This window comes from Juglans regia, chromosome 13 (assembly GCF_001411555.2).
Source record: "Juglans regia cultivar Chandler chromosome 13, Walnut 2.0, whole genome shotgun sequence".
Lineage (NCBI taxonomy): Eukaryota > Viridiplantae > Streptophyta > Magnoliopsida > Fagales > Juglandaceae > Juglans > Juglans regia.
Genome location: NC_049913.1, coordinates 36209998 through 36282086, shown reverse-complemented (window position 1 = coordinate 36282086; position 72089 = coordinate 36209998). Strand labels below are relative to the sequence as shown.

The 72089-nt window shown below is 33.3% G+C and overlaps 5 protein-coding genes across 9 annotated transcripts; 2 read left to right on the top strand and 3 right to left on the bottom strand.

Annotated features, from left to right (window-relative positions):
- Positions 1-4400: 4400 nt before the first annotated feature.
- LOC108984027 (ethylene-responsive transcription factor RAP2-13-like) lies at positions 4401-6460 on the bottom strand. Its single transcript, XM_018955854.2, has one exon. It carries the CDS (start codon positions 5875-5877, stop codon positions 4771-4773), a length of 1107 nt encoding a protein of 368 aa, XP_018811399.1. The 5' UTR covers positions 5878-6460; the 3' UTR covers positions 4401-4770.
- Positions 6461-15160: 8700 nt separating this feature from the next.
- On the bottom strand, positions 15161-21899 carry LOC108997195 (uncharacterized WD repeat-containing protein C2A9.03-like). 4 transcript variants are annotated; one of them, XM_035683926.1, is made up of 11 exons: positions 21569-21899; positions 20874-21036; positions 20583-20750; positions 19734-19820; positions 17932-17987; positions 16677-16811; positions 16483-16593; positions 16294-16385; positions 16111-16216; positions 15934-16020; positions 15164-15845 (listed from the first exon to the last, which is right to left on the bottom strand). In XM_035683926.1, exons 5-11 carry the CDS (start codon positions 17932-17934, stop codon positions 15432-15434), a joined length of 948 nt encoding a protein of 315 aa, XP_035539819.1. In that variant the 5' UTR covers positions 17935-17987; positions 19734-19820; positions 20583-20750; positions 20874-21036; positions 21569-21899; the 3' UTR covers positions 15164-15431. The 4 variants fall into 4 exon arrangements, with proteins under 4 accessions (XP_018828894.2, XP_035539819.1, XP_018828896.2 ...); XM_018973349.2 differs by lacking the exon at positions 17932-17987 and having other exon boundaries at positions 15161-15845; XM_018973351.2 differs by lacking the exons at positions 19734-19820; positions 20583-20750; positions 20874-21036; positions 21569-21899 and adding an exon at positions 18674-19727 and having other exon boundaries at positions 15172-15845.
- Positions 21900-34693: 12794 nt separating this feature from the next.
- Positions 34694-39491, top strand: LOC108997193 (probable beta-D-xylosidase 7). Its single transcript, XM_018973348.2, has 6 exons — positions 34694-35141; positions 35256-35555; positions 36155-36324; positions 36425-36522; positions 37838-38602; positions 38720-39491. The coding sequence occupies exons 1-6, from the start codon at positions 34749-34751 to the stop codon at positions 39289-39291; spliced, it is 2298 nt and encodes a 765-aa protein (XP_018828893.2). The 5' UTR covers positions 34694-34748; the 3' UTR covers positions 39292-39491.
- Positions 39492-55381: 15890 nt separating this feature from the next.
- LOC108997198 (phosphatidylinositol transfer protein 3-like) lies at positions 55382-60496 on the top strand. The gene is made up of 6 exons (XM_018973357.2): positions 55382-55638; positions 57818-57909; positions 58012-58188; positions 58776-58874; positions 59307-59549; positions 59748-60496. Exons 2-6 carry the CDS (start codon positions 57835-57837, stop codon positions 60150-60152), a joined length of 999 nt encoding a protein of 332 aa, XP_018828902.1. The 5' UTR covers positions 55382-55638; positions 57818-57834; the 3' UTR covers positions 60153-60496.
- A 1062-nt stretch (positions 60497-61558) lies between these two features.
- LOC108997197 (2,3-bisphosphoglycerate-dependent phosphoglycerate mutase-like) lies at positions 61559-66034 on the bottom strand. Of its 2 annotated transcripts, none has more exons than XM_018973355.2 (9): positions 65692-66034; positions 64627-64898; positions 64101-64324; positions 63642-63760; positions 63395-63551; positions 63199-63300; positions 62985-63104; positions 61950-62010; positions 61559-61874 (listed from the first exon to the last, which is right to left on the bottom strand). In XM_018973355.2, the coding sequence occupies exons 2-8, from the start codon at positions 64895-64897 to the stop codon at positions 61966-61968; spliced, it is 1038 nt and encodes a 345-aa protein (XP_018828900.1). In that variant the 5' UTR covers position 64898; positions 65692-66034; the 3' UTR covers positions 61559-61874; positions 61950-61965. The 2 variants fall into 2 exon arrangements, with proteins under 2 accessions (XP_018828900.1, XP_018828901.1); XM_018973356.2 differs by lacking the exon at positions 65692-66034 and adding an exon at positions 65572-65655.
- Positions 66035-72089: the final 6055 nt, after the last annotated feature.

Sequence of the window (72089 nt, the reverse complement as noted above, 5' to 3'; positions counted from 1 at the left end):
TGAGTTTCATTCGATTATGTAAAAGAACATTTATAATACAAATTATTACAATAACCTGCTACATGTAGCTGATACTATTCATCCTTCAAACAAGTTTGTTATTATTTATACTTCATTTACTCCCTCATTTATTTTACTTTTATATTTCAATACAAAATTTTTTTATTTTTCATCATTTAAAACACCTCTATTTTATTTTTTTCTAAAAAAATATCTTAATATTATTTATCCAATTTTTTCATATTTTGATTTTATTTTGATTTTTTATTTGGCTTATATATTTTTATTTTGTGTAGATGACTGAATTATAGTACATTGTATATAATAATATATTGCAAATATAAAAAATTATATATATGGATATTACAAATTTATTGGTAGAAAGAAAATGTTTAAAATGAATAAAAAATATTATTTAAATAATATGAAGAAAAAATAGATAATCTGATGAGAAATTCTATTTACAATCCTGATTGGGGTCTCATTGACGAATGAGGGTAAAAGGAAAAAAAATTATTTAAAAAATGATATTATTGTAATTTTAATTTTTTTTTAAATATAACTGTATGAGTTTGCATTAGTAGTCTCTATTTAGAAATTATATGTAGACTAACTCTAAGCTGATATATGATATATTGTAAAAGTTAATATTTAAAATGGAAAAAATAAAGTTTGGTGATATACTTTAAAATATAATATAAATGAACAATTACAAATGCTCTAATATAAAGTACCCTATGAGAATAGGTTGAGATACTTTGTAACTTGTTGGATATGTTTTCTTGTATAACTTGGATAGATTGCTTGATTTGACTGGATATGTTGCTTACTTGCTAGTTTGCTTCTTTGTTGTAACAATGGATATGGTTCCGAGATTTCTTGCACATTCAAAAGCCGTCGGGGTTTCTTCAACGTTGCCGTTTAGAATTTAAAACTCGAAAAACATTGTTGTTTATCTTCTTCAATCCTATCAATTGATGTGTGACATTTTAAATTATTTTTTATTTCAATATTAATTTATAAATATGAAAAAAAAGTCGCCGAAACTTTTCCAAGATACGAATATCTTGGGGTCTGTTTGTTTCTGATGAATGTGGGCGTGTGAACATATTTCTTGTCTTTTGCATTATGGGAATGAAGAATAGGAATAAAGTTATAGAGATGAGCAAATCTCATCTCCGGAAATATAAATTAAATATTATATGTCTATTCATATATTAAAGTAATTAGGATTCTATGGGACTTGTTTGACGAAATGAACTTTATTTTAATTTTCCTCCTTTTTATTCCTCTGATCCGAATCCAATGCGTTAACAAAATCGTCTATGCTTTCTTTTCACTTTTCACACTTTTCACATTCCTTTTTGCTTTTTTTTTTTTTTTTTTCTTTCTACCGCGCGGACTCGTTATCACCTGTGCTGATTATAAAAAAAAATATACCTCATTTTGAAAAATTATAAAGAAAAAAGTTATTTTTATTAGTAGAACACACTTTTTTTTATAAAAAGCTTGCATGAGACGTGTCACTTGTACTTGACATTAATGTGAATCTCTAAGGATAATTCACGCACGTCTTCTGCTGATCTTTTTCTTACTCAAATTTTTTAAAGTTTGACAGTCCATCCTTACAAGCTCTCTAAGCAAAAACCTTCACCCTACTTGATAGTTTAAGTTGCCAAAGTTTCTTCCTAAAAAATATTTTGTCTGTAATATTTGAGCTCTCTCACCTTCATGTGGGGACTTATTAAGTAAATGGAACAATCGATAACCACTCTTCACACTATATTGACCATTTCTCTCATGATCCCATATCAGTCTATCTTCTCTAACTCCTAGTACCAACACAATTTCCAATACTGCAACTACTGCTCTTGGGGGTAACATGCTTCCAACTCTCTCCACATCTCATCCTTGGGTAGTTTGATCAATCAGGCTTGCTACTTTCACCACTATAAGCTGATCTCTTTGCTGATTGTCCCATACTAGAGGGAAACTATAACCCGGTATCCACTTGTCTGTCTATACATTAATAGATTTACCATTGCCAACTCTCTATCAACAACCTTGCAATAATAACTTCTTTGCCTCCGATATTCCATGCCAAGTATAAGATGGTAATGAACCTAGTTGAGTATTCCTGAAATCTGTAATGGAAAAGTATTTAGCTTTAAGAACCTTATGCAGCAAACTAGACTCATCATTCCTAATTCTCCACCCCTACTTAGTTAGCACAGTCATATTGAAAGTCCTTAAATTTTTTAATCTCATACCTCCTGCTCCTTTTGATTCACACATCTTACTTCAACTAACCCAACGAACTTTATTCTCATCCTTTCTTTGACCCCATCAAAACTTAGCCATCATATTTTCCAAATTTGAGCAAAAATATACATGTAACTTAAAACAACTCATAGTATAAGTAGGAATAGACATAGCCACTGCTTTGATAAGAACTTTTCTTCCTCTTAGGATAGTAACTTTTCCTTCCAACTCTGCACTTTCCTCCAAACTTTATGTTTCAAATAAGAAAAAAATTGCATTTTTGGCCTTGCTAACCACAAGAGGCAATCCCAAGTATTTTTTATACTACTGAAGAGTTTGCACACCCCAAAACCTCATTAATTCCTCTTGTTGCCTTATATCAACATTCCTACTGAACACTATTACAGTTTTCTCCCTATTTACCTTCTGATCAAATGATTTTTCTTAAATATTCAACAGTTGTTGAATTCTCTGATTTTCCTCCACACTTGCCTTGCAAAACAAAACACTATAATCAGCCAATAAAAGATGATTTATTTTTGGAACCCTTCTACAGATTTTTATCCCCTCCTCTGAATTATTAGTAGCAGACCTTTGTAAAAGAGACATCACACTCTCAGTACATAGTAAAAAAAATAAGGGGATAGAGGATCCCTTTGTCTTAAGCCTCTAGATGGAAAGATTGAGCCTTTTGATTCACCATTAACAAGGATAGAGAAAGAGACAGATCTCATACACCATATAATCAACTGCACCCACCTTTCATCAAAACCCAACTTTATCATTATCTTTTTCAAAAAACTCCACTTCACTCTATCATATGTCTTGCTCATGTCTAACTTAAGCGATATGTAACCAATTTTTTCATATCTCTTGTCTAAGAAAATGTATCAACTCGTGCAACAAGAATATTATCAATTATAAGTAATCCCGGGACAAAAGCACGATAACATTGGGTAGAATCATTTTGAGTCTGTATGCAAGAACCTTAGACAGAAGCTTATAACACACATTACATAAGTTAATAGGTTTATAGTCAGCCACTGCCTTAGTTTTTTCCTTCTTAGGAATCAAAGGAATGAAGATATGATTGAGATCTTTAGAGAACTTATCACTGTTTAGAGCATCCAACATAGCAGCAGTGACATCCTTACCAACAATATCTCAGTATTTTTTATCAAGAAAAAAGAAAAAAACAATATCCCACTATTTTACGTTATTTCTTAATGTACAGACTTTGTTGCAGAATAGAATATTACATATGCAGACCATGAAACTATCTAGAAAGATGATACGATGAAACATATCAAGCATATAAATAAAATCGATGAATGTAAATATAATGAGTTGTCTTTTCATTTAAAGTTACAATTCAAAAAAAAAAAAATGGAAAATCTCATCCGCTAGGTTGTATTATTAGAATTTAGGATGCCAACTCTGGAAACATATTTCCCGTGAATATTGTTTTTTTTCCATACATTGAATCGATCTATAATTTAACTTTTAAGGAAAAAGTCATGATTCCCAATCACACCATGCATCTTTCAATTTTCTTGATGTGATATTCGCCTCTGACAAGCTACCAAAAACAACAAGAGTTTATCATATGTTTGTCTTGTGAAGTAATCGAATTCTTCTTAAAAACTAAAAAAAAAAAATTTTAAAAATCCTAAATATATTTTTAAAAGCTAAGAAAAATATTCTAACTCGACCTTCAACAAATTCCGGTGACCTTCGAAAAAGGAGAATCGAGAAACACTTGTTAATGGAGAGATAATAGGTTAATGATGAGTTATGATTAAAGTGATAGGAGTTCATGAATGATGAACTTTTAGATTCATGAAAAACAGGAAAAAGCAGAGCTGCGTCTCCCATTTTTCTCCCAACTCATCAAGAAAATTAGGCTGCAGCTTTGATCCACCACAAACGGATCCGATTATATTACTGTAACTCGGGATTAATCATTGACTCCTCCACAAATGACAAAACCCTCAACTTTTCTGCCATGTCCAAAGCTTCAATGATCAGAATTCATAACCACAGACATATCATTCAATTTGTTTGCTTTATATCATTCAAGATTCAAGGTTTCAAAGTGATAATAAAGGTTTATCCTTGGAACATAAAGAAGATATAAAGCAAGATCCAATATGTTTCTTAATTCTTCATATATAATGATGAAATAGAATTCAATTACTGGACTAGATTTAGTGACATTACCAACGGGAAAGACTCATAATCAACAGACTAGCATTCCCCCCGTGATCTTTCAGCAAGAAAAAAACCAGCCGACCATGGAGGAGAGACTTACAAATTGAATTATTCGAAAGACCTAACATTACAAGTCCTAAAGAGTAGCCCTGCAACTGCCAAAAACTCCATTGCAGCAGCCACCTGAGAAAACCACTATCTAATCCACACTACCATGGACAAAAAGGACTAACCCAGACAAAACAAAAAATACAAAAGCTACAATTGGAAGTAGGAATATCAACATGGAAATGGAAATTAGGCTAAAATAGATGCCCAATCAATCTCGTACGAAGGGTACTTTTGCAATAAGAAATTCTCCGAAGCTACATCCCACTGCGGCTCATCGGAGTCCGCGAACGTAAGATCTGACAAAGGTGAAGACCCTGCGGACCCGTCGCTCTCGGTCGTCAACGGCGACGAGGATATCTCCACCTTACGACAGCTCTCTGAACTCTTGGACTCCGCCTCGCCAACAGACTCGGCTTCAGCTTGCCTCGATTTCCTGCTCGAACGGACTCGCTTCTCTCCCTTGCCCTGTTTCTGCGAGCTGGCCAAGCTTTCACAAATGGCTTCGAGCTTCGCGTCCACCGAGGAATGAAGAGGCTGGTAGTCAACTTGGTGCCGGAGATTGGGGAAATTGAGCCTGGCGAAGTCTCCGCGGAGCTTATAAGCAGCTCGGTCGTAGGCCAAGGCGGCTTCTTCGGCGGTGTCGAAGGTGCCGAGCCAGAGCCGGGTACGGTTCTTCGGGAGACGAATCTCGGCGACCCACTTTCCCCAATGTCGCTGCCTGACCCCTCTGTACAGCTTGGTGGGTTTTGGAGGAGAACCCACATGCTTCATTGCAATCGGTTTAAGACCCAGAAGGCCAAGGGTACCTCTACCATCTTGCTGAGGCAACGAATGGTGTTGAGGGTAAGAGTTCTGCTTTTGGAGATGGATCTGAGCTTGGATCTGGAGGATCTGAGATGGTGTTAGCTGGTTCAGCCCAAGTGGTGCCGGTTGCTCAAAACCTACAAGGTTTTGGGTCGAGATCCCGTCGGAAAACATAGGGGTCGTCGAGGTGGAGCAACCATCGGGGTAGAAACCGGGCTGGTTTGGGACGGAGTGAGACAATAAGAAGTTGAAGTCGTAATCAGAAGCGGAAGAGGTAGAAGAAGTAGAAGAAGTAGAAGGAACATAAGGTGATGAAGAAGGAGAGGAAGGATATTGGGTTGCAGAGGAAGAGCAGGGGATTGTTGATGAGGAAGCACTTTTCATAAATGGTTCCAGTGCTTCCATTAGCTCTCCTCCATACGAGGCTGACTGAAGATGTCCGCTACTGTAGAGATCTGCGGTAGCTGCCATGCCTTCAACACTGAACATAAATTCAAGCCTCGAGTAATAGTTATCAAATCTTAAATTAATACGAAGAAGATAAAAGAAAAATACCTGTTTCTTACCAAAACTAAAGAACAGGCTTTGACTCCAAAGAAGAACAGAAAAATTAAATGAGAAATTTTTCTACAGAGAAAGATCGAAGAGGTTTAAAATAGACAACCTCTTTCACTCCCAGAGCCTAAAAAACCAACTTTCGAGGGATCAAAAACAACCCTTAAAGCCGATATGAAAATCAGACAAAAGTTCAAAAAAGAAAACCAACAAAATTTACCAGAAAATTTAAAAGAAAAACCTGGATCTCGATTCTGAAAACACCTGGCTTTCGAAAAATCCTTCTAAGTTTGCTTCTTTTGACAAATTTTAAAACAAACCCAAAATTCAGAACTTGAAAGACAGATGATTAACAGAAAGGGATTCAGAGAAGCGGGGCGTTACAGAGGGGGGGAAGGGATCAAGAAGATGATGAACAATCACAGTAACAGATGCTCACAAACTTTTTCTTTATGGATTTTTTTCTCTCGTTTTGCAGTGAATATCTCACCTAGAACCTCACTCTGTTTAGCACCCGCAGCTGGCTTCCCATTATATAAGAGCTCCGGGCCTTGATTATGTCGCTTAACCACGAATATTACCTTAATTATCTCAGTCTAACAACACTTTTACATTTTTTAAATTGTAACGTCAGTCCTATCGTGCATCCAGGTTGTAATTATGACGTTAGCATCTTTCAATCAACATCTTACAACCAATAAATGTCTTACACGTACAGCTACACTTTTCTAAAATATTGAACTTTCATCGGTTTCAAATTTGTCCAGAGCTTTTTGACTATATTTATGAGTGTTCACACCCATCTGCCGCCACCGATCTGGTTGCTTCTGCTTTCTACTTTGGATTTTACTGCACTGTTTATATTTGTATAGGATTTTTTACCAATTTTTTTATCTAAAGATTTTTATAACTTCAGGGATATATTCAGCTGGCGTTAAATATTAATTATTTGCATTTTAAATTCTAATATTTAATATAATAGGATCTGCATGTTGCGTTATTTTTAATAAAATTAAAAAATATATATGCAAAAAAATCTCAATTTTATGATTGGTTTGGAGAATGAAATAAATTAATTTTAAATGAATTGAATAAAATATTATTAAAAAATTATTTTTTAATATTATTATTATTTTATAATTTTAAAAATAATTATAATAATAAAATAATATGAGATAAAAAGAAATTATTTTTTAATCCAAACAGAACCTTAGTGTATGAAAGTAGATGGGATTGAGATTTGGAGATAAGAGTTTTGAAGGGTAGGAAGAAGTTGGGATGACGAAAGACAGCCAGCCAGCCCCACAACTAGAAGCCTCCTCCATTGGGGAAGAAGTTAAGATTATAAAATATAGATAGAGTAGAATAGTATTTGTCATCTAAATATTTAAATCATATCATATCCCTCCACGATCTAATGACTATACTTAATCAACGCCACAATTTATTGTTTAATAATTGATTTTGGTCGTATTTGTTTTTTAAGCAAATCGTATACTTTAAACTTATTACCATCTTAATCAGTCAGCCAAAAATGGGTTATTTGTAGATAGGGTCACGGTGGCATGAGCCATGGACCAAACAAGACAATAAATAAATAAAATAAAATAAAATGATTATAATTTTTTAAATATATGATAATTTTTATTAAATAATTTTAAAAAATATTATTCTTTTATGAAAATATATTAACTTTAAAATATAATTATAGAAAATGTCGTGAAATAATATAATATGATGGACATTGCTAGGGTGCATCCTAAATATGTACACGGATATAAATGAATTTTTTATTTATTTTCTTTTTTAAAATATTTTATACACATTTCTAACCATTAAAAAATATAAATATAAAATAAATCTACTAATAATCACATTTTCTTAACTATTAAGAAATATAGAAAAATATAAAAATTAAATATATTTAAAAATCATACTATTATAATTTAGCCTATTACTTTTGGAGTAGGCAAAGACAGTCATCAGAAAGTCTGAAATAGATTTAACCATGGTTGAAATCAGTTGACTCTAGTCAGGTTAAGGCGGCGTTTACGGAGTGGAGTGCAGTGGACACGTGATTGTCATGTGCAAGGAGGACGGAGTAGCTCTACGATTGCGGCGCCTGATGCTCCAGATCTCTCACCTTAGATTCTACGGCAAGCACTGTCTACATTAATTGACCCACGCGCATAGTTGTGTCTGTCGCCATGCAGAATATGTATTTGGCACGTGTTCTTCACGATACGGGCGGTAACATCCACGCTCTCCAGTGTAGCGTAAAATAGAGGGATTTCCCGAAGATGCACGGATTATGTGTGATGATGGGCATACCTGGAAAATCAGGAGTGAGCAAATAACTGGAGGTGGTGGTGGTTAAGTTAGTTGACCAAAAGGGTTTAGAGAGCGTGGAAGGAAACTAGGAGCTTGTCGGGCGGATCTTAGATAGAATCGTAGATTACACTACAGATGCCTCATAATTTCTTCATGATTTAATCATAAAATATCATACGACTTGTCAGTAATTTCAGTAAATAAATGGGCGGTGCTACTCAGCTGCCGCTAGTTGTTTTGTATTTTTTAAATTATTTTTTAATATTTTTTAAAAAATAAAAAATTATAATATTATTTAAGAATATTTACTTAATTATTAAATAAAAAATAAAAATAAATAAAACAGCAACGGGAAGATTCAATGAAAAGAATCAGCGAGAAGGAAAGTATTTTCCATAAATAGTTTGGTGGAAATATTATTTTATGTATAAGCTAGTGTTTGAATTTTTTAATGTAGCGTATATATTATTTAGACAGTAGATTGAAATAAAATAAGTTAAGAATAAAATTGAATAAAATATTATTTTTTAATATTATTATTATTTTAAAATTTAAAATTATTTATTATATTTTATATAAAAATTTAAAAAAATTATAACGATGAGATAAAATATTTATTGTATCCAAACAGAATCTCAATATATCACTAATTTTGATTTATCTAATATATCCACGATTAGTAAATTATAATATTGAATTAAATTTTGATTGTATTAATATTATACATAAAAAAAATTGAAATTTAAAACCATACAATAATTATAAAAAATATTTGTTAATAAATTATATCAAATGAATGCTGCATTTAAATTGTAAAGGGAAATATTCACTTCTTGCATAAATGGAAATATATACACTATGGGTGCTGCTACACCGGGAAAGGAAAATGATGGTCGAAATTTTTTCAAATAATTTTTTAAACATCTTAAACATTAACATTTAAAAACAAAAATCAAAAATTCATTACAAATTATTTCCTTAACTAGAAAAAAAAATGACAATCGGTACTTGGAAATATCATTTCCCTATAGGCTATGGTATTGTCGTTATAAAATCTTATGGATTATGTGAACTCCACATACGTCCCGCATTAATTCTTGTAAGATTAGTATTATATATATTTTTATTTTTATTTATAAAATTTATTTTGTTAATTTTTTTTTAAAAGTTATATTTTGATAAAATTTATAATTTTCAACTTATTAATAATTGATGTGTGAAAAAATAAGTTATTTATAAAAAAAATTTTAAGTATATTTAATATTTTTCTTTTTTATAATTAGCAGTTCATATATTTAATTTTAATATTCTTTTTGTTTTTAAATTTATTTATACAACTTTTGAAGCAAAGACGCGTGAAGAAGAAGCAAAGTGTGTCGGGAAAGGTTTTATGGGACCCAACATTTATTTTGTGGGCTTTCTTTCTTTCTTTCACGCGGTTTCAGTCACTGACTCGGTATCTCTTATTTCACGCGGCCGTTTTTCTTTCCAACCGGCAAACGCTAGTATGTTGCCACGTGTCTATAGTGACGCATACGATACGAGGGCAATTCTCATCGTCCTCTGCCGTTGTGGACTCGCTACGGTGTAACTTTTAAGAAGCCTCTGGATCTATTGACCTGCTCTAGATCTCTATTTTTTTTTCTATTTTCTAAAATATTTTAAAAAAAAATTCAGATAATTTAGGTTTGAATAGAAAAATATGCATAATATCACTTTTCAAGTTTTAAAAACCAAAAAGTTCTACAAAAAATAAGGATTCTTATTTATGAATAATAATAAAATAATTTAAATTAAGATATTTTATTAAGTTTTAAAAATTTGAAAAAATAGTATTGTTTTTTGGAAATTTTTGTAGAGTTTGAAAAAATTATAATAATTAGATAATACTTAGATGAAAAATTTAAAATTTTAAAATTAAAAATATTTTATATTTGAGTAATATTTAAAAATAAAATATCTAAAAATACTTAAAAATAATTATATTATCAAACAGACCCGAAAGATTCACAATTTATAAAGATAGAAATTTTTTTGAATAACAGGTGAACATTAGATGTTATATTATTAAAAATTAGTATTTAAATAATTATAAATATTGTATGCCATTTTGTGATAGGATAGGAGTACCGCATCATTTATAAATTTTTTAAAAAAATTGACACATGATAATATGTGAAGCTAACGCATGTTTTCTGTTAATCATTTTATGGACACAAAAATTAGCATAAGGTTATTTTTTTTTTCAAATTAGCACATGTTTTCTTTTATGGACACTAATTAGCATAAGTGTATTGTAAAAATCAGCCTCTGAATAAATAAAAAGCTCAATGCCCAATTTGGAGGAAAACAACATGAATAATACAGCCTCCTTTATTTCTAAATAAAAAAAATAAAAATAAAGAAAGAAAAACAAAAACAAGTATTTTCTACAAAAATATAAATATTTTTTTTTAAAAAATAAAAAACACATAAAAGTATCGTCTGAAGTAAGAGAAATGACAATAGAACTTTAGAGACAATCACAAAAAAAAAAAAAAAAGACACTATTTCGGATCAAAGGGAGCAATAATTTTCAAGAAAAGCAACATTAACTAAAGAAGGAAGGCAATTGTGAAAATCAACTTTATAGTAATTATCTACATTTTTAGCATTGCATGATTAATTAAAGGAAAATGCTAGATGTCCTGCTGGGAGTGCATTTTTTTTTATATATTTTTTAATTTTTTTTATATAGATATTTTTAATAATTTTAAATATTTTTAAAAAATAAAATAAAAATTACAATATTATTAAAAAATATTTTCTTCATCATGAAGTAGAATAAAAAATAATATTTATTCTACTTCGTGATTAAAAAAGTATTTTTTAATGATTTTTTTTTACTTTGTGATTAAAGAAGTATTTTTTAATGATATTTTAAATTTATTTTATTTTTTAAAAATATTTACAATTGTAAAAAAATCTAGATAAAAAATAAATTAAAAAAATACACATAGAAAATTACATACTAAGTCCAGCGGAAGCCCCCAGCGGGAGCTGTAGCATGACCATTTTAAATATTTTTAAAAAAATCATAATATTATTAAAAAATATTTTTTTAATCACAAAGTAAAATAAAAAATTATAAAAAATATTACTTTCTAATTAAGAAAGTATTTTCTTAATGATGTTTTAAATTTATTTTATTTTTTTAAAATATTTTAAATTATTAAAAGATCGATATAAAAAATTATTTAAACAAAATACATATAAAATAATATTACACCCTTAACGGGAGCCCCCAATGGGACCGTAGCATCACCCTTAATTAAAAGACAATTAGGTTGACGAGACTCCACCCTATCCATCCTTATTAACAATACTTGCTAGCTAATTAATCAGAGAACATGATATAATTAGGTAAAATGGCCTTTTTTTTAGGTATGTTTTTAATATAGATTGAGACGATCATCAAGAAAAACTTGACAATGGAATCTTGTGCAATTTTGCTTGCTGATTCATGTGAATAACATTCATACTTTAGTAGTTATCAAAATCAACATAAAATTAAAGAAAATGAGAGGCTCATAATATCTGAATTTCTCTCAACTAACATCCATATATATTATATTGAAAAGTGGTATATATACTTTCACCATTGAGTGAAAAACAAGGATAGGGAAATGGTTCACTTTTAGGAAAAAAAAAAAAAAAAAGGCAAAAGGTGTTGGAAAAGTAATTAAGGTACTGGTCAAGCTCATTAGGTCCACTGAAAAAGAAAAAATTATCAGTAAATAAAAAGCATCATATAAAGTAAGATAAAAAAAAAAAAAAAAAAAAAAGTTGAAGACCCCATCATCCAATTAGTTTCTTTGATCACTGTAGTTAACAAGATCAGGATCATCTGTTTCTGATAAATGCATGCATGCATACATATATACATATATATGACTCCAATGTTTGTCAATAAAAGAAAACAAAAAATTTGAATTATAAAAAATAATAGATTAATTTAAACAATAAAATGAAAGACGAGGAATAATAACCCGCCAAATATGTAGATTTATTGTACCTTAAAAGAAAAAGAAGAATACATATACTCTTTCAATGTAAATAATTTAGTGAGATTATTAGTTAAATTTAATTTGTATTTAAACATATGGCTACACCAATGCCCGTGCTCCCTACCTAAGAGCATTAGCATTGGATTGGTTATCTTATTCTTCAAATTTTGACTAATATGCAGCTTTTTCACTTTTAGCTAATCATTCAAAACTTGAAGTCTACATTGGATTAGTCATCACACTCTCTATAATAATAAAATATTATTATTTTATTTTTTAATTAATTTTTATATTATTTTCATAATCTTTAATAACCTATAACAAATCATATTCATTTTTATTTTCACAATCTAACAATCTATAATATAATAATCTCATATGTATATGGATGATAAAATCTCATATGAATAAAAATATCATATTTATAATATAATAATCTCAAAAAGTACTTTTAGACTTGCTATAGTTCTTTTTATATTTGAAAAGAAGAATAGATTTACTGTAGTTTATAGTTTGGATGAAAACAATTTAGCTAATTCAATGTGTAGTAAATATGGATGATATTTACTAAATTTAAAGATAAAAATATATTTGACTAATCCAATATCAATGCTCTAACATGTTTGACGGTTTGTTTTGATGCTTGGTAACAAAAGCTTGTATCTGGCATCACTCTTGGAAGAAAATAAAAAAAAACACATGCTGATAGAATTGAGGTTGCAAATTGGCCACATGATCAGCCACGAGCAGACCAAAAAAACGTACGAGACAACAACATGACTAATTGTCAGAAACCAAGACTTTTCTTTATCAAGATTTGGTCGAAGTGATCATCAAAAAATATTTATCAAGACTTTCATACTCAAATCTGGCGTTATGCTTTCTTTCTTGTTTCACGATTTTTGTAGTCAATATCAAATGTTGAAAATATAATATTTGAGACTGACTACTAATACTACTACTTCAAGCAAGCAAAGCAATATTTTTTGTTTCTTCCCAGAGACTTTCATGCTAAGTTTAATTTTCTCACGACATTGCGCTTGAATCGTAGATAATCATGATCTCTTGGAGCTAGCTTCTTTTTGCCGTTCTTGCGCAGGCTCTGGATCTTTTCTTTTTTTCTTCTTTTATTACCTTTCAAAATGACAATTTTTATTCAGCCCATCAGTAACAACAGCCATAATACTAAGAAATATTCATATTCCATTAATTTCCAAGGGAGAAGCTCATCTAGCATGCAAGTCAAGTTATGAAATGAGTTGAAATAGTTTATAAATAATAATAAAATTATTAATTAAAATAAGATAAAATGAGATGAGATGAGATATTTTATTTCTATATCCAAACGGACCCGTTTGTTAATGGTTGTGTAATTAGAAGACCACACGTGTCAATGGATTAATAGTACAATACATAGTCTTAGGGTGGTTCTACACCCACCGCTCTCATGGAGATACCATTAGTGTAATTGTTGTGTTTTTTTTTTTTTTATATATATTTTTTAATATTTTTAAATATTTAAAAAATAATAATAACATCATCAAAAAACACTTATTTAATCACAAAATTAAAAAATAAAAAAATAAAATGCAACGGGAGCTGTAACTTTACTCGTAGCCTTATCAATAAAAAGAAATAACAAATATATATATAGCATAATTTTTATATTTTTGGAATTAAACTGCCGACACAACTTGCAATTTTTTATTTTTTATATTTTATAATTTAACAATAGCGAGAAGATTTGAAAAAGAAGCGCAGTCAAATGCTTAAAAGTCGTAAATTTGGTTGGGGTGTTCCATAAAAGTGTGCTTAGTTTGAGTCAACAGTCAAAATGGAAAATGTATAAATGACTTGGACCAATCACAGAGCGCCTCCTTGAAAGGTCATGAATCAGAGTATTTATGACCCTTATGGATGAGCAATATTGAAGAAGATAGATGGGAATAGGCGACAGAAACTCTGTCGACAAACCATTAAATATCTCTCTCGTTCGAGAATAGATTATGAGTCCGATCATCAATAATATCAAACATCATCTAGATTTATTTAAAAAATAAAAAATGAGAAAAATTTATCAATTTAAAAATCGATACGCGCATAACTTAGCACAATAAACAGCAATAACGTAAGCTTTTTAATAACATCTCTCTAATTCAAATTCTCTCTTCATTACTGTAATTCCATAGCGGGAATGATCAACCCATTAATCTAACTTATTAATTTCATGTTTCTAAAACTTTATGTACTCCGTTTTTATCAATATTATGCAACTTGCTTTAAAAAAAAAAAACTCCCATTTACAATAGTACTACGCCGACACTGACTACAACACCGTTTCCTTCCTTGTTCGAATATTCCCCCCCTTTGCCGACATCTTCCAAAGCTATAAATATGGTAACAACTTCCAACCACCTTGCAAACTTCACCCCTAAATGAATTAAATGACTCACGGGTACATCTTTGGGCTTCTTTCTCAATTTTTCTTAGGGGTTGAAACTTGAAAGCAACTTTAGATGTTATTTTAAGCCGCCGATTTAAGAATAGGTGGCACGTTAGAGCAGACAAAGCATTGTGATCAGTTCTATATACTACATGCAAATTGGTCAAAGATCTTCAGATCAGCTCAACTTTAGCACGGCATTGTATAATATTAACTACCATATGGCACTTTGAAAAGATTCCGGCCATTGTTTTCTAAGCAAACCGTCATCCTCAACACAATATCCTCCCCTTATACATGCAGCATCTTAAAGGTGGAAATTGTCTAATGGGGCTTTGGTTGAGTAAAGGGCTGTACACAGAGAGAGAGAGAGAGAGAGAGAGAGAGAGAGAGAGAGCGCTTTTCAACTACGCATTACAATTTTCACTATTCACAGCAACCTCAAAAAAAGGCTTTACAATGACAATTTACCTTACATTTTCTACGAGCCAAAAAGACCACCACCACCACCTTCACACACTCCCAAAAATAAAACATCAGCAAAGCAACATTTCTACAAGCTGCGTCTACCCCAAATAGAGGTCTATAACATTAGAAATCCCAATATGCCAAGGGGAATCGCGAACGCACTTATAGCTTCAGGGGCCTGACAAAAAAAAAAAAAAAAACTAGAAGATGGAGTCTAGATATTGGTTATTTTGCCTCCTGTTGAACTCTAACAAGCTGCCATACGTGCGATCCGAAACCCCGACAAAAAGTGCTTCACTGTCGGGGCTAAATGATATTCCGGCAATCTCCCCAAATAGATCAATCTCTTGACCCTGAACATATCCAGACTCCGTGTCTAGGATATGCACAAAGTCTGCTGGCTCAGCCATAGCCATAAACCGCCCATCTGAGCTGAACTTTACGGCTCTTATTGCCCCAATCCTTCCCTTTATTACAGCCAGGGATTTGGACAGATTCCTTATGTCCCACAGCCTGCAGGTAGTGTCTTGGTTCCCAGTTGCCAAAATTCGTCCGTCCGGGTGCCAAGCAGATGTAAAAGAATAGTCCAGGTGCCCTTTGAGGCTCCCAATGACCTGCTTCAACTCCATATATGAGAACCGAACATGTTTCTTACATATAATCAACAGACTGGGAAAGTTGCAACCGAAAAGGGTGACTTACTTTTCCAGACTGAGCATCAGCGACTAAACATTCAGCACTGTCACCAAGAACTGCAAGCAACTTTCCATCCGGACTAACAGAGGTGTTCTACATAGAGTGGAGAGCAAAACTGTGAGAAGTATGGTCAGAAATTAACTCCAGCTCTCGAGTATTATTGTGTCTGCAGATGACACTCACATTTACAGACCAATCGTAGGAGAAGAGATTTAGTAAAGCAAAATTCTCTGCGTCGTAGACCCTCACTCGAGCATCATTATTTGCAGTCATAACCCTCATCAAGCCACTATAGATGGAAGGTTCAGTTGAATGCCTGAATGGAGATGACGGATCTTGAAATTTTCAAGTAGGAAAATAACTTACTTCGGGTTTTGGAAAACATCCACTGCATTGGTTATAGCATTCTCATCTGTTGTCACTTTTGTGCAGAATGCAACTCCTGGTTGATTCAAGTACTGGCTCGCATGTAAAGAGAAAGTTAGACAATGGAAATCAACTGCAGCAACGGGTTCAATGTTGATAAAAGTGTGAACTCATTAAGTTAATGCATACCTTGCAAACTAGCTCCCCCTGAAACCCACCAGCCACCAGTAAATTCTCTTTAACAGCCATTGTGCTTATCTGAACTCTTGAGAGTGACTGAGACAACAATCCAGGGCGTTTCTGCAATAGCAAATACTCAGACCCATAACAAGTGGAATGCTGCAAAAATCAAGCTCCATCCTGTCAAAAAGTGGCTAAATTACCAGGGTGGGAACAATCGGTTTAGCAACATTGAGCACTTCTTTGCCCCTCCTCAGCAATGAGGACCAATGCACAACTGAATAGTTCTGCATCAGGTATACATCATGCTTTGATGTCGCCCCTAACAAATTCCTCAACTGTGCAAGAGAACCACACAATTGACGGGTACATCAACAATGACATCCAGCACTTCAAGAAAGTAGATTAAATCAACACAAATAAATATGCAGCAGCTTATAAATACCACATACACTCATAAGGGTAAGGGCACAATTTCCCCAATTCTTTAATGTATTTAATTGAGTTAATTAAACAGCTAAAGCTGTATCGGTCCTTAAGAGTAGGGTTTCTCCTTTCTTTCTTTTGACTACATAATTTGTATCAGATGAATATGATATATATTACCATTCCAGAATATAAAATCACCTTTATGTCTGCTACAGAAATTTCCATAGCCTATAAAGGTTAGGAACTCCTAACAAACTAATTGAACACAAGTGATATGGTGTCGTTGACTCTCTGGACTGCAGGTATATCAGAGTTGAACATTGTGATAAATTTAAGATAATGACACTGGAGCTTAGAAATGCAGCCTTTGGTTGGAAAACAAAAAAGAGAACAAAATGGCTAAACTAAAAAGGGATTAGCTGTGGTCAGTACACAGTTAATCCCTTCTCTGGCAGCTTCAAGTAGAATGAAAAATATAAGGAAAGAAATGTAAAGGAAAGAAAAAGAGAATGTAATATGTAAACACGGTCCCACTGGCCTGTTTATCTCCATGCTAACATTTGGACACTTATTCATCATCCTCACCAGACAAATTTAAAGAACTCAAAAATGAGAAATAGACAGAACAACCCAAACATAGTTCTTCTTTCCTCCTCACTAGACAAGAATGGACAAACAATACACATGAACAGAAACAGTAGAGAATCAACACCCATCGCATTATCAATGCTTAAAATAAAAGGATTGCAAATTAATAAAACCGATCCACATTAAAGTGCCTACAAGAAAAGATCATATCAGATAATAGATCAGAACATGAGCTCAGAATTACGTAAAGATTAGAAATATAAATTAGATATTTCCCTGCAATTGTCAAGGCATGCAATGCATCTCATATTCTAAAGGTCAGTATGAGGAGGTGCAATGATAATACAACGAAGGCCCCTCATCACCAGGAACACCGATGCTATTTAATTATACGTATTGCTAGAGAGCCCTCTTAAGTGCTCAAATATTTTCCTATCATACCATATAAATAATGCCGCGCCAGCTGCTCAGATAAAACTTCCACCCTGCTTTAAAGGCTGAAATAAAGAGAGAAATAGCTTGTCCTAAATGCACAGAGGGGGTTAAAGCAACATATTTATATTTGATAGTCAACAGAAACAATATATTTACAAAAGGATATCACAAGCAAAGATTAATGACCAGAACCATATGCAACAGAGACCAAGTTCTACATGGGAATGAGAAACAGTAATAATTATCACTTTCCAATGCAGTGTTACAGATTCAAGCTTAGTGCAACTAAAAAGTGTTAGAAATATAAGCCCATTCACCTACTTAAAAGAGGACAAAACTAAAAAAATAACAAAATACAAAAGTGTTGAGCATTGAAGAGCAGTCACAAATGAGGTTTATAAGGCTCCAATCATTGAATGTTGTCTGTCTGTGTTATGTAACAAGGGTTTGTTGGATAAAAAAATTTAGATAAATGCTTGGTTCACAAAAAGATCTGAGAGACATAAAGTTCACAAATTGATATAGCTTATTCTAGTATTTAAAATTGTAGAAGCCTTTTTTACTATAAAGTAAATTTAATGTATGACATCTAGTCACATCAATTTGTGAGCTTTACTTTTGTGAGATATCTTTGTGAACCTAGCGTTTCAAAAAGTTCAAAGGTATTCATCGCCATTCTTGGAATGCCAAGTCATAACGTAGTGACTAATGACTATGAATCAATATCCATTACTTGGCATCAAATCACCTGTATGTAGTCATATCCAGCACACATTCAAGATTGTACCTTCAAAAATAGTGTCGTTTAATTTGATTAATATGGTTAACAGTTAAAGTATGGATAAGAGTATGCATTGCTCATGTATATCTTGAAACTAGTTAGAGATATTGTAAACTGACCTCTTCTAAATACCGTATGTTATGGCGGCTGTGAACATTCTCAGAGAGTACTAAATTAAATTGCAACAAAATCTATTTATAAGATCAATTAAAAGCTCTATTTTTCCTTCAAGTATAAATATTATTACTATAGGCCTGAAGAGAGACCGTTACAATGTCATCACTTGACCATAGACAAATTTGGAGAACTGCTGAGACTTTCTTATAATTGTCAGTAAGCTAACTTTAAGCATATCTCAACCAATACCAACAACCCTATAATAAGAAAACAACTGTAAACTCCATACCTTCTAATGCATGGTTGAGTCACGGAGCTATAATCACATGTAAATGATACACATGAAGGGTCATAAATTTTCACGAACCTGCAGAACTACTAGACTAATGTGTATATAAGAGAAGTCCAACGCAGCTGAAAATGAAGGATATATTTAACACCAGGACACAAATTCTGCTGAACTGAAATTTATATTATCAATGTACTTAATTTTTGGTATCTAAGACAATACTAGCAAGCATATCAATGATGAGCAATAAAATAGAACCCTTTGACAATTAAATAATGAAGTACAAGTAAGCATCTAATAAGTGCTGATTTTGCGGAAAAAAATAGAAACAGAAAAGTGAAAAATTAAGACAAATGAAAAATGCATATGCATATGCAACACAAATATGAAGTCTGATTCCTTTTTAGAAATATGGAACAATAAACCAGATGGCTGGTTTTATGGCTTCACTATAAGTGTTTTAGCAAAAGACAGATCCAAATGCAATGGAGAGGAAAGGAAAAAGAAAAAGAATTCAAAACAATCAGCAGCCTAGGACTCCAAAAATAGCTAAAAACAAATTTTTACGAACTGACAAAATCAATTCGAAGAAAAAAGAGACCCATGAACATGAGTATCTACCTGAAAATGCACAATTGTTGATTTGACAAGCCTCGTGTTGAACTGGAAATCATAAAAAGTCTTTGCCTTCTCTACTTGCAAGCATTCCTGTCAACATGATATATTTAGAAGGAGAACCCTAAGGGAGACGCAACTTTTTAACTCCTGAAGTATAGAACAAGGAATGTATAGATATAGCGCATAATTCTAAGAATGATAAACGCAAGGGGTATGAGAAAGAATCAGTAAGCAGGTAATACATATACCGTTCACTAAAATTAAAAGGTGAGGACACGAAAATAGAAATCTATTTACGAAAAAAATTTCATCAATTTAGAACCCCTTGTTTACCCAAATCAAAATATAAGCATCCCATCTATACTTGGAATTAAGGGGGACAAAAAAAATTTCAAGGCATTCACAAACTTTTAAAAACTAGTATATAAAAGGGAAGTCTCAACCGACCCATACCATCATCAGATTTTATGAAATCGTGCCTTCAAAACTGCACGTACTTGGGATTAGTGAAGACCTATGTAACATAAAGTTCATTATTATTATTATTACTATTAGAATTATTATTATTATTATTTATTAAAGTTCATTACTGATACCCGGATGCATCAAATCCAGGCAAACAAAGGCATCAACAGATTCAACACCACATATCCACAGAAGGCAATAGCAAAACGAAAGAAATATGAGAGTCGAGGAAATTATATACATTAATAGATAACCATAAAATTAGTACATGACTTAATTATAAGGGAAAAATACATATACTTTTGGAGCTGAAACCTAACAGAGCATAAAGTAAATGACAAGAGAGGGATGAAACCAACGAAGAAAAATGGTACACCGTGAAACTACCTTGTCAAGCTCTTCCCGAGAGAGAGAGAGGTTCTCGTAGTTCTTGTATTGCTTCAATCGCGTCTCGCGGTACTTATCTCTTGTAAAATTAAGCCTCTCCCATGGTATTCCCTGTATGTCCTTCCCATTTCTAGCCTCCAAAGCAGAAGTATCGGTCTTTGGCTTGCTCTGTAGATCCAAAACCAAATCAAGCGTAACCTCCATTATCGTCATTCCCGCTCTTCAATAAACTAGAACTTGCATACGTAGCAACTAGCAAGTCCCCAACAGGTAAAAAGAAAAAGAAATTACCATTTCGAAGTCGTCCTCAAAGTCAGAGTCGGGAGAATCGACGTCGTTGTTCCTCTGAGGTTCGTTGTGAGGGAAGAAATCTTCGTCGTCAAAACCGCCCATGTCGTAGTAGTAGTCGTCCACGACATATTCAAGGTCGTCGTTTTGGAAGTGCTCCATTAACCTACAATAGGAACTAAGTTCGATCACTCAAAAGAACGTTTCCAGGTAAAGTCGTAGAGCTTTCAGAGTTTCTCGAAAATCTTTGAAACAAATAACAAAAAGTCCCACTCAAGCTAGAGATTTACGACAACAAGAAAACAAAAAATGGAGCTTCTTGAAATATTGGAAAGAGCTGTCAGAGTCTCCTGAAAGATTTGAAACAAATTGCAATAATTTACACTCAAGCAAGAGACTTACGCCAAAAAGAAAACAAAGATGGACTTTACGTGGACATATATGGAATAAATGGCCTGCGGTATGTTGTCAAGTACAAACTTCCTTAGTGCCGAATATATAACACCTAAATTGTGAATTATATACGAGCATGCAGAAGAGTATTATTAACAACGAAGCGATAAAATATCGAGTCGTCGAACAACTTCAGCATTATGCCAGTGATATAAACGATTAAAATGAAAAACCAAACCAAAAGAAAACGAAAAGTATCCGATCCTTCATTCATAATTAACTCCGTGGGTCGTATGAGAAATTACCTCCTAAATTTGGAAAAATCTAGCAACAGGAGCTGGAGGAATGGTAGATCAGTCTTGGAACAGAGACCTCCGAATCGAAGGACCAAAACAGAATGCAACAGCACAACCGGAAAGAGAAGCGGCAAAAGAAAGACAGAGGTCCAGAAAAAGATTTTCCCGAGAAACAAACGAGAAAACGTGTTGAGTAAGGGGGTTCAGATTTAGAATCTAAAAAGGCAACTACGGAGATTGCAATACAGAAAATTAGGAAAAGAAGAAGGCGAACGGAAACGGACAAAAGAGGAGAGAAGAAGAGGCGAGAGAGAGAGAGGTGTCTTGGCGAACAAAGCGTAGGAAAGAGAGGCATGATCCGCTACTTATAGACTAGAGAGGGTGCATAGTGAAGGTGCTTTGTGGGACCATCAGCAGACCCCACAATTTGTTCTATTTTAATATTTTATTATTAAGAAAAATATAATCGCTGGGTGCCACTCGCCCGAGCGTTTTACCGGCTGAGCCGTTTTTCCATTCCCGTGACATATCATTAATAGATGGAAAAGCTTAGGTTTTGTTTATGTAGTTAAGATATTAGAAATTAAATAAAATATTATTATAATATAAATTTTTAATATTATTTTTATTTTAAAATTTAAAAAAATTAAATTATTTATTATATTTTGTATGAAAGTTTGAGAAAATTATAATGATTATATGAGATGGAATGAAATAGTTTAATTTTGTGTAACCAAACCAATCCAAATTTTCAGTTGGGAGTTATTGCTGGGATTTTCTTTTTAATTTTTTTTTATTTTGTAATTAAAAAAATATTTTTTAATAATATTATATTTTTTATTATTCTAACAAATATTTAGAAGTGTTAAAAAAATACATGTAAAAAAAGAAAAAAAAACTCTACTATAACTAATGGTAGCTCCCAGTGTGAGTTGGGAGCAGTGGCTGCAAAGCTACCATTTAAGTAATTTTACATACAACCATTAAATACGTAAACATTACATAATCGCTTTGAAAAAAAATATGGTCCATTATTAATAAATTAATTTTGTTTCATGTAGATCCCATATTTTATTCAATTTTTTCAAAACAATTACGTAGTGGTTGCAAATTTACAGTTGTAAATATATTTTCTCTTTGAGAGTTAAGGCTAAGCGAAAATCCAAAATCTAACTATGCTTTGACTCCAACAAATATGTATTTATCAATATGTTGATCATATATACGACTATAGTTATATAACTATAATTTATTAGTTAGACTCAATAATATACTAGTATGAACTAATTATTATAAAATAATATGCTTGTATTATAATATAAATAGATTAATAATAGTTTAGTATATGTAAACATTATAGAATTACTACCATACATAATATAATAACATATAATTAGATACTATAAATAAGTCTAGTGTAGAATTAAGTTAGACAATAGTATAATATGTAATTAGACACTATAATATAAAAATATGTAATAATAATGTATAATAATATGTAATTAGATACATAGTATATAAATAAGTGTAGCATAATAAGTTAATAACACATAATACTAATTTGCTGAAGTATAATAACATATAATTAGACACTATAAATAAGTTTAATATAGAAATAAATTAGACGCTAGTATAATAACATGTAATTAAACACTATAATATAAGTCTAGTATAAAAATAAGTTAGATATTAGTATAGAATATATATAATTAAATTCAAGAATAAGAATAGACTAATAATGAATGTGATAATTGTTAAATAATAATATTAATAGATTAATAGTCAATTATATATACACACTACACATCATAGTATTATTATCATACATGTTACATATGTTAAGGTAGATAAAACTTGACTAATTAATAGTGAGTCATGTATCATGTAAAATGCATATATTGTAAGACTATTAATCTATTATCTAGATTCTAATATAGTAGTATGTAACTAGAAAAATGATGGCGAGTTATTGTAGATATAGAACAATTGTTTTGTTTTTTAAGTGGAGGATGGGGGTTTTGAGACCTCTATTTTAAAGGTTGTGAGTTGTGTAATCAGGTCACAGGCCTTTAACAATATAGAACAATTGTTAGTAGTTATAACTTGTAAACTACGCATAAATTAATACTAGTAAATTAATAATTTTTAATGATTCAGTACAAAAAAAATAAAATTTGTGTTTAAAAGAACTAAAAACATGTGTTTTTTAAATAATGAAAATTTGGGTTTAAATAAAAATTAGATATAGGGTTTAGGAAAAAAAGGAAGTAGAAAAAAAAAATGCACAATCAGCCAGGCCCAAAACGCGCCCCTAATTTTGATCAATGTGTCTCTCAATCTCTCTCGATCTTGTTTAATTGGAATGTTATTTGTTGGTTTTGGGCGCTGAAGGTAGATTCCTGAGTTTTTTGTTGTGACAAAATATGATTTGTTTTATGCAATATATATACGTGTGTCTAAAATATATTTGTATGTACGACTCCACTCTGATAAATTAGAATCAGAGTCGAATCAGAATCTATGTAAGCCGGAGTTTGAATTCAAACTTTAATAAAATTAAAGTCGGAGTTAGATTTAGGAAATACTAACTCTCACTGAGTCAATGCTCACCTCTATTTAAAACTTCTACAAATCATTATTCATTTAAAAAAAATCAAGATTAGAATAATGATAATAGCTTAAGAGAGTGTAAACTATAAAAACATAATATTAAGAAACATATTATAAGTCAAATTTTGTCAAAACTATAATAGAAACATCAACTTTCAGAATTTATACAATAAATTAAAGAATTTTACTACTAATAGTTCATATATATATCATATACTACATATCATATTTATTTTTATATTTTTAAATTATTTTTTACTTATTTATTTTTTATTGTTTATAAACTAATTATTTTTTTTATTCATCATTTAGACACTATATATTTAATAAGAAAAAAAAATAAAAAATTATATATAATGTGTAGATGATGAGAATAATTTTTTTAAATTAAATTCTCATATTGAAGTTTTGATTGCTATAAGAAGAAAAGTATAGGACTTTTATTTTTTTTTAATTTTTTTTTATTGTTGATAATGCTTATCCCACGTACAAAGTATCGGTGACTACCCATTTTTATTTTATTTTATTTTAGTGATGAAGAAAGTATTTTTAAATAATGTTGTGAATTTAAAATTTAAAAATATATATAAAAAAAAAAGGCAAAAAAAGACGAATAGCCTGTTCGGTCCATCGGTGGCTTTTGTCTGTAGCTGCAGTTGGATTTTTTTGGGGTACGTACGTGCCAGCCTTCCTGCATTGATCTTCGTCAGCGGTACAGTTTGACTAATCCAATCGTCCAAGGACTCGCCAGCTGTCAGTTCTAATCATTTTTTTTCTTTGTTTTTTTTGAAATAGTTTGCGCTAATGCGACGACTTATTAAACGAAGGATTTGAGATAAAATTAGATATTTCGTTAAAATATTATTATAATATAATTTTTATTTTATATTAAAAAAATTAAATTATTTATTATATTTTATATAAAAAATTTTAAAAATTATAATAATTATATAAAATAAAATAAGATAATTTATTTTTATGAAAAGAAACCAACTCTTATGAGATAATGAGTGGTTTATTACTTTACTATTATTTTTTTATTATTTTTTAATTTAATAGTTAAGAAATTGATTATTAAGAAATTTATATATATTTTTTAATAAATAAAAAAATAAAAATTTTAAATACATATTATAAAATAGTAAAATATGATAAGAGAGGATTAAACCTATCATTATCTTAAAGAGTTATCATAAAAAGAATTTTAAAAAAATGTAGGTGGGTCCCGCCTCGCTCTCACCCCCGACCCGGGGTTGTGCTTCCGAGGACGAAGTATAGAGCAAGCTGCGATATGGTTGATCCACGTGGCTGGTTCACAGCTCGAGTTCCAGAAGCTTGGCGATCTCCCGGCCCACCACGTGGCTAACAGTGGCCGATGCCTTCCACATGTTCCGGCTAAACAGCTTTAGCTAGTGTACGAAGTGGCATTAGATTTAACCATGGTTTAGTTGAGGTTAGTGGTTGGGGTTGGTGAAGGGTTAGGGTGCACCTACCGCCATTATCTTGATCTTGTAACCTTGTTGGGTCGGTCGTCCGGGCCCCACCGAGCCCGCTTTTAATTTAAGGGTGACTTTACCACCATAGCCGAGAGATCCCGCTGGAATTCTCGTTAATTAATATAATTTTTATATATATTTAATAATTTTAAATATTTTTATAAAAAAATTATAATATTATTAAAAAAAATAAATATAGATAAAAATTACTATTAAAAATATCTATTTTGTATACATAATATGATATCATCTAAATTACACATCTCTCAAAATAAATGTTAAAAATAATTAACTAGAAGTAATTATATAATGAGTAGAAAATATATATTATTATAATGATTTCTTTCTAACGTTATTTTATTAAAAATATCTACTTAATTATTAAATAAAAAATTAGAAAAAAAAATCAGCAATAGCCCATCATGTTAGCGCTTTATGGAGGGCTGCGTTTGGATGCAAAGTGATCCAATGGGTGGTGGGTCCTATTACCTCATTTGTCTTTTGTGTTAATTTGTCATTTTATTAAGCAAATATGGGAAGGAAAGGAAATAAACTTCCTTTTCGCACAGAAAATAGAAATGAATAATTCTATTATTTGAAAAGGTTTTAAGCTTTATTAAGATTTGAAATATTTATTTTCCTAAAATTCAACCCATAATAATTTATAAGGTCATGCATTTTAATGATTAGATTTAAAAAATAATGTAAAATATCAAGTTTTGATAATTAATAATCAAAATTAGATTTTAATATATAAATGTAAAATCTCTCATAATTTGAAGATCTAAATATATATTTTTCAATTACAAAGATGTTTTTTTTAGCCTCCAAAAGAATAATATCGTACAAGATTTCAAACTCTTAATTAATATGATGTACGCGAAATATATAAGGACACACATGCCATATTTAGTTAACATTAAAAAGAAAATCAAAATTTCTTAATAATAGCTTCTCTTGATTATTTTTTTCTTTAACCATAATTAATTATTTTATTAATATCATTTAATTATTTCGTGTAATATTATATTTATTTTATAATAAAAAAATATTTAATGCATCATATTAAATTGGATTAATTTATAAATTTATTTTTTATAAAATGTTTTTAGAAGAATATATATATATATATTCCTTATATCTTAAAAGTCGCTATACGCAGATGAACAGAAATGAACAGTCACTTCCTTCTTCCACTTTTGTCCCTCTGTCTAGCCGAGTGTTTACATTTTTGCCTCTTAAGTTCTTTATATTTCGTTCGTCTGATCGAGGGTGTTTTGGTCTTTTTAGTGAAGGTCATCTTCTGTTTCCTTCTCTCTCGACTCAGACCCCCTCTCTCTTCTGTTCAGCTTCAGTTTAATGTGTTTAACGCCGGGCAATTCCTATTTTGAAGAAAGCATATGGAGACAGCATGCATAAAATTTTGCATGTTGGTCCAGACACCTGTTCGGTGGTTTCTAAATTGCTTAAAGAGGAGGAAACTGAAGCCTGGGGCGTGGAACCATATGATATAGAGGATGCAGATACTAACTGCAAAGTTCTTGTTGGCAAAGGCGTTGTGCGTGTAGCTAATATCAAGTTTCCTCTTCTATATATATCAAAATCGTTTTTCCTTGTAATTATTTTAGTTGCTCTAGATTACTTATCTCCAAGATATCTCAACAAGACCCTTCCTGATTTGGCAAGAGTATCAGTTGATGGTCTTGCGATATTTACAGGTAAATCTCCAATAGAAGTTTATCCTCTCTCTCACTTTGCATCATGGATGCTTGAGTTTGGATTTAAAATTCTTTTCTCACCCTCAATAGTTTCTCGTACAATCCTTACCTGAAGCAAATTATTTTTTCCATTATATTAGCAAACGGAACTAGGTGTCCATGTGCTATACTGCTTGAGTTTGGAAGCCGACGGATATGATGGGGGGTAATAAGGCTTAAGTGACTTTTCAACTCCTTCCCTTAGAAGCTAAAATGGATGATGGGGATTCAATTTAGGAAGATATTTTCCTTACCCAGCAAATCAATGGCTATGATTAAAAGAGCTTTATATTTAAAATAAATAAAATAGTAAAACTAAGGGTAATATTGTAAAATCATATAATTATACCCTTCCCTCGTTTTAATAAGTCCTATTTAAATCAAAACATACTCATTTTAAAATATATAATGCATAAAAGAATATTTCATTTAAAGTATTAATAAAAATGACATAAAAGAACATTATTTATTAAATATTGAACGAAAGAAATTGAATTGTGTCGCATTGAGATCTCGACGTGCGAACTTTCTTCTATAATTCTATAGTAAGCGATGTAACATGATTAAAAATATAAATTCTAAGTACTTAATGTACAAATTAATATATACTTGTGACATATTGTCTGATCATAGTATATATACATATTTCACGACTTAATTTACACGATAATCATAAAAAGGTGTCATGTATTATATGGTCTGCCACAAACTAGCCAGCCAGCATTTTGACTTAATCTTTTTGTTAAACTTGTATTAAAAAAATTTAACAAAATGATCAATTTGTAAAATTTATATTAAACTATGGCATATTTTGAATTAATCATTTTTCTTTTGTAAAAAATCATATAATTTTTGTAAAAAATCTAAATTAGGCAAACGTCCCTTGGACGTTGCTCTATTAATAGTATATATATATATATATATATATATATATATATATATATAAGGCTTAGTTCGAATGGAGATGCTTTCATCTCATTTTAATCAAAATGGAATGCTTATTGGGAACGTACACCAGTTGCCACGCAGGGAGATATGGACCACATGCATAAAGCCACCAAAAGCAGTACGTACGTAAATGGGAGTAATAATTGACATCCGTCACCCTCCAAACCGATCACCGCCATGATCTGATCATCGTACCTAAGCTACCTGGTAATGCCTGCCCACTGTATGAATTCCATTAATTTGTCTCTTTTATTTCTTGGATCATCGCTAGCTGATTTCATCTGTTTTTGTTTTTTTTTTTTTTTGGTTTTGACTTCCTTATGCATGTCAGTGTTGCAGGCAGCGATGATCTCATAATTAAAGTCATTTCATTCCCAACCCGGATACGTTCCACAGAAAACAATTCAAAACAGTAGTAAATAAAGATAGGAAGAAATATGGCAACGTTATTGTGGGACCAGCTTCTGTCTCCACTTTGATCCAATGGACGGCCACAGGTTTTCATTTCATTTCATTTTCTTAAATATTAAGTAAAATTAAAAAAATTAAAATATTCAAAGGATAATTTTAAACGGTAACATTAATGAGGCAAAATAGCATTTTTCTTCTAGACGTGAGGATGTAAGAATGATGCAAACTTTCTTTTGCTCACATGCAGATCAAACATATGTAAGGGGGGCATGCATCACGTTCATGATCATGTGATGTCCCTGCATGAAGAAGAGGGGACCAAGAAGATGAGGTTGTCTTTTACAACCATGCCGAAAGATCAGAGCCCCACTAAAAAAATGGTACGAGCCAATATATATGCATGACCACTGGATCGATATTAATCAATAATTTTGCACAAGGAATTCTTTGATGAGATGATGATGATCATGATGATCAAGTGGAATTTGGAAGCAGATAAGGATAGTCAGGCCGGGGGAAAGGGCAAAAAAGTAAAAAATAAAAATCTTAATCAAGGTAGACACCCATCACCCGGCCAGCCAATGAGATCATAGATTGGTAGCGCATATATGATATAAGATAATCAAGAGGCTGGCGGGCTCTTCTAGGGTTTACCAAAGATCAAAGTGTATTTTTAATATATATATTAATGAGACATGTCACTAGCAAGCTTGTTGCTTTTTCACATGATAACGAGTCCATTAATCTGCTGCATTCCCATTGGGGTCTTTTCTTTTCTCGGATTCCTTAAAAGATCTTTTGCATTGTTTAACTTGGAAATTAAGTTTCGAGGAAAATGACACCGTTTTGAATATTCGTGCATTTTATTATATATTTCATTGATTATTGTATGAATTCCTTACCTTTGACCATGACTTGGAAAAATCTAAATTCCAGAAAAAAATAAAAAAAAATCTTGAACGGTTTAACTCTTTTGGAAAAGCAAGAAAATATTAATATTGGCATTTGTATATACAACAATTAAAATTTAATTAAGGCCCCCCACATCATTTGTTATATATATACATTGATCATCATCATATGAATTCCTTAACCTTCAATACTATTTGGAAAATTCCAAAAACACAAAAAAGCAAATGAATAAAAAACCCTTGAATGGTTTTAACTTTTTGAAAAGGCAAAAATATTGGCATTTAAATATGTAACAATTAATATGTGAGTTAATCATTAGCTAGTTCATATGAATCATCAATCATTAATTAAATATTTAAAAAAAAAAGTATGAAGGGCTTATCATCTTAAAACTGTATTAAAATCATATAGATCATTTGATTAGGAAGGCAATACCATTTCAACAGTCACTTTTTCCATTTTCTTTTAAGTGATAGTATACAACTCATGATGTGATGCAAGAGAGTGAGTTATTATTAGTTGCTTAGAAAAGATGAGGTGGTCATTCACCTGAATATCATGAATTATTACCCACCCATATAACACCCACCGCCCTAAGTATGAAAACGGAAAAACGGTCCCGTTTGGATTCATAAATATTTTTATCTCATCTTATCATTATAGTTTTTTTAAATATAAAAATAAAAATAATATTAAAAAATAAGATTTTATTCAACTTTCATATAAAACTATCTCATCTCATTTAAATTGAAAGTGCATAAACTTAATTTATTATATCTCCAAAGGATTTATAAATTGACAGAAAATTATTGGTGCAATACTATTTTTTCAGCTCAAATTAGAGTATGAGAAGAGAAATTTTAGAACTTCAAATTAACCAACATAAATATCATTAGTTATTTTTTTTAATCCTAGATAATATGATAGATCATGATGTATGAGATTTTCATATCATTAAGGATCGAATGTTTGAATAAATGAATTTTGAAATGTATTTAATTGGTCTATTTTAAAAGGGAAGAAGAAATAATGGTAGGAAGAGTTAGGCCTTGATCTCCAGCAGCTCACACGTGATCATGATTCATGACAAAACAAAAATGAGCTTGGATGGTTCGGATGGATCTGCAGCTTTTAGGTCACAGCCAACCTTATCGAAATCTTATTGGCTCATGACACCTGCACCAATTGGAGTCAGTGCCCATCGCTTTTGCTTCTTCTTTCTGGATGCATCGTCCTTTTGTAGGGACCAAAAGGTAATACAAACATTTAACTTGCTTACAGCTTTATTTAAAAAAAAAAAATAGTAGAAGGTATCATTAAAATATTAATTTTATCACGTAAATATCATATTTAATATTTTTTTAAGAAGAATTATACAGGATTTATATACTTTAAAATTATAAAAATTATTTCTCAAAAATGAATAATAGAATAAAAGAATCTTATTTAGATACTGTTTAAATAGTGAATTGAGATAAGATAAAAATTAAATTAAATATTAATAATATATTATTTTTAATATTATTATTATAAAGATGAGATGAATAAAATGAGATAAAAGAAGACCTTACTCTCAACAAGTACTGTGAGGGATGGTGGTAAAGGCGGTTGGAGGCCACAACAGTTGAAAATGCTTTGCGATAAAACTACATTAATTATCGTTTAGATATGTTTTGAGATGACTTTAGGTTTATATATAAAAAAAACCCAATCGATCAATCATTTTCGAGGCAATAAATAGTATAGTTTTGAATAGCAATGCTATATACAATTTTTATTTAAAAATTGTAATATAAGTTTAGATAATTTTATTTTTAAAAATTTTTAAAATTATAAAAATATCTCTCTTAAAATGACGTATTTTCTCATTTAATAAAGAACCTGCATATACAATCTTCATTTGAAGACTATAAATAGAGTTTCTCAGTTTTGAATATAAAAAACCTTATCCAATTGATCAACCACTTTCCAGAAAAAAAAAAAAAAAACTCTTTGAAATTCCATCTCTCGATTAATTGGACATTAATTATGTGCAGAAGAGGCCATCAAAATCACCAACTTTGAAATTGCACTCACAATTAACAAAACTCTGCCTACCAATCTGAATGCGTGTCACCTTAATTTACCCATTAATCCTCTCATTTTGTGAAATTTATTCAAAGTCCAAAAACACGAGATTCCAAGCAGAATATTTGAAATAATTGTTCACATCAGGCAAGGAAAGGGATGGCAATATTATTATTCGGATAATTTAATTTATAGGTAGCTTCTGGTGATATATATATTAGGAAGATAATATTGAAAATTGCTGACCGTTGCATCTAAAAACTGAACATGGTATCAACAACTCCCAACATAAGGTCACTTTGTATAGGCTTCCCTCAGCCAAAATAATAATAATAATAATAATAATAATAATAATCCCAAATGAAAGTAGTTGAAACTTTATACCCAAAAAAGAAGAAGCATTATTCTTCGTGAATAACCATATAGGTTGGATTCCTCGAGGAGCCCATGGAGGCCCATTTGGAGTAATTAACCCGGTCCAGATACTTAATATATTGAGGTACCGGGCTTGGGTCCAGTTTCTATTAAAATTGGAACCACCCCTTGGATGTTTGATATATGTCCCGGATGAATGAATACATGTGGAGGGCACATGTCTCACAACGATTGGATCTTGGAACTAGACCCAATTTAATTAGTGTCCTTTTTCTTGAGATACAATACAAAAGAAGATTACGTGTATGTTCTTGTTTCGAGTGAAATTGCATTCAGCAAAAACTACCTCAACAAGCATATTGTGGAGGATGAATTTCTTCCTTAATAGTCCCAAGACAGCGAAGAAAACCTGGTCGAGCTCCAGATATCTCTGGTTTGGACTTGTTTTTCGAAATATATCCAAACTTGGACAGAGTCACAGAGGTAGAAATGCAACTTCCCTTTTGGGCTTAAGGGCCTAAGGCTGTATTTGGGAAAACAAATGTTATCAAACATTCTCATATTATTTCTTTAATATTCATATATATGATTTAAGATATTTTTAATATTCGGATGAAGTCTCAAAAATTAATTATTGATAAAATTTATTATTTTTTTAATTTTTTATAAAAAATTAAACTCATTTTAATTTATTTTATACATTTAAATATATATTTTAATTTATTTATATTTAAATTTATAAAATATTATTATTCATAAATAAATTCAAATATTCTGAAATTACGTCAGTTCAAAAGCAGCCAAATAGAACAGGTGTTGTCATTCATGCATTTCCACGAAGCCTGCGTTAAGTACTGGCTCCAAGAGTTGGTAGGGAAACTGCATTGTCTTGTCTGAATCCTGATTACTTTGCATCATCTGAAATGCTCCAAAAGGATGGCCTCTTGACTTGTCGGTATGATACTGATGTGAAGAGAAGGGAAAAAAAAAAAAAAACCCATAATTTATCAATAGGCCAACGTCTTAACTACGTTTTAAGAGTATTGATGATGAAGTAGTCAAATGTCAATATAAATTTAAACTTTAATTAAATGTGAAAAAAATTTTCATATTAGATTAGCTAAAAGTCTAAAACTTAAGATTTGAACTACAGTAAATTTTAAGTCCTCTCCAAATATGACTAGTTACTATTTATAATAGAAAGTAATATTTTATTATATCTTCACTTCCCTCTCTCTTTGAATGGTAAAACATACATGACATGCACATTATTTATTCTACTAATTACGAATATTGATAGAGTAGATACATTATTTTTACAAAATATGAATATATATGAAATATATAATTTGTATTTGTAAAAAAAAAAAATATTATATTATATTATTATTTTAACTTTAAGATAGTTAGTCCAATGTAGACTTATTTAGTCAAAAATTAATATTATAATTAAAAGTTAATATTTTAGCTAAATTTTAAACTTGACAATGACTAGGTCATTACTAATAATCTAACGGGTTAATTGCTCTATCATATCGTACGCAACTACCAATATTCCACCCTCTTTATTAAGGTGGTTTTTTGACAAATTAATTCCTCTTCTATGCTTTCCCACTTTGTTTGTTGAAGTGTTACTTAAGTACGAGTTTTGCTATATCAGTTACTATTTATTTTCATATTCTATATTTAATAATTTTTTTTTTCATATAATGTAGAGTGTGTGATAAATAGTGACTGATGATAATAATTATTCTTTAACTAAATAGGATAGTGTGTTGAATTTAAATCTCTATTATGATATCATTTTAAATAATTAGTTGTCTAAAAGCTTAAGTTAATAAAAAAAATGTAATTTTATTATTTATATATATATTTAACATTCATTTTATTATTTAATTAAATAAGATAAAATGTATAGTTAGGAGTTGAACTTCTTATTATATTTTAATGTAATGTGAAATTATCACTTATATTAAAAAGTTTAAATTGTAATTGATTTTAATTATATTATTGACAAAAGTAACCATAGAGAAATGGGAATTGAGAGGATTAGGGGCACTTGTCTTTCGATTCTTCTCCACTGAATCAAGACTACTACGCAATCCCAAAAATCCTCTTCCTCTGGCAAGGTATTTATCCTTTGAATTTATCATTCTGCAACGATTACCAAAAAAATATATACAATTAAAAATCTCATTTTCCTCTTTTTAATCCAGCTTGCATATTAAACACACACCAAACAACCATACTCTATGTTTTACAGTGAGTTTTTCAAATAACAGTATACAAAATTCAATTATTTTATTTAAAAGTTGATGATAATCATGATTATGAGTTTTTTTTTTTGGCACATATGATATGAGATATTTTAGAGCAGGTGAAATAACTAAAATGTCTTTTCATTTTCATTAAAGTTTCCATTTTCAAAGTACAAAGACAGATTTACCCTAGCCCAAACCATCTGTATAATGCGAAGTACAAGGACAACTAGGTCATATGACCCGAACCTCAATGATCAAGCTCACAGTCACAGTCCTTTCGCCGACCTTCAGTACTATAACTTTCAGTCCCTTTTCTGCATTCATTTCTTCATCCCAAAGAACCCAACACAGAATGGGGTTCCTTCAAAGCATTTCTCTCGTAATCCTTCTCTTCCTTCTCCATCGCACTGAGTCAACATGGCCTCCATTTGCCTGTGACGTATCCAACCCATCAACAAAGTCGTTCACTTTCTGCAAAACCTCACTACCCATCGCAAAACGAGCCAGAGACCTTGTTTCCCGCCTCACATTGGACGAGAAAATCTCTCAGCTCGTTAACTCAGCTCCTCCGATCCCTCGTCTCTGTATTCCTGGCTATGAGTGGTGGTCGGAGGCTTTACACGGCGTCGCCAGTGTTGGACGCGGCGTCTACTTCAATGGGACTATTCGGGCCGCCACAAGCTTCCCTCAAGTCATTCTCACTGCCGCTTCCTTCGATGCCCATCTCTGGTATCGCATCGGCCAGGTGATCAGTCACTGTTACTGTATAGTAATCCGAGTTCATGTGAATTTTTGAATCCAAGTTATGCATATTTACCTGTTGATTATCTATATATTTGTGGATGTTTGGAATTTAAAGGCGATCGGAACAGAAGCCAGAGCGGTGTACAATGCTGGACAAGCGATTGGGCTGACGTTTTGGGCTCCAAACATAAATATATTCAGGGACCCAAGATGGGGGAGAGGGCAAGAGACACCAGGAGAGGATCCATTGCTTACAGGGAAGTATGCAATGGCATATGTGAGAGGGGTTCAAGGGGACTCCTTCGAGGGTGGGAAGCTCAAGGGTCATCTTCAGGCTTCTGCTTGCTGCAAGCATTTTACTGCCTATGATCTGGACTTTTGGAGGGGTGTCAACCGGTTCGTTTTTGATGCTCGTGTGAGTTTCCAACTTACATTACACCTCTGTTTTTGTTGCTTTTTTGGTTCTTTCCTTACTGTGTTCTCTGCCTTTTGGGACATTGTTCAAAGATTCCTTCCTCCTTGTTTCAAGTGCCCTTGTTACTATTGACACTACATGCAAAACTGGAAAACAGATTGGTGGACTAGACAGCTTTTTATTGGATTCTGGTGTTCTGTATTCATGTCACTTTTTTTTTTTTTTGTTTTGGTTAATGGGTCTTTAATCTTCAGTTAAAGGCAGCAATAATGGCCTTTTTGCCTTGAATTGTTGAGAATTGTTTAAAGAAACTTCTGATCTCAAAGAAAACCGGAGCAAAAAACTTGCTAGGATTACTCTTTGGACTTTGTTTGAAAACAATTTATGATATTATTTTTGTTTTAGGATTTAAAAAAGTTGAATTGTTTATTATATTTTGTTTGACAATTTAGAAAAGTTGTAATGTTTAGATGAAATGTGTTGAGATGGATTTGGTATTCAACACGGCAAAAGACTTGCTGCAACAAAATCTTCTGTACTTTTCAAGCAACTAGAGACTGCTCTACTAACCTTTTCCTTTCTTGTGAACTGAGTTTCAGGTCACATTGCAAGATCTGGCAGACACATATCAACCTCCATTTCAGAGCTGCATAGAGCATGGGCGAGCCAGTGGGATAATGTGTGCTTACAACCGTGTGAATGGGATCCCAAGCTGTGCAGATTATAATCTTTTATCCAAAACTGCAAGAGGACAATGGGGTTTTCACGGGTAAAACAATATATTTATTATAATATGCATAAATCTTTACATCTAAAGAACATACTTTGGGACTAAAATCTCTCTACTTTTTGCTGCCGAAAATGATCAGCTACATCACCTCAGATTGCGATGCGGTCTCCATCATCCATGACGATCAAGGATATGCCAAATCACCCGAAGATGCAGTTGTGGATGTCCTCAAAGCTGGTGCGTAAATTTTAAAGATTTGAAAAATTTGCAATAGAATTATTTTATAAAAAATACTACAATTACAAAAAAATTTTATAAAAATAAATATATAGAGGAGACGTTTGGATTCGAGGATGACTTGAGATGAGTTGAGATGGATTGTGAATAGTAATGAGATGAGTTGTGAATAGTAGTGAGATTTGTGAGTTAAAGTTACTGAATAGTAATGAATAGTAGTGAGATGAGTTGAGATGAGCTGAGATGACTTGCGAATCCAAACGTCTCCTAATATGATTTGACATGTTATATTAGATTATAAAATAAATTTAATACAAAAATTTATGTCTTATATGGTAATCTAATCAATACATACGTGTCAATTGTCCCTTCAGCCTCAAACCTTTTTCTTTTTCTTCGGCAGCTGTCCCTTTAGTTTGTACCTCTCTAGTTGGGCCCAATTGCCTTAATATGAATGTCGGTAATTATCAACAAGTGGACCATCAGTCTGTAGTCCATCTTAGTAGCTTTCTAGATGGATTTTAATTTTTATGGAAAAGTATGGGAATAGATTTTGGTCTGTAGTCCATACTAATCACACTATCACCAATTATATGTGGACACGTGTGGAAAAAATTAAACATGCCCCGTGAACTGATAATATTAAAAATAAAAAATAAAAAATTTCTAAAAGAAAAAACTAACAACATGATAAAACATAAAATTACTAAAAAGCGTAATAAGATTAGATTAAATAAACTTAAAATTAAGAACTGATAAACGTTTTATTAAAATGGCTATTGGGTGGCCCTTGTTTTTATTTTATTTTTTTATTGTTCTTGGTCATGACATGGCAAATCAGGTCAACAATTTTTGTTAATGAAACAGTAGAATTTGGAAAGATTGATCACTTATATATATATAAAATACTGCTACATCTACAAAAAAATTACATAAAAATAATTTTACAAATTGATGTGACTTCATCTGATCTGTTATATTTACTTTACAATAAAAATAATTTTATAATCTGACGAATCATATCAAGCTACATCAGTTTGTCGGATTATTTTTGTGTAATCTATTTGTGGTTAGAGTATTTCCTATATATATATATATGTATTATCACGAGCATTTTGAAATACACATGAATAATGCTTAACTTACAACTGTCTTACAATTATCTTACAACTCTATATTCAATTGATTGTAAAAGAGTTATAAGTGAATTGTATGTGTATTATTGCTCCGGCCACATATACGCACAGTTGATTTCTTGATTGAGAATCTTTGTTTTTGGCTTTGCTTATGTGTGTACTTTGAACGTTATTTACAGGCATGGATGTCAATTGTGGATTCTACTTGCAGGAACACACTAAGAAAGCTGTAGAGGAGAAAAAACTACCTGAGTCCGAAATAGACAGAGCGCTTCACAACCTTTTCTCTGTCAGAATGAGGCTAGGATTATTCAATGGCAATCCAGTTGAACTGCCTTTTGGCAAAATTGGTCCAGATCATGTGTGTTCCAAAAAGCACCAGGCTCTAGCTCTTGAAGCCGCTCAAAATGGCATTGTCCTGTTGAAGAACTCTGCCAGATTGCTCCCACTTCCTAAAAAAAGAACCTTGTCCCTTGCTGTAATAGGCCCCAATGCCCATTCTCCCCAAACACTTTTGGGAAACTATGCGGGCCCTCCATGCAAGTCTGTTACTCCACTGCAAGGACTGCAGAGCTATGTCAAAAACATAATCTACCACCCGGGTTGCAATGTAGTGGACTGTTCTACAGTTGCAATTGACAAAGCTGTCAAAATAGCCAAGGGGGTGGATTATGTGGTGTTGGTTATGGGACTGGACCAAAGTGAAGAGAGTGAGGGCCACGATCGTGAGCGCTTAGAGCTTCCCGGAAAGCAGCAAGAACTCATCACTAGTGTTGCAAGAGCAGCTAAGAAAACAGTTGTTTTGGTTCTTCTTTCTGGAGGTCCAGTTGATATATCTTGGGCCAAGCATGACGTAAACATTGGAAGCATCTTGTGGGGTGGTTATCCTGGAGAAGCTGGAGGAACTGCACTTGCAGAGATTATCTTTGGTGACCACAACCCAGGTGAACCTTATGTACATAGCTTGAAGAGAAATTCTGCTAGATGCGAGTTCATTAAAGAGAATCAAGTTCATTTCTTTGAAGTGCAGGTTTAATAGTGTAATTCATTTTGACATGCAGGAGGAAGGTTGCCAGTGACTTGGTATCCACGAGATTTCGTCAAAGTACCAATGACAGACATGAGGATGAGGTCGGATCCGTCATCAGGTTATCCGGGGCGCACCTACCGTTTTTATAATGGTGAAAAGGTGTTTGAGTTTGGTTATGGCCTCAGCTACTCAATCTATGCTTACGAGTTCTCATCTGTAACACAAAGCATGGTCCAATTGAATCAATCATCAGCCACACCGACGGTGGAATACAAGTTAGTTTCAGAGCTGGGGGAGAAACTGTGTAAAAGGAAGAAGATCTCAGTCACTGTTGGAGTAAAAAATAAAGGGGAGATGGCAGGGAAGCATCCGGTATTACTGTTTGTGAGAAAGGAAAGACCTAGCCAAGGGAGTCCAGTCAAACAGCTAGTTGGTTTCCGGCGTGTAAATCTGAATGCAGGGGAAAGAGTTGAAGTTGAATTTTTGTTGAGCCCTTGCGAACATCTTAGCAGAGCCAATGAAGTTGGAATGATGGTGATGGAGCCAGGATTACATGTCTTGGTTGTAGGTGATGAAGAGTACCCGGTTACCATTGTTGTCTGAACCCGAAGATTCAAGTCCAGAGACAGTCAATATATGGTTTATGAACCCAGTATGTCTTAGCCATTTATATGCTGTCATTGGTTGTAGATGATGAAGAGTATTTGGTTAGCATTATATTTTGAAATAAAGAGGGAAACAAAAAAAAAAAAACAGACGAGTAATATATGGTTGGAAAACTTGATTGATAAAAAGAATTACAAAAAAATTATCTTATAAACTGATGCGACATAATACGTTAGATTGTAAAAATATTTATTGTAAAAAGCTTTTAATACACGAGAATCCCTGGACATAGATCAATAGGCAACGGTTTCCATTCGGCATCCCTTTCTCAAATTGCAAGCTATAAATAGAGGGCCAGTCTTGCATTCCGAGTCATTACTAAGAGTAACCTCAGGAATTCTGTGGGTGCAAGCGCTTGAAACAATCCTGCATAGATGTGGGGAGGCACGGGGCACGAAGTACGACAGATTGATATGGAAGGAATAAAACTTGTTTAGGACATCTAACTCTATTATTCCACTGCTCTCCAGCCGTAAATGGAAATCATGCCGCGGGTTGGAATCGAATCTCAAAAAACAAGTTAATTAGGAAGTTCCCCTGGCTGGCTTTGTTTAAACCAAGTCTTTCAAGCGAAAATCGGGAGCTATGAATAAACTCCATATACTCTTTAAACTGCATGCCATCTCTGAGTTGCATGTTATTGGACATTTTTTTTTGGCGAAGAACTTCATTCCTTGACATTCCTTCTGGGTCTTCTTCTCAGCAGACTGAACTGATCTCACAGACTTGAGCCTTCTTGAATCAGAGGAAGAATTCAGTTGCCCTATTATGCCTAAGAAACATGAAGGTCTGATCTAGTAGTGTGGCCTTCAGCAAAACATCAAGGGGATATTCCAGCCCCACCCCAAAGCCATTGTCTTCAAAAGATGCTCTTGAGATAAGTGAAACTTTTAAATAAAACACAATGTTCTGGGGATGGCTGCACTAGGGCTGAAAACTGACGTTGTCAATACAGTTTCGGTCCAAAACTGATGCCGCACTGATGACTTTTGGAGAGGCTCAGAATCGGCCGATTTTGGGGGGGGGGGGGGGTTGGGGACCAGCAGCCTCGCACTCGGCATGGGTTGGTGCGGTTCATCCATTTGTTGTCGATTCTTTGTGAAGGAGGATGGGAGGCGCTGAACTATACTGTTAGTGGGAAGAAATACATTTGCAGAGGGAAGAAACAGAGAAGAGAAGAAAATGAGAAAGAAGGGGGTTTATTAATCCCAGGTCGAAACACTGCCGCCGTTTCACCTCATTTCTTTTATAAAACTCAACTAAAATGATGTCATTTCACTTAAGCGAAACAACATCATTTAATCAGTCAGTTCCATGGTTTGGATTTGGTTCAGACTAAAACTAAATTAACAGGCATTGGTTTCCTTAATTTTATACCACCGGTTGTCCCGTTCTTTGCCAGTTTCGGCCGATTCTGAACTTGGGCAACCACGACAACCAGTCCATGTTGGCGACAGTCAGTCCTGTTGATTTTTGTACAGCCCTGGGCTGCACTTCCGTTTAGTGGCATCACTTCATAAAATAGACCCCCCCCACCCCGGGGGAGCATTATTTTCCATTTTTGGAGGAATGCAAATGGTAAAGTCCAAAGCTATCACATAACACGCCATTATACTAAATCGAATTATTTATCTATTATAAAAATGAGTGCAACAAGTGCCAACAGAATACATTAATGTCCGGAACACACCGGTTTGAGATTCCACTAAAAACCTAGGAATTTGTTTTCCAGTAAAACACGGAACAGTAAAATTCTTTCAAGGATCTTTAACAAATGAAAAAATATTTGATTAAAAAATAAGGAGTACAAATACAAGAAATTTATAACGACAATAATGTACAGTTAAATCATCATCTTCTTAAACATCTCAAAAGGGGAGGTTTAGCAATGAGCATTGTTAATACAAACATAACCGTGAAAGATATATAAGCTACAATGACATGAGATTCTCTAGCAAGAGAGCAGTAGCTCACACTCACTGCGTTTCTATTCCTGTGGAAAGTAGCAACAACAAATCCAGGGTCATCCCCTGCATTCCATGTCATGGCCGGAACAGTCACCTCGTGGGTTCCGTCTGGGTGAAGATGATCACAAAATCCATGGGTGTGTGCACTGAAAACAATCCTATTAACAGAGGAAAGAGGAACGATTGATTAGCTTACCGGTGCAAATGAGGACAACTTAGTTTTTGAGCGTTGTAATAAGGAGGAATACAGTAACCTATCAACAAAAATAGAAGGTGATAGAATCTTTGAAAATAAAGTACTGTGCCAACTCATTGAAAACCTGTATCAACTTACACAAACCCTAACTAAACTTTTAAGTATAAGAATTGCCTTCAGTCAGCTATTACACCTAGTACTAGCACTATTGAGAATAGAACTTGCATGAAGCCACTAACTCTGCATATTTAGATGTTAGATACAGATAAGGAAGTGTAAGATGACCAGGAATAATGTCACAAGTAAACAGCAACTCAAATCAGAATACCACCAACAATGATTTTTATATTGATTGTGGGATCAACATCAAGAATTCTCTTGACATGTTATCCAAAAGAAAAGAAGTTCCTTAGTAGTTGAGAAATTTTTAGATCACTACTTATCCCAAAAGAAGAAGAAGAACCTTGTAAATGGAATAGTGTTTGAGTTTCCATAGTTGATGAAATGTCAAAAGGGAGTTGTAAATACAAGTGCAACTGCGTAACTTGGCAAAAGATTCCAAGCACAATAGAAAATGAAAAAATTGCAAAACAGCGAGAACCTTTTAGTCACTCTTTTGCAATTACAAGAAAGAATACTGTACAGGTATGTTTATGCACAGGAGAAGCATGGCATGATAGACGTAGACGGAAACAAAGATTGCAGATCAAACCAATGAGTTTTGTAACAAAATGACTTAACAAATCATCCATTCCCCCACTCCCCTTCTTCCCAACAAAAGGAAAGAAAGATAAAAAAAAACAGCTACAAATCCGGTAGAAATTTCTGAAGGCATCCAAATGACATTAGGCTAAGTGTGTTAACATTCAGGGGAAATTAGAGCCAAACTTAAAGGAAGACAAGAAATTTCCCCAAAAAATTCATATATGGTAAGTGAAACAGCAACATTGACATAAACATCCTCACAATCAAATGAGATCTACCTACTATTTAATGGCAAATTAGGCTTTAGCACCCATAACTGTCAACCTTGATACAATTTCCCTCTATACTTCTGACTTGGCTATTGGCACTCTCTCAAAAGAATTGTTGCAATGTACTCTCAAATGATAAATTTACCAAGACATCCCTTTAAGCAAATAGTATATGTAAATTTAGTCCACATGCCGTTTGCCACGCAGCTCACGCAGCTAAAAAATTGACAAAACTTTAATTTTGTAGTTTTCTAGTTAAATCTATCAAAAACATTTACTCCCTCCCTCCCACACACACACACCTAGTATGCCTGACCCCACGTCATCTCCTTTCAAATTGCACTTATAAGCCTCAATGTTTGGATTGCTCTGAAGATGCCTTGGACTGTTAGAGGAGTTCGCAAGTTGGAGAGGGAGGCTTCATCATCGTGCAAAAGGTGAGGTTCAGGTGGTGTTCCTCTTAGCATTATGTGGACAATCTGGAGGGAGAGGAATTCAATGATACAGAACTGAATGGGAACTTGCTTAAAACTATTTCCAGAAGAAGTTCAATATTTGCTTAGATGCACGCTTTTAGCTCTTACATTCAAACTCTCACGCTTTGTGACCTCGCATTAGAACTCTTTTTGATTTCATGGCTGTTCAAAAAAATCTTGGATCACATTATTAAATGGATGTATTATAATCATCCTTTATCACTAACCAAAGTTTGCATGACTAATAAGGCGCTTAAGGAATGGCGAAAGAATGTGAAATTATAATCCATTGAATACCTTACCGACAAAAAAAAACAATCAATTGAATACCTCTTTCCATCACCACATTCCCAACAGGTTAAAAAATATTATAAACAAAGATAGGAAATTTTGGCAGTAACAAGAATTCGCGTCAGTTAAAAACTATAAGACAAAATCTACACATCTCATGGACAGTGTGACAAAATGTTCCAACATATTGAAGCTGGAAACCTAAAGATTATCACTACAAAAAGACTGTAAAGCAAGAACCCTATGTAAATTAAATTATAGGAGATTGACAAAAGGATGCAACACGAATATATAAGAAAGAATGGTAGTGGACAAGTTCACGACTTATGAAGACGAGCACATAAAAACTGAAATAAAAGCATGGAGTTACCTTGGTTTAAGGGCCTGAAAAATGTATTCGGTAACATTTGGTGGGAGAGTGTGCGATAACTTGTATGGCCCAATCCCAACAAGTCCCCTGAGGAAAAGAATTTGACATATAATTAAGAGAAGTACCAATATGGAGCTTGAAAGCAATTGAAAGAAGCAATAAATGAATGGCTAACGTAAGATCACTATTTCAGCCTGTAGTCGACCGAGAGAGAGAATGAATTCGTATTTTCATTTACATTCAACATCCTATACATACTACATACAAATGACCATTGTATACTCATGAACTATACTAATTACAACCATGTCCTCTAACACTCCCCCTCAAGCTAGGGCATATATATCATATAAACCTAGCTTGGAACAAATAAACTTTAACCGACTACAACACAATGGTTTGGTAAACATATCTGCAAGTTGATCAGCAGACTTCACAAAGGGTGTAGAAATGTCACCACTTAGTATCTTATCCCGAATGAAGTGACAATCAATCTCAATGTGTTTAGTCCTCTCATGGAATACAGGATTAGATGCAATATGCACTGCAGCTTGGTTATCACAAAATAACTGAAGAGGGACAGGAGCTGGAAACCCAATCTCTTGAAGAAAGTGTTGCAACCATGTTAGCTCACTAGTAGTGTGAGCCATTGCTCTGTATTCGGCTTCTGCACTAGACCGAGCTACTACTGTTTGCTTCTTACTCTTCCATGTAACCAAGTTACCTCCTACAAAGGTACAATATCCAGTAGTCGATCTTCTATCTGAAGGAGATCCAGCCCAATCAGCATCTGAAAAAGCTTCAATTCTAAGGTGTCCATTTGGTCTATACAATAGTCCAAGGCCAGGAGCTCGCTTAAGATAACGAAGAATATGGATTACAGCATCCCAATGTGAGACCCTGGGCGCTTGTAGAAATTGACTCACTACACTCACTGCATAAGAGATATCAGGTCTAGTGATAGTAAGATAATTCAATTTTCCAACAAGTCTTTGATACCGACCCAGATCTCCAAACAACTCACCTTCATCTTTCAAGAGTTTACGATTTAGGTCCATAGGAGTGTCAATAGGTCGTGCACCTAACATGCCAGTTTCTTCCAGAAGATCAAGTACATATTTTCTTTGAGATAGGTTAATACCTTTTTTAGATCTACCGACTTCAATTCCAAGAAAGTACCTAAGTTTGCCCAAGTCTTTTGTCTGAAACTGATCATGTAAAAATTGTTTCAGCCTAGCAATTCCAGCTGAGTCACTCCCAGTAATTACAATGTCATCAACATATACAACCAACAAAATATGACCTGCATCACTGTGTAGGTGAAAGACCGAGTGGTCTGTTTGGCATCTATGAAGACCAAATGCTAATACAGCATCAGAGAACCTCCCAAACCATGCTCGAGGAGATTGTTTCAAACCATATAATGCCTTTTTTAATTTGCACACAGTACCTCGATACTCCCCCTGAGCAACAAACCCAGGTGGTTGCTCCATATACACTTCCTCATTTAAGTCGCCATGGAGGAATGCATTTTTAACATCCAACTGAAATAAGGGCCAATCCAAGTTAGCAGCAAGAGAGATCAATACCCGAATAGAAGAAATTTTGGCAACTGGGGAAAAAGTCTCATCATAATCAATGCCATAAGTTTGAGTGTAACCCTTAGCAACCAAGCGGGCTTTCAGACGTTCAACAGACCCATCAGAATGAAATTTGATTGTATATACCCATCTACAACCAACAAGGTGTTTACCAGGTGGTAGAGGAACAAGATCCCATGTCCCATTATGGTGAAGAGCATTCATTTCATTTTTCATAGCTGTCCTCCATTCCGAATCAGATAAAGCATCATGAACTGTCTTAGGAACAGAAAATTTTGAAAGTTGAGAAGTAAAGCATGAAAAAGATGGAGATAAGGCATGACAAGAGACATATTTGGCAATCGGATGTTGAGTAACACAAGAACGAGTACCTTTTCGGAGAGCAATAGGTGGAGAGTCTGAAGCAGTAGGTAACTCAGGATCTGAAGATAGAGACAAGATTGGTGGAGGCATGGGAGCCGGGGGCCGCACACGACGCGAGTACACCTGTAAAGGAACAAGGGAAGGAATAGAGGAGGATTGGGTAAAAGTGGGTGAGTGTGCAGGAGAAAGGGTAAGAGTAGGTAATGGTAGAGGATCACACTCAACAACTGAAGATGTTGTCGAGAAATAGGGTATGGACTCAAAAAAGGTGACATCAGCACTAGTAAAGTAACGTCTAAGAGTAGGACTATAGCAGCGATATCCTTTTTGAGTCCGAGAATAACCAACAAAGAAACACTTGGTAGCACGTGGATCAAGCTTATCAAAGCCTGGGCCAAGGTTATGAACATAGCAAACACACCCAAAGATTTTGGGAGGGAGAGAAAAAGGTGGAGACAAAGGGAACAAGATGGAGAATGGGGAGGAACCATCGAGGACTGACGAAGGCATACGATTAATAAGGTGACACGCAGTAAGAACACCATCACTCCAAAAACGTTTAGGAACATGCATGTGCAATAAAAGTGCTCTGGTTACATCTAACAAATGTCGATTTTTGCGTTCAGCCACCCCATTCTGTTGGGGTGTATAAGCGCATGAAGTTTGATGAACAATTCCTTTATTACTTAAGTAAGTATCAAAGGCACTAGATTTGTATTCTTTAGCATTGTCAGAACGCAAAACTTGAACTTTTTGTCTAAATTGAGTTTTAATTTCTTTCCGAAAGACTTTGAATATGGAAAGAAGTTCAGATCGTGCCTTCATTAAAAACAACCATGTCATACGAGAATAGTCATCAACAAATGTAACAAAATACTGAAACTTGTTTGATACAATGTTGATTGGTCCCCATATATCAGAGTGAACCAATTCAAAAGAACTAGATGCTCGATTATCAACTCGAGGTACAAAAGACACACGATGGTGTTTGCTAAGCTGACATGCTTTACAAGGAAAGGAAGATGCATTTTCAAGATTCCTAACTTGACGTTTCAAAAGAGTAAGAGATGGGTGTCCAAGGCGACAATGCCATTCAAAAGCAGATGATGAGGATGTGAGGGCTCGAGTGGGTGACTGTTTGACATCAAGGTAATACAGACCACCAGCTTCATGCCCCGTACCAATCTTCTTCCCCGTCTTGAGATCCTGAAAGATACATACAGAGGGATAAAATGTCACAGAACATTGAAGAGTTTGAGTAATTTGACTAATGGACAATAAACTAAAGGGAAAACTAGGAGCATATAGAACAGATGACAAGGATATAGAATCGGTGAGCTTAGTGGATCCAATGCCTGTAACTTTAGCAAGAGAACCATTAGCAAGAGTAACACTCTTTGGAGATGTCAAAGTATCTAACTTAGATAAGGAATAAGACAAACCGGTCAAATGTTCATTAGCTCCTGAATCGATGATCCATGGATCTTGAGTAGATGAGACAAGACAGGCAGACGCTGTACCTGAATGGGCATGAGTAGCTATGGAAGATGAAGTCGCTCGTGTGCGAGCCAAAAACTGATCATACTCATCCTTCGATATGCTAATCATCTCTGGAGTCGGGTCGGAACTCGTTGACGGTGATGTAGCATTTTGGCAAATAGCTTGATTAACGGATCCAGATGGTCTACCATGGAGATCCCAACAATAGTCCACCGAGTGGTTAGTGCGACCACAATGAGTGCACTTACGAGATTCACGACCTCGAGTGCGATTACCTCTGGTATCACGCCCCCCACGTGCACCTCTACCACTCCGGCCTCCACGCCCACCGGGAGCAACATAGGAGGCAGCTAAAGCGGATCTCTCATTGCTCTGATACCATGTAGTCGACCGAGAGAGAGAATGAATTCGTATTTTCATTTACATTCAACATCCTATACATACTACATACAAATGACCATTGTATACTCATGAACTATACTAATTACAACCATGTCCTCTAACACAGCCTTTACAGAAATAGTATGGCAAACTTGTATGGCAAGCGTAAGGGGAGCAAAAAGTTCACTGTTCTATCGTATTATAAGCTGTTGACTTTTCAGAATAGTCCTCCTTTTCCTTGGAAGTGTATTTGGAGGTCACAAGTACCTTCCAAAGTTGCTTTTTTCTTATGGACTGTCTCTCTTGGAAAAATTCTGATGTTGGACAATTTAAGGAAGCGGGGTGTTATAGTTATGGATTGGTGTTTCGTGTGTACGAAGCATGGGGAAACTGTGAATCATTACTTTTGCATTGTGAGTTGGCAAGGGCTTTGTGGGATGGCATTTTTTGTAGAATCGGCTTGGCTTGGGTGATGCCTTTGAGAGTGGTTGTTCTTCTTGCATGTTGGAACAGGCTTCGTGGCTGTTCTCAACTTCTCAAGTGGATGCGGCTTGGAAGATGGATCCTTTGTGTCTTATCACTTATGTGAAAGGAATAAACAGTGTTTTAATGAAAAGGAGAGAACTTTGGAGCAACTCCAGAACTTTGTTGTGCGCTCTTTATTGCTTTGGGTATCTGCTGTAGTGATTAACTAAACTTCTGTTCATGATTTTCTGCTGTCGCTTTCTATTTCTTAGAATGTATTTAGGCGTTTTCTTTAGTATATTTTCTGTGTATATGGACTAATCCTATACATTTGTTTTTAATAAAATTACTTCTTAATTAATAAAAAAAATACGACTATTTGTCAAGACGAACAATAATATGAACTTGATACAAATCACCTAATATAAGTACGAAAGTGTTGAATCTCATTAGAGTAAAATCATTTCCCACCCAGACTTTACAGCAAGCTAGAATTTTTAAGCGGCGATAATGATCAACGAAATATAGTAATGGACTACAGTTAGTGGTTACTGTTTGTTACCCAACCACATGAGAGTTCGTTCAACGCCATGCTTTAAGCTTGCTACCAAACTGAAAGGGAAATTTCCGAAGAGATTCTTCGCAAAAGCATGCTTAAGGCATAAAAAATATATATTATTCCCGCCAAGAATGAAAGTGAGTGGAGTGAAAGAATTTACCCACCTGCCATCCGGCGCATTCGAACTCTCTCGTGAAAGTTTCAGACTTTTCCTAAAAGAGTCCGCACTGCAGCTGCCATCTGCTGTCTTGTGCAAAGGAAAGTGAAGTAGAAGAACAGGACCAGATCCAGATGAAATAGTATTTGCTTTCCAGCCGAAGTTATGGTTTATCTCTCTGATTTCACTATACTCATTCACTGGTTCAGTAGCGTCTTCAGCTTCCATTTGTAATTCCACACTTTCTCTCTCTACTACTTTCTCAACTCCAAACCGTAGATTATTAATGCCACAAAGTAAAGACACAGAATTCAGCGAGACGAAGCTTATGTTACTGATTTCAAAGGCACCACAACCGGCCGAGTCCAATCCTGGGAAGTTGCTAGCAACCCAATGGACTGATTTCACATTCAAACTGCTGCATTGTCCAATGTCCCTGTCGCCGAGAATAACATGATAAGGAAGTCCAAGAAATGGGCCCAACAGTCCGTGAAACTGATGAAGCACAGATACCCATTTAGCCCTCGTCAACTCTGAACCTTTCGCAGAAACATCTCCCAAGACTAGCAGCATATCAGGATTCAAAATTTCGAAAGATTTCTGGAAAAGATATTACCAGTGTCTCAATCGAAAACTCAATTTCCAAGAAGAAATGAAGAATAAAAACTTGAAAAATTACCTGAAAGAATTTGGACATGTAATAATCTCTGAAATATAACTCAACAAAGCCAGCTTCGGAACCCAACAAGAGCAAATTGGCGACCATCATCACCTTCAAGTCTTCCGGGTCCCCTACAAATTCAGTGGCTGGTTGACTGAGATCAACGGCGCCCAGCACGATTTTGCAGGAAGGAATCGAGACCCGCTCTTCGTAAACGATCAGAGCCAAGATCGTGATCAGAGGCAACGCTGGCCTCCACGCTACCGCCATTATTGTGGTGCTGGAACGAGCGGCAAGGGCGTGGGTTTGGGTTTCGGTGATTGGGAATTGGATGCGCCATTCGTGATACAGTTTGTACAGTTACTTGGTTATACCCCAGGTCCCCGAGGCCCAAAGCCGACAGGGACCTTCGCATTAAAACATTTTTTTTTATTTTAAAGTAAACTTGTTTTATTCATAAGAGCATCCCATTGGATTCCTTAAAATCACTTTTTTCCTGTAATTTAAAAAAAAATTTAGAGAATAGTTTCAAAACTTCATTCCATCTATATCCCTATTTTAAATAAAAGATTTAAAAAATAAATAGTAATTTCTCGTATTTAAAAAATTACTATTCATTTCTTAAATCACTTTTATCAATATTTTATTCATTTTAATTAAATTAATTATTCTTCCAATCATCTACATTTTTTTTATACTCATATTTATTGTAGTTTTAAATAATAGTTTTAAATATAATTTAAATAACTACAAAAATATCAAAAAATAATAATTTTAAAAGTATTAAAAATAATTTAAATTTTTATTTAAAATATTCACTAAAGTAATAGTTCAAAACATTAAAAAAAATATTGAGTAGTTAAATTTGTAAATGAAAGTGAGAGAAAAAAGTAATAAAGAAAGAATAGAGAAATATTATTTTAAAAGAATAAGGAATTGATATGGAATGAGATGTAGAAGGTTTTTTAAAAATGAGTAAAATTTAAGAAAAAATTTTAGGAAATGTACTTTTTAATTAGGCAGGTTTGGAGGGTGAGATGGAAATTTTGTATTTTGTTTGAGAGTTTAAAATATTGTGTTTTAGTATTATTATTGTATTGAGATTTGAAAAAGTTAAATTTTTTATTATATTTTGTATGAGGATTTGAAAAAGGTGTAATGATGAGATGAGATGAGAATTTTATGTTTCATCCCACCCCCCAAACCTGCCCTAAATTATAAGGAATTTTATAGGGAACCCAATGTGAATGCTCTAAGAGCTTTTAAGGAGTACTTGGAGAAGGAAATGAAACAATTTTGTAAATACTAATAAGATAGCTTGAGTGAAGTAATTATTAAGTTTTGGAAAAATAAAGGGAAAAAATTAAATAAAAAATATTATAAAGTTAAAATATTATTAGAATATAATTTTTTAATATAATTTTTGTTTTAAAATTTGAAAAAGTTTAATTATTTTTTGTTTGAAAATTTAAAAAAATTATAATGATTAGTTTGAAAGTATTTGCGTTTGAATGATGTTTGAGAAGAGAATGAGATAGGACGAGATGAGATGGAATGAAATGAGATATATTTTCAAGCATCTTCTAAATCAAAGACCGTAGTCATTGCATACACGAGGGGACAATCCTCCGTGTCTACAATTACGTCAAAACAAGTAAAACATTTTGTGCTACATTATTAGTGGTTCTTCTCACATGATGGATAGACTACGCTCCACAGTGTTGAAGCTTATTCTTGATGTCGCAAACAATCATTCCTACAATAGACCAATATTCCTCTTCCTTTGTAATCTTGAACTATTTATTAAGAATCAACCTCTAGAATGATTTGACTAATGCTCAGTTCTAGACCAAAGATGGTAGCTTCAAGTGCACCAATTGCTTTAGCAAGTAGAGGGTCAGGAAACAGGGGTCGATTCATCCTCATTGTGGCTATTACTTTTCCATTCCAATACCAATTTTGCAATGAGTCCTGCCAACTGCAGCATCCTAGTTTATCTTAAAGGTGTTCATGGGAGAAGGGTCCTATCTTTTTTCCACAAAACTAGAGGTGTCTGACTAGCTTGCTTTATTTGTATGTAAGGCCTTAAGGCCTACATTTCCTGCAAAACCTCTTGTGACTGCTTTACCACTACATTAGGATGTTTGAATTCTACTTGAAAAACAAATGCATTTCTTCCCAGCCACACTCTTTTGAAAACCATAGCTATTTCCTTCGTAACTTCTTTTTTGAAAACAGTCCACATATCTTCTATCATATCCATAAAAGTTTTCTTGGAGAGAGAAATTTTTTGGATTTTTTTGGAACATTGGCCACAGATATCTCGTACTGCAGGACAGATCCACAAAACATGAACTACGGATTCCTCCCCCTCTAGACAAATAGGACAGTTTAGACTATCCACTATCTTCGTTTTAAACAGGTTCAAGTTAGTGGGAAGACCTTTTCAACAAGCTCTCCATAAGATTATTTTATCTGTTGGGATATATGAAGCTTCCACATGTCTTACCAAACTTGCCTACTGCTAATTCTGTTTGAGATCTGACCCTTTGACTGTTCTTGCAAATCTTTATGAAATCCATTATGGATGAAGATGATTTTGGAATCCACTTGTCTTTCTAGATGTGAACCTTTTTGTCATTTCCTGTTCTCCAGATTGTACCTCTATCTAGTAATGATCCTGCTGCAATGATACTTCTCCGAATAAAAGAGGGTATGCTACCAGTTTTGGCTTGGAAAAAGTTAACATTTAGAAAATATTTTAGCTTTAACACTTGAGATGCTAATGACTGAGGGTACTAAATCAATCGCTAGCCTTGCTTAGCTAGCATGACCAAATTGAAGCTTTCCAAGTTTCTAAATCCCATCCCTATAGCTGATTTAGCTTTTTCCATTGTGTTCCAGGAAATTCAGTAAATTTTTCTCTCTTGTTCCTTCTGTCCCCACCAATAATTTTGCATAATTCTATTAATATTTTTGAAGAGGCTGCAAGGGAGTTTAAAGACTCATGCTACATGTAGGTAGAGCTTTCACCACTGACTTAAGGATAATTTCTTTGCTTGCCTGAGGGAGGGTCTTCACTTTATTGCTACTGATCTTATGCCTTACTGAGACCTTCCAACAAGTGTTGGAAATCCAAGATACTTCTCATTAGACAAAGTAGATCTGATTCTTGCAATGCTCAGAATAATATCTTGTGCTTCTCTCGAGGTGTTAAGATGAATAGGTAAGGTGATAAATGGTCACCTTGCCTAATTCCACTTGATGGCTTGAACACTTGTCGAGGAATCCCATTAATCAGCATAGAATATGTTGCAGAATGAATGCATTTCATTACTAGATTAACCCCCCAACTTCCTTGTAAATACTTTGAGAAATTCCTACTCTATTCGATCATATGCCTTACTCATATTGAGTTTCAAGGCCACATGTCCAGATTTTCCTGATAGTCTGCTATTCATAGTATGTGTAGCTTCAAAAGCTACAACAATATTGTCAAGTATTAATCTGCCCGTCACTAAAGCAGATTGAGTAGGGGAGATAATCTTTAGAAGAATTTTTTTTCCAGATTATTGGCAAGAGTTTTGAAATGATCTTATAAAGGACATTACATAGGCTTATAGTATGAAATTAGATGCTTTGGAGGGAGATTTTATCTTGAGGATCAAAGCAATATGAGTTTAATTTATCTTAGTTACCAAACCATCTGAGTTAAGCACATACAAAAAAACATCACTAACATTTTTACCAATTGACCTCCAGTGGTTTTGATAGAAGGCAGGTGGAAAACTATTTGGTCCTGGGGAGCTTAGTGAGTGCATTTGAAAAATTGCCTCCTCAAGTTCCTTAGTAGTGAACTTCTTGATAAGGTTGTTGTTCATGTCCATAGTCACTTTGACATTCAAGAAACTCAAGCAGCCTTCAATGCTTTCTGGTTGAGATGTGGAAAAGAGTTATTGAAAATGCTTTTGAAACTGTGCACTAAAGCCTCGAGAGTTATTGCCACATTTTCTCTTTCATATGTTATTTTGTGTATGGCGGCATTAGTTTTTCTTCTTTGGTTCGCACATTGATGGAAAAACTCTATATTTTTATCACCTTCATTTAACCACCTTTGCTTTGTCCTTTGTTTCCATTTAAGGTCGTCCTATTCAACTAGCAGATCAACCTCATTTTTTAAAACTCTTATACTACTCTCCAGATCACCTGTATTAGACTTATGGAATTTTGATATCTGGCTGAGTTTAGAGTTTATAAGCCTTTTAGAATTACCAAAACTCGCTTTACACCATGCCTTCAATCTTGCTTTGCATCTTAGTAGACCTTTTGTTGTCATCTTTAATTTATCAAATACAAACATAGGCTTATTCGAAACTTCCTCTACTAGCAGATGACATTCCTCTTTTTGAGCCCAATTAGCTTCATATCTGAATGATCTTTCTCCTTCTCCTGCATACTACATACTAGAAGCCATCGTGATAACAATAGGTCTATGATCTGAGCTTTGAGCTGCTAATATTTCAATCTTCCATGTGGCTGTATGGTCTCAAAGCTGCCCCACATTTCTCACTCTGATGCAAAATTTTGTTGAAATCTCCCATGAAAATCCAAGCCATTTCATTTGTTGGTTTTAAAACTCTAAAGCATTAAAACATTTTGGTATCTATTAAAAGATTTTAAAGATTCTCATATATTATTTATAACTTGGAATTAGTCCAACAATCTTTAATTTCTAATTTCATTGTAAACAAATATATTATTACAGTTTGAACATATAAACTTCTCACAATCATTTAAAAAAAATTACAACACGCCTTATTTGGAAAAAATGAAAGTATGGCATACCTAAAACTCATATGGAAGTACTCATTTTTTCACGATTGATTTTAACTGTTTTTCAAAAAATTACTCTTCAAATAATCTTGATTCAATTAATATTACGATCTGTCTAAATTCAAAGCCCGTCAAAGGTGGCTCCTCAAATGAAATCGCGCAAAGATCCGAGCCCATCCATTTACTCTCATCTTTTTTATCCATTCACATGAGTGGGTGTGTTAAGAAGCTCTTCAATCTTGGACTCCAACCAATAAATAAAAGCTTAAATGTAGCATCCATGCCCCAGGCCCACCAATAGCCCAACAATTGAGAAGCCAAAACAGCACCGTTTGGTAAGGTTTCTATTTCCTCTTCCTTCTCGAGTAATGTTATATGTAGTCGTGTGGTGTATAAGTATCATACAATCATTTTAAAAAATAGTGTAATTCATTATTAAAAAATTAATTTTTTTATATGTATTCTGTATTTATTTATTTATTTTAAATAACTATACGATTCTTATACTCATAACTATAACTATTATTTTTCAAATAATAATAATAATCTCTTTATTCTTATGATAATGTAGGCGGCCTCTCCAATGTGCGGTGTTGAGGACACAGTCGGGTCATTAATGTACAGACAAATACCAATAGTTTGGTGGGTTAGGGTAGGTTAAAATGTTGGCCATGTGGATGTATTTCCTACCAAAAAAATGTGTTGGTTTTGTTTGTTTAGGTGTACTCTAGCGGGGTGGCTGGACCATAAAAAAAGGCCTATATAAACAGTGAAAAGCTAGGTGCATGCTTTTGTTTACTATGCTATACTTAATAAAAATAAAAATAAAAATTTATAAACAATCCTTTTATTTTTTATTTTTTAAATCTTTGTTTCTTTCCCTTCTTTTTCTTGAATTAATCTCCAACATTGATCTTGTATCATAGGCAGGAATGATATTATGTTAAAACTTAAGGGCCTTTAGGAATTAGTGTTGGTGATGTTTTAATTTATTTACTTTTCTCATTTTTGGTTCAAAACTTTATGATAATTCATATGGTTTCCCACATGTCAGAAATAAATACTAATATTGATAATAAATAAACAAAATTAAAAAAAGGCGGAGTCTTTGATTGAAACAAATTTAAAGCGGACAATTCTGACTTTTAGCATTAAATACCCTCGATCTAATCTTTTAAGATCTACGAAATATTAAAAGAAATAATAGGATTAAAAAAAAATTGTTCATATGTTAAACATGTTTTTTAAGCCGAAGGTAATCGCATGGGTAATTAACTACCTCAGAGACAGACTCCGGCTTCATCTGTGTGTCATCTCCAATGAGTGGATCCGAAGTATATTCTTCCTCAATAGTCTCGACCCATCTGCTACCTTCAACTCCTTAAGGACACCCTTTTCTCGGTTGAGCTGGTTTCTGCCTGCTTGCTGAGGAGCTCCGAAAGACTTGCCTTTCTGTGCGGCTTTCTGGCTCATATCCTTGAATTTCTCAGGTTAGATGCTTACTTTAGCATTCGCTTTTTGGATCTTGATATCGTGCGCCATGAATCCCCTATGCCCATTTTTTAAGTGGGTTGTTTTTATTTGCATTCAAAGCATTAAGAAAACTGTTTCTAAGGTTCCTAGTTTGCTAAGTTGGGCGAATAATGTGTTGGTAAAATGGATACCTTTGTTTTATTTTGTTTTGGTCTCAATTAGAAACCGGAGAAATTGATTTTGATGGTTGTTGGGAGTCATTTAGGTCTGAGATTTGCTCATGCCGTAGTGGGTTATTTGAATTAAATTCAAAATGTGGGCGTCTTATGTCACATTTCTTTTTTTTTTTTGATAAGTGGGCGGCTTATGTCACATTACATGTAGCTTTCAGATATTTCAAATTGCTAATGTAAAAGCTTCCAGCTTATATGAGTTCTTCGCCTTCCAGCTGTTTATATTGGATTAAAAGCATGCAATCCTTAAATTTTTGGATGGATCAAACAGCTCATGTACAATGTTCTAACATAAGCCTTCGCGGTTTGCCACAAACGCATATTTTACAAATGAGAGCGTGGGTTTCGCATTCAAAGATCTAATGTCAGATTGTAAATGTTTTTTCTTCACCGACCATCCTGAGAGATTATCAACCGTATTTAGTGTTAGACTGACAATGTACAGGAGGGACCACATAATTTTGCTGGATATAAAATTAAGAATAATAAAAAGGTTTTTGCTATACATTAGTCACTATTCACCCCATACTTTATAGCTCCATCTTTTTTTTTTTTTTCATAGGATTTGGGGTGTGGAATGTGAGGTAGTAAATAGTAACTGATGAGAAGATTTGCTATAGTTGAGAAAACTTTTTGAGAGGATTTTATAAAGTGGTGGGACCTATTTAGAATATGTGAGGATATAAAAATGTTTTAGAGAAATTTTTATGGAGGGTGTAATAAATAAATTAATTTAATTTAGTTTTTTAATTTTGGAGAGGTGGCTACCCTGGCCACCACCAACGGCCCAGATATATTTGACCGTCAAAATTCCCTCTGACTTAATAGGGAGTTTTGTTTGCTAAACTCCCCCAAGTGTGACAAAATATAGAGATGGTTTACAGAGGATTGGAGGGGGAGGGGGAGGGGGATGGTAAATTGTGCTGCAATGTTTTTTGAGGCTATCTAATTACATATCATATACTTGGCATTTCTGGACTTTTGTGATGTACCGTACCTAAGTGCAAGTTGCTATGAAATTGATATGATTGGAGGGAAGTTGCAATCAACCTTAAGGGTGTTTCTATTTGACCCACCAAAAGAACACGGTTGTAATCCTGTATATGTGGGATCTAGAGAAGCATTATGAGAGAATCAACAAAGTAATTCAAATGACTCTAAAAAAAACAAAGTAATTTAAATGTATTTGGATCCTGTCAATGTTAAAGTCTCAGTTGTTAATATCACCAAGTGCAGGCCAATATATTTGATCCTGTTGCATGTAGCCCAGTTTCGATAATGCAGGAATTCTGATTTTGCTTGGAGATGTCTAATATAATTAATTATCCACATTCCCAAAATTTCTGTAAAGCTAGTCGGAGCTAAAGTATTTGTACTTTTATTTTTTCCAATAAATAAGGATAGCTGTGCATTTGGAAGATATTCCCAAAATCATGCTTTCCCCCCATCTGTGTTCCCTTTCTCTTAGAACTAAGCTTGGTTGTTTCATTCCCCTTGAAAACTCGAACTGGGTACTAAGTTTTATCACAAACAAGGAGTTCCTGTAGGGATGGTTATGCTCAAGATTTCTTGCGAAAAAATGTTCTTTACTTTTGTTTCATGCAATTTAGAGGTTATTACTTAGCACGAGGTCATTATATTGTTTTATAATGACCTCAAATTTTGTTTCGTTCTTTTCTTTTTTTTTTTCCTCTTACCAACCAAACATAGCTTTAGTGTGGATCAATTTTCTGATTATTTGATAATATTTGATATTTGTTTGATCTGAAGGTTGCACTTTTCTGGCTGGTTGGAAAAGAAAGAAACTTAACTTTCTTGAATGCTTTCTCATTATTTTGCTGTAATGTGGGACACAGAGTCTGTTTTTTGTTACTCATCCTTGCACTTTCATTTTGGTCACTAATTAACCGGAGAGAGTAGGTAATGACACTAAAATTCTTAAGTTCCCACTACTGACCTACAGGTGTCTTCTTTGACAATATGAGTGCGGGGTTAAATAAGTCTCCTTCAAATGGCTTAGAGAAACTTTTGACATCAGATGAGCAGCAGGCTAAGGTATCTGCCAATTGCATGGTTCTTTAGTTTGGTTCATGAAAATGCTACTGTTATTGTGGCAAGAAACTCTTCTTAAGCCTTGATACTCTTTCATATTTGCAGATAAACGAGTTGAGGAGGTTATTAGGGCCAGTGCCAGATAAGTTGTCCATTTATTGTTCTGATGCATCCATCTCAAGATATCTACTGGCACGTAACTGGAATGTCAAGAAAGCTAGTAAAATGCTGAAAGATTCCTTAAAATGGAGATTGGAATACAAACCAGAAGAGATACGCTGGGTACCCTTCCATTAATCTCCATTCTGTTCCTCTGAAATTTTTAAGTTAGAATCTGTGGATGGAAAATGTGCTGGACTCCACATTTTTTTTTTGTCTCCTTGGAATATCCTTTTTATTGAAAGGTTTATGAAATTAGGCTATGGGTAGCGATTCAAAGTTTTGATGATCTTGTCATACTGGTACATCTTTCTGTTTCCCCCCTACCCCCATCTCTCTCTTCCTTAAGGAGTTATTTTATTTATTATGTTGCCTTGCACTATTCCATGGGCCAGGTTTAAAGTTATCAACCAAAGGCCAGGTGTTTCAATGCTGGTTGAACAGGTTCAATCGACCCATACCCATTTGGAATGCTACCCAAGGCTCCAAATCCAACTGTCACAATGTAAAAAGTTTTAAGCTGATAAACAATCTGGAATGAATTAATCTATGATGCTATAGTCAAACTTTCTATAAAACTAATTCGATGGTCAATGAGCAGATCAACTAAAACCCTTTCAGCCTTGGGCGGGTTATATCTTTTCAGCTTCATGATATAACATCTTGAGAATTCATGTTGCTAAAGGTTATTGTTTTTGTTTGTGATCTAGGAGGAGGTTGCTCATGAAGCGGAGACAGGGAAAATCTACAGATCAACTTCAATTGGCAAGCATGGGAGAACAGTTCTTGTCATGAGACCTAGTCGCCAGGTTTCATCTCACAATGCCTTCTGACTTCTGTGCTTTAATGTTCTGGTTATTACTTGATAATTGAAGAACATTGTAGAACTTTTGTTCTTGGTAGATGTGTTTCACAAAATAATAACTTTTTTTTTATCGTTAAACAAATCGATTAAATTCACAAAATAATAATAAAAACATCAATGCCTTTTTTTAAATTATGTTTACTCTGTTAACCATAGTTTTAATTGTGAGAACATAAATCTTTTCTTGGAAAAATATTTAATAAGTTGAGAAGCTTGTGTGCTTCTGTTGGTATCGAACCAATAACAATTCATACAAGCTAAATCCTCTAATCAATAATTGGTATGTACGGATTAAAAGCAGATATATATTAGTAGTGGAAGAAAAGTACCTTGCCTTATGTTTCCTTGATGTTTTTCATGCTTATTTTGATTGCAGAACTCAAAGTCAACAAAAGGACAAATCAAGTATTTGGTCTATTGCATGGAGAATGCCATTTTAAATCTGCCACCAGACCAGGAACAGATGGTTTGGCTAATTGATTTCGAAGGTTTCAATTTGTCAAATATTTCAGTGAAGTTGACACGGGAAACTGCCCATGTTTTACAAGACCATTATCCTGAACGCCTTGGTGTGGCAATATTATACAACCCGCCTAAGTTTTTTGAGCCATTCTTTAAGGTATACGTGTGGCGATATTCTTTTGTATTCTTTTTGTTGATGATTCTTTGTTGCTAATTTCCAATTTAGTAAATTATTGATCTGTCATCCTATTGTTGGTTGTTGCTTATCAATATTTCTTTTGTTGGTTGCTAGTAGGTTCGCACATAGTTCTGTATTTTAGTTGGCTTTTGATGTTGAAAGAATGTATTAATGCAGGTGGTGAAGCCATTTCTAGAGCCCAAAACTTACAAGAAAGTCAAGTTTGTTTACTCTGACGACCTCAACTCCAAGAAGATAATGGAGGAGTTATTTGATATGGATCAGCTTGAGTCTGCATTTGGTGGAAATGATGACACGGGGTTTAATATAAATAGATATGCAGAAAGAATGGGAGAGGATGATAAGAGGATGGCCTCGTTTTGGACAAGAGGAAATCCCCCCTCGGCAGCCACACAACCAGCTCTGACAAGTGCTCCTTTGGATTCAATCAACACGGGCTCAGATTCTGATGCTTCCGACATAGAGAAAACAGACAATTCCCCTTCTCAAGGGTTGGAATCGGAAGTTGAATTCCCAGATCAGAATATGCCGGAGACTGATGGTAGCAAAAATGTCACCTGAGATGTATGATCGACTGGAAAAACAACAAAGGTGGAACACCACCTTATTTGAGTTAAGGACACTCAACCCTACCAAATGTCCCTTGCTGACCATTTGGCATTTTGATTAGAAACTTGAATTGTAGGAGTTTCTGTCGTTATCGGTGTCTAGATTCCCTGGATGATTTTTCCCTGCAGTGTAAAGCTTAATTAAGTTCAAAACAGCATCACATGCGACATTGTCTTCTTCTAGCATTCTCTCCTGTCTCTTGTCTTTAATTTAATCAAACCTCAGGCCACTTCCTTGAAAGGGAGGAGTGAAACTACCAATAGAATACAAGTCCATTTGGCAATATTGCTTATTTATTGCATGTCGTGTGAAATTCTTTACCATTGCTCTTCCTAGAACTTGGCCTAAAACTTGTATTGAGACGTTGGTTTTGATTAGGCATGATATCCGTGAAAAATATAGGAGCAAGTGGAGGTATCATGTCCCCAAAAAAGAAGGAAAAATCTACATTACGATGGAAGCATTGGGAAACAGTGGAGACAGTAGAGGTGAGGAGGGTGAGGGAAATGAGGTTTCTCCATTTAAGGCCTAGGCCCAACCTGAGCAACATGACATGCGGCTGTAATATGAAAGGTCTTTATTCAAGAATGTAAATATGTAAATATGTAAATATGTTTTTTTTTTTTTTTCAAAAAAATGCAAAATGAAGGGACCACCTACAGCCCTAACATAATCAAGACAGCATAGTTCATAACTTAAAAGTTATAGTTATATACTTCGGAGGCAAAAAAATATTATGAAAAAATTTTATTTATAAACCGGTGTTGATAAGATACTTAATAAAGTGGTCTCATGACATTTTGATTTGAAAGAGAGACTTTAAAATTTGAATTTTATAAATTAAATCTTACAATTTAAACGATGTGAATAGTGTACTCTACAAAATAGTACAAACCGACTTGAAAAATAACAACTTAAATGTTCTGAAATGTTTTTTGTTTGGGGGTCAAGAACCTAGGAATGGGATGATTCCATATTCTTGAAATGGAGCCTTTCGGAAATGTTGGACTGAACCATTAATATCATGGAAAAGATACCACGCAGTTGATTAATATGTAGATGAAACTTTGTAGTATATCAACTGTAGTGGTACTGTATTATTACTGTAATATTACTTTAGCAATGGTTGAAATATTAGAGGTGAGATAAAATTTTGTATTCTGTCATTTGGATAGAGATGAAAGATGAAGTACAACACTTTTATATCTCATCTGGGCATCCAAACCAGGCATCGTGCCCGCCCTCAGGGATGTAGATTTTTGTGTATGTTAGAAAATAATAAGTTTCTTTCCTCTTCCTCATCCTCAATGAACCAATGCAAAGAAATCCAAGAAGAAGCATATAAAAAACACTGCAAGGAAGAAAGAAAGGCTCGTGGTGCCAAAGAAATATTCTTATTCCAGTTCTTCCAATCCCAACTAAAACTTTGGTTTCAAGGAAAAAACATAAAAATAAATACAACTGCAGACGTCTGTATGTCTTCCACATATCTACTTCCAAAATATAAGTATGAAACTTGATCACACATGCAAAGAGTACATTAGTAGTAGACAGCTTGATACTGATTGCAAACTGTACAGTTACATACTTAATGCAACTAGCTAGCTCTTGCGAATCAGTACTAAATCAGTTTTTTCCTCGTACTCTCTATTCATGACATCAACAGTTAAGCACCTGAAAAAGCCATTAAGAAAAACGTGAACATATTGAAGGAGACAGAGGACTGAAAAACCCAGTAATTGGGCTTACCTATACATTGAAGATATTAATGCAACATATCATCTAATTTCTGCCTGTATAGAGCTAAACTCTGCAATAAAATTCAAGTGCAAAATAAGTGTTAGTAATTTACTTGAGCTACTTCTAGAAATTTAATTAAACAGACCCAAAAAAAAAAAAAAAATGAAGTAATTTAGATGGTTCCATTATTAGTTTTTAATCTTTAGGAGGGATGTGATCTATAACCTCAAAGGTCATGTCAGTGGCAAAGTGCACTCTCTCGGCTACCATCTCTCATAGGGGTCATTCATTATCTCTGAAACTGATAAAGTCCCATTTAGTTTTACTTAAAGACACGCATGTTTTAGTCAGTTATTTCATCTAACAAGCAGTTTTAAGTCTAGCAAATCATTTTCTGGACTTAAGTGGCACCAATCACAATATGTTTATTTCATCACAGGAGAAATTGGGAAAACAAAGTGCGATTATATAGCATGTAAGCATTTTTCTCTCAGGCTTGCTAAAATATTCTTGAACAAGTGAGATTTGGAGAGAGACAATTTTTAAGGGGGAAAAAAGAATTTTCAGCATGTACCCGAAGAAGCACATCTATCGCTAAAATTCAATCAGACTCATCATCACTATTTGCAGTTCACATATTTTCTGTAGAAAAAGATTTTCCCACCAACAGGGAAGCCAAAGGACTTTTACATCAGAGTAACAGCAGGCCCATTTCTGCAACAAAGGTATGACGACCTAACAAACAAGGGAAAGACGGAATAACTTCAACGGGTTATTGGTAATGATTCTTCAAGGAACATTCTATAGCTTCTTAGAATCTTTGCCAGAAAAAAAGTCCCAAACTAAGGCCCATCTTTTCCCCCTTTCTTCTCAACAACCAAACGAACCATGGTGGCCTTCAAAGTGAATTCTTTCTTTCTTGTTTTAGGTCAATTACTTTAAATCAGAACGGTACCATTTACCCGAATCCTCAAGCAACATATAAAATACAGATGTTTTGGTGCATAACAGATAAATGAATAACGACAGGAAGAAGTTGCATACCCTAGTGTATGCATAAACTCCTGCCTCAGTAGGTGCCACGGGACTTCCCCTCCTTATGAATTTTCCCTCTTTGAAAATGTAAAGCATGGGTATTCCAGTAGATAGTTCTAAACTGATAACCTGTCAGGAAAGAAAGAAGAAAAAAGGAAGAGCATGATCTTTGTTTTACGATGAGTTAAAACCGAAAATCTCCAATTGTATAAATGTATATTACCTCTTGGGAAGTTAATTTGTCAAGATACATGATGATGGACCTCAGTGAATTCCCATGAGCAGCAATCATTACATTCTTTCCAGATAGAAGCTGGGGTTCAATCTGCAGCACAAGAATGGAATGTGATTACATGAACCTGGATGCAGAGCATTATACTGAACAGAAACAGATGAGAGGAAAACTTAGTCATGCATACTTGATCTTTGAAATAAGCAACAGCTCTTTGAGCACACATCTCCAAACTCTCGCCATTAGGAGGAGGAATATCGTAACTCCGACGCCACTCATGAACTTGTTCTTTCCCATATCTATCAGCTGTTTCCTGCTTATTGAGACCCTGTAGTTCTCCATACCTGAAAGGAAGAACAATTTATAATTGAAGAAAAGTTTAAAGGAAAGGAGATGCAAGAAAAACGATCATTAAAGCAGAGGAGAATAATTACATTCTTTCATTCAACTGCCATGCTGCAAGGACAGGAATGGATTGCTTTTTAGTTTCTTCACTGAAAACTTGACTCCAAGCCCTTGCCTGTTCACTCTCATTATGAATAATGATGGGCACCTACAGACGGGCTGATGGTTAATAGGTTGATGTATAAAAAGAGACAAGACACAACGATTCTATGGCATCAAAATGAAAACATTTCCCAGGGAAATTAAACCTGGACCAAATGCAAGGAACACAATATTTTGTCCCCTGGAGGAGGAAGAGAGAGAAGGGGGGCCGGTGGGTGTTATAGAAGCAGAATCAAATTCACTCATCCTAAAATTTACTGGCTGATGACCAGTGATGAAAGTCCAATTCAACTCTATGTCGACATCAGGTGCCAAATTTCATTCAGAAGTGTCAAATCTTGTTGTATTTGAAGTTTGAACACCTAAAATATATTTTCCAGAATCACCTTACGACGACGGTGCTGGGTCATTGCAAGCATGGCAGTCATCTGTGCACGAATCAGTGCAGAAGTATAGATCATGTCGACAGGTATGTTGCTGATTCTCTTGCCAGCTTCAATTGCCTCTTCCACACCCTTCTTAGTTAGTGGCACATCCACACAACCAGTGAACAAATTCTTCTCATTCCATAATGACTCACCATGCCGAATCAGAATCAAAGCAGCTTCATCTGCATGAAAAACCAGAAGAGCAGTCAGAAAATTCAATAAAAGGGACAATATCTGGCTCCAAATCAGGAGAATAGATTTAATTAAAAGGACCAACTTTGTTATAAATTCAACACCAGAAAAATACTTGCAGAAAGTATTCCTGTAATTACTTATAAAAAAGAAAAAAATATTTTTAATTAAACCCAAATAAGGGGACTAAGGCTATTTAAGACGATACTGACTTAGTCAAGAGAACCATCGTTAATCCTAGATTACTCTTCCTGATTGTGTATCAAAGCCAGATTCAATATAACAGGCTTACTTGATTTTTTCTGAGAGCTACTGGCGTTGCTTTTTGCAGGAGACAGAACTGGTTCAAACACTGAAGTTTGAGATGTCGAGGCTTGAACAACACCAATGTTCCTCTGGACAGAGCGATAGCATCCTCTTTTTGACAGGCCAATTTCAACCTTGAAACCCTTAGAAATCAATCTCATATAATTGTCCCCTTGCTCATGATGAAGACCGGAATTGTTAAAATGTCCATGAGACTGAAGAGTCCCAATGGCCTGGTGAAACACTGAGGCAGCCATTCTGAAAATCAAAATATACCAATTAACTATGTATGGATGCCAATTCCACATATGGGTTCCTTTCATTTTGGAACATATCAAAGCATAAAGTCGGCAGCACAAACTTCATATCGACCAACAAACTACAAAAGGAATGGCATCAAATATAAATTCTCTCTTTTTGCTCATGGAACAAAAGAATATGGTGCATATATTCCCATAGTAAAAAAGAATAGAAAATAACCAAATCTTGATCATATCTAAATCATTACTGTACAATGATCTTATGCATACTAAATCATCACTGTACAAAGATTTACTAGAGCGCCCCAAAGTTAAACTTACAAATGCGAGACAACAAGCTCAGGAAGCATGTTTCAACTATTCAGGTTCATAATCCCGAAAAAACAAAAAAAAAAAAACAGAAAACCAGATATGACTAACCAATTTATCAGAAAATAAAAGCCTTATATCCACGACACCGATCAGAACGAATTTCCGATCTAAAAAAAAAAAAAATACTCTGCACACCAACAAAAGCAAGGATGAGAACGAGCAACCCAACGCTCTCAAGCTTGAATCAGCAATATACCCTTACGGATTCCTAAGAAATCCTAAATTAAACAAGACCAAGCATCAAACACGAAAATCTGCCATATAAAAAACCACATCATAAGAATACACAAAGAACGTACCCTTCGCCAATATTGAACAAACAACACAACGACCCAGAAACCAAAATGCCAAGAAGCAACAAATAAAATATAGAAAATAAAACACCTTGATGATTAATAAAACGGGTACGCGAGTATGACCTGGGTTATATAGGAGCAAGCGAAGTAACCGAGGAAGAGAAAAGTGCAAATAAGGTGGTGGGCAAGAGTTTATTACGAGAAACTCTGGCGGAGAAGACGACGAGAACAAAGCTACAGGTCCTTTTCAAAGAAAATATTGAGAACGAAAGATTGTTATTCTTAGCAATACACAGAACACCAATACGTATATATAATGGAGAAATTTAGATCTTTGTTGTCTTTCAGATGCGCTTTATAGGAGGAACAGTACGACGACAAGTAGCCTTTTCCCTCCCGCAGTTTGCACTTTCGTTGAAACAAACAAATTTTTTGAGGCGGAGTTGGAGAGTTTATTCTTTGTAATGTACGATAGTTCTCTGCTCCTCTCTTTTGTTTTGTTATTTATTTTTTTTGAAATGTGTTACAGTACTTATCTGTTTTGTTATTTATTTATTTTAAATGTGTTACTGTAATTATCTATCATCATCTGTTCTCTTTTATAATTTTTTTTTTCAAAAATCAATAAAATCATGTCATTACATTAAAAATAAATTTTAATATTACAAAACTACACTCTATTTCACGTGGAGTTGTAACCTAATTGTAAAACAATTGGGTAGTGCTATTATGCCACCCAAGTTTGTCCACTTGGTGTGTCTTTAGTGAAAATTATATATATTTTTATTTTTTTTTATTTTAAATATTTTTTAAAAATAAAAAATACTAATATAATAATAATTACTTCTTTAACTATTAAGTAAAAAAAATTTAAAATAAAATTAAGAGACGGCGTAATATCATTTTCCTTATTCTTATTACCGTCATTTTTTAATATCGCATTTTCAGATGATATAATAATTCTTAAAAAAATATGGATCCAATCTGTTGATTTTGGCTCTAATAATATATAGACATATTGATATATTACTCTTAAAACAACTGCATCCAGTTCTTGTAATTGGCCGAGAGGATCCTAATTAACTTTTCTTGATGTAAAAAGGGTTTGGTCTTGAGGATTAAAAATGGAGGGATGGTTAAAAATTTAATAATATTTAATTTAGTAGAAAGATGAATGGTGCGTAATGATTGACTGATTGTGATTTTAACCTTAATTTAATTAAAAACTATTTTCTTAATGCCAATATGTCAAAATATCAAAGACGACGACTTTGGCAAATCTGAAGTTACCATGGCGAGATAATGATGCTAGAAAAGAGCATTACATTTCAAATGTTTATTTGTAAAAAATCTGACCAAAACTCAAAATCAAAGTCGTATACGATTTTACACAGCCAAAACCCAGAAGCATGCTAGTTCGAGACAAGTCAAATGGCCCAATTGTCCACCAAAATGAAAAAAATATGGCATATTTTTAATAGTTAGTTTTATATCATAGTGATGCTAGTTAGGTACAGTCTTAGAGTATATAAGTCTTACGTAATCTCTGCATGCATTCTAATTTGTTTGTATGAAAAATGCTATTTTTCCAAGCTTTTACAATTTAAAAAAAAAAAAAATTATTCTTATAAGTCATTATTCAACACTTCACACTTTATAAAAAATATTCTCATATTTTATGAAAAATATTTTATACCTTATAAAAAAATTATAGGTGTGAAGTGTGAGAATGAATAATAACTTATATATAAAAATAATGAAGACCAGCATTCTCCCAATTTCTGAACAAACCAAACAAAGCGACCCTTCAAAGTCTGCAAAGAACGCCACCTAACTGAGTCAGCAGACAGCATCCTTTCTTGTTGGTTTATGGAGGGTTTGATATAAAACGTGCTCATGTCATGAAGTAGAAATTCTTCGAAGACCAATATGCAAACGCTCCCCACCTAACTCTCCCTTGCCTTATGACCTCCGAAAGGTCATTTCATTGTGCTGGTTTCCTAAGGAATATGCTCTCAGATTGTTCTTTCTTTCTCCTCTTGACATTTCTAAAACATTTCATGAATCATTTTTTCTTAAATTGGGTATAACTTTTATTTTCTAGGGTGAGAGACAGCATGAAAACTTTTTTGAAAAAATGAAAAAAGATAAATACACTTCACACTATTAGATTGTTTATTTAATTCCACAAATTGATAGTTTCATTTGATCTGTTAGTTCTATTTTATAATAAAAATAATTTTATAATATGATGAATGACATCAAGTCACATTACTTTATAAAATTATTTTTATATAATTCATTTGTAACTATAATATTTCTCTTTAATATTATATCAAATGACCTTGGTCATAACAGTAGCTTACAAAAAGGAATGGGTATTTCCATTCAGTTTACGAGTAGGCAGCAAAAGCTCCAGCGAGTCAGGTTTGTCAAGCTCAGGCCCACACTGACTCAGATGGGCTTAAGATTGTTGGCAAGAATCCATAAAGCCTACTACTGCTTCATCAGCATCTTCATTTATGGATTCAGTCCATAAACATTTTATTAAGGAACGAATAAGCAACACACACGACCATGACAAGAGGCACCCAACCCATAAAGAGACTTTTGAATGTGACTGAATCCGATTTACACACGCACCTTAGGTTAACAAATTAAAGATAAAGCAAGCCAATGGAGGCCAAATATATAATATATATATATATTGCTACAGTCGTAAAGAAATTTTATAAAATAAACTTACAAATTGACATAGTAGATTTGTTTTATAATAAAAATAAATTTACAATATGACATAGTAGATGAAGTTATGATAGTTTGTAAATTTAATTTTATAAAATCCCGCATAAGTTTCTCATATATGAATAGTTTGTAAAAGAATGCTTGTTAATCACTTTTTGAAAGGACATAAAATGAAAGGCAATTGATGTGGTTTCGCATATTCGAACTTTTGAAATGGTTGCAAGTGGTCTGTTGGTGATAGTAATTTCTTTAATAAAATACTTTCTTTTTCCAAATTAGTGTTGGGCATATTTTCTACAAGAGTATTACTATTCATAATCTCTAAACACCACATATCATAATTTTTATTTTTTATTTTATTTTTCTTAAAATAATTGAATTCTTCTACTCATCATCCATTTACAAAACATTTGGTAAGATAAAAAAAATTTAAAAAATATAAAAAAGATGATGTGTGGTGTTTGAAACTTATGAATAAAAATTTTCTTTCTACAAAGCCCAAGCTCGAAAAAGGCCCATTAAAAAGTGATCTAGGCAAAAGAATCTTCTGAAAACAGGAGATTCATACATTAACAAGAATGAATGACTCCAACAAACACTCATCACAACTAATACAACATGATGCATGTAAATGATAAAATTGTGTTGATGTGACACTATTCATAACCATAACCATAAGATCATCTTTTATTTTTCTAAAATAACAAACAATACCACGTCATGATAGTACATTCCAACCCCTAAATATCAAGTCAACTGTAAAATTAATATAATAAGAAACACATAAAAAAAAAAACTTTTGTCAAAAAATAAAAATAAAAATAACAACTCCAAGATAACTAATGGACACTTTATTAGGAGTGGGCACATACATAATCAGAGTCAGAATCCAAGATTCCAACTCTGACTCTAACTTAATTGGAGGTCGAATCTGATCTCCAACTCTAGCCTTGATACCCTTAAAATTTGCTGTGCCTCAGACTTAGTAAAATGGAGCAGATGTTGGAGTCGAATTTCAACATGCAAAATATTAGGACTGACAATATTTGACACAACTTGTAAACATGACACACAACACATAATAATAGGATTAATATTAATGTGCATGATAGGGTTTGGGTCAATCCGGGTCAGATCTGGATTGACCAATGCAATTGGTTCACGGGTCAACCTTTATGAGTCGATCATATGTAAATATTTTAATATATATATATAGGAATTCGAAATTCAATATTTTGCATTTTGAAAAAGAAACTAGTTTCGATATCTTAAGCATATTTTGACATGTGGTATTCTTAGCATTTCATTTTCTTTATTATTTACTTCGTAATTAAAGTTTCTAAAAGTTTATTGAAATTGGTTGTTCTTTTTTTAATTTCTTTCATAACTTCTCGCATTTAATAAGGTGAAACAATTAGTACTCAACTCAGAGAAAAAGATAAACAACAAAAGACCATTTCTCATTTCTCACATGGGACATGATAAAATATGCATGGTCCTATTTCATAAATCAAAGAAAAAATATAGAAAACAATTTGAAGTGATAGAGTTTCAAATAAAAATTTATGCTTTGTTGTCAATTTCAATTACGAGAACTAGTATATCTATAGAGAAATTAAAAAAATTACCTCATAAAATGACGTGGCATAATGTGGTATATCAAATTTACTTTACAATAAATAAAGCTTTGTAATTTAAAGTACCACACATCCCTTTGTGAGGTAATTTTTAGTAAATGATCTCTCTATGAAATAATTATTTCCCTTCAATTATTTATTAATTAATAAGTGCTAATGTAGAAATAAGATATTTATTTCCATATATTGTAAACAACTTAAAACATACGATATTTATGTTTTTAAATAGATTCATTGGAGAATATAGATAAGAGCATAATGACTGACCGAAAAAATAGATTAACCGATACAGATTGAGCTAACTTGTACTTGAATGACTCATTTTGTTATTCAGGTCAGGTTAGAGATGACTCTTTCATGATACGAACTCGAATAACTTATATGAATTCAAATGATACGACAGGAATTGCCACCTCTACCAAACACTATCACAAGATTGTGATATTTATGAGAAAAGTTGAGTGGGTGGTTGAGATGATTGTAAAATAATGTACTATTGTATAAGTTACACAGTATAAATTATACTCCAATATGAAATTTGATAAACATAAAAATTAAGTAATATATATATATATACACATATATATCATAGCATCAACATGAGTAAAATATTAAATTAATAATTAAATCATCATTATAATATAAATATATTATTAGACTTATCTATTTAATTATATATAAAGTGTGTTTAGACAATTAATGACATGGTACAAATCCAGTTAATAATTTACGAGAATATGCTATAAATGAAACACCGATGTGGAACTATTAATTAATTATAGTATAAGTAATTAATTAAGTATCGTGATAAACTAATAACAACTACTCCAATATATAAACTAGTAAATATATTGGTATAAGTTATATTTAAGTATCTCACATAGAACCATTAACAATTATTTATCAATAAGTTATTCTAAGATCTATACAAGTAAATAGGCTATTATTGAATATATGTATGTATAAGCCATGATTTATGATATAAAGTATACCTTATATCTAAGGGTGAAAAAAAAAACCGGTGAACTGGTAAACCTGACCGGACCGAATTGGTGGGTTTGGTCCGATACCGGGTTCAGTTCGGTCCGCTAGCGGTTCTATTTTTCTCAAAACCGGTTGAAATTGGTCCTGTTTCGGTTTTCCTTTTTGTAACATCGGACCAAATCGATTGGTTCATATATATATATTTTTTAATTTTTTATATTGTATAAAATATTTTTTATATTATATGTAATTTTATATTATATATGATAAATTACTAATTAATATAATATTAAATTTTAAAATCCTATATAAATAACTATATATTATCACTATAGTCTATAATACAATTATAATTTATATTATAATATACTATAATATATTATCACTATATTATTATATATTATAATATAAACTATAATATACTATATAATATACAAAAAAAACTTGACCGAACCGGATTAGAACCTATAAAATTGGAAGTACCGGTTTAGGAGTGTAATTGGTGTGGTATTGATTTTTCAAATCTCAAAATCGGTATATATCAATTCGATTATAAAATATGTCCAAAACCATATTGAACCAGATCGGTTATACCCCTGATTGTATCAATTGCTATAACTTCAAGCCTATGGTTATAGTATATGTATATATAAAATAATCGTATACCTTCAATATAAACTATATAGCATATATCTAATATTAATCTAGCAGAACACATAGTAGAGTAATACATACATAGTATAAATTAGTAATAGTGCATTACTCATATTTAACAGTTACAACCCCTAGATATGTATTAGTCCATATACTAACTAGTATTTAGTGGTTAATATATATATATATATATATATATTTATATTTATGAAAAATTGACTTCATTCATTCATTAGAGAAAAGTTACATCCATGACTGGATATTATACAGAAAATTCCTAAATCACAAGCCAATTGTTGCATTTGGAGCTCCACTAATACACAAATTCCTTTGTGATTGGTATCGTCTTAACTACTGATTTAGCTCTCTATAGACAAATCGTCTAAGAGATAGCACTCTTCCTAAAATAAAGACTCATACCCTACCCTCTACAGGAGGAGATGACTCAACCTCTATGTACAAAACATCCAAGAGATAATCTCTTTTATTATTTATTATTTA

What these genes read in the sequence shown, in the direction of transcription:
- LOC108997198 (XM_018973357.2), top strand. Translation starts at nt 57,835, where the DNA reads ATGAGTGCGGGGTTAAATAAGTCTCCTTCAAATGGCTTAGAGAAACTT. An exon ending in AACCAGAAGAGATACGCTGG is followed by an intron (nt 58,189 to 58,775) that starts GTACCCTTCCAT and finishes TTTGTGATCTAG; the next exon opens with GAGGAGGTTGCTCATGAAGC. An exon ending in TTTTTGAGCCATTCTTTAAG is followed by an intron (nt 59,550 to 59,747) that starts GTATACGTGTGG and finishes GTATTAATGCAG; the next exon opens with GTGGTGAAGCCATTTCTAGA.
- LOC108997195 (XM_018973349.2), bottom strand. Translation starts at nt 21,032, where the DNA reads ATGGAGCACTTCCAAAACGACGACCTTGAATATGTCGTGGACGACTAC. An exon ending in CCTACGATTGGTCTGTAAAT is followed by an intron (nt 16,021 to 16,110) that starts GTGAGTGTCATC and finishes CACTCTATGTAG; the next exon opens with AACACCTCTGTTAGTCCGGA. An exon ending in CTGATGCTCAGTCTGGAAAA is followed by an intron (nt 15,846 to 15,933) that starts GTAAGTCACCCT and finishes GAGTTGAAGCAG; the next exon opens with GTCATTGGGAGCCTCAAAGG.
- LOC108997197 (XM_018973355.2), bottom strand. Translation starts at nt 64,897, where the DNA reads ATGGCTGCCTCAGTGTTTCACCAGGCCATTGGGACTCTTCAGTCTCAT. An exon ending in CCCAGCACCGTCGTCGTAAG is followed by an intron (nt 63,761 to 64,100) that starts GTGATTCTGGAA and finishes GCCCGTCTGTAG; the next exon opens with GTGCCCATCATTATTCATAA. An exon ending in GAGTTTATGCATACACTAGG is followed by an intron (nt 62,011 to 62,984) that starts GTATGCAACTTC and finishes ATTTTATTGCAG; the next exon opens with AGTTTAGCTCTATACAGGCA.
- LOC108997193 (XM_018973348.2), top strand. Translation starts at nt 34,749, where the DNA reads ATGGGGTTCCTTCAAAGCATTTCTCTCGTAATCCTTCTCTTCCTTCTC. An exon ending in TGTGGATGTCCTCAAAGCTG is followed by an intron (nt 36,523 to 37,837) that starts GTGCGTAAATTT and finishes CGTTATTTACAG; the next exon opens with GCATGGATGTCAATTGTGGA. An exon ending in CTTTGGTGACCACAACCCAG is followed by an intron (nt 38,603 to 38,719) that starts GTGAACCTTATG and finishes TTTGACATGCAG; the next exon opens with GAGGAAGGTTGCCAGTGACT.
- LOC108984027 (XM_018955854.2), bottom strand. Translation starts at nt 5,877, where the DNA reads ATGTTCAGTGTTGAAGGCATGGCAGCTACCGCAGATCTCTACAGTAGC.